General features: G+C 39.0%; 5 protein-coding genes across 5 annotated transcripts; 2 read left to right on the top strand and 3 right to left on the bottom strand.

Moving 5' to 3' along the window:
• Window positions 1–5778: 5778 nt before the first annotated feature.
• Window positions 5779–6696, top strand: LOC143888495 (protein FAR1-RELATED SEQUENCE 7-like). Its single transcript, XM_077392955.1, has 2 exons — window positions 5779–6552; window positions 6649–6696. The coding sequence occupies exons 1-2, from the start codon at window positions 5779–5781 to the stop codon at window positions 6694–6696; spliced, it is 822 nt and encodes a 273-aa protein (XP_077249070.1).
• A 4080-nt stretch (window positions 6697–10776) lies between these two features.
• Window positions 10777–11406, bottom strand: LOC143888494 (uncharacterized). Its single transcript, XM_077392954.1, has 2 exons — window positions 11335–11406; window positions 10777–11248 (listed from the first exon to the last, which is right to left on the bottom strand). Exons 1-2 carry the CDS (start codon window positions 11404–11406, stop codon window positions 10790–10792), a joined length of 531 nt encoding a protein of 176 aa, XP_077249069.1. The 3' UTR covers window positions 10777–10789.
• Window positions 11407–11549: 143 nt separating this feature from the next.
• LOC143888493 (uncharacterized) lies at window positions 11550–13313 on the bottom strand. Its single transcript, XM_077392953.1, has one exon. It carries the CDS (start codon window positions 13311–13313, stop codon window positions 11565–11567), a length of 1749 nt encoding a protein of 582 aa, XP_077249068.1. The 3' UTR covers window positions 11550–11564.
• Window positions 13314–18356: 5043 nt separating this feature from the next.
• On the top strand, window positions 18357–20994 carry LOC143888491 (uncharacterized). Its single transcript, XM_077392952.1, has 3 exons — window positions 18357–19660; window positions 19717–20130; window positions 20199–20994. Exons 1-3 carry the CDS (start codon window positions 18357–18359, stop codon window positions 20992–20994), a joined length of 2514 nt encoding a protein of 837 aa, XP_077249067.1.
• Window positions 20995–29310: 8316 nt separating this feature from the next.
• LPA19 (photosystem II 11 kDa protein-like protein) lies at window positions 29311–60883 on the bottom strand. Its single transcript, XM_077391158.1, has 3 exons — window positions 60705–60883; window positions 60196–60599; window positions 29311–29590 (listed from the first exon to the last, which is right to left on the bottom strand). Exons 1-3 carry the CDS (start codon window positions 60799–60801, stop codon window positions 29453–29455), a joined length of 639 nt encoding a protein of 212 aa, XP_077247273.1. The 5' UTR covers window positions 60802–60883; the 3' UTR covers window positions 29311–29452.
• Window positions 60884–72089: the final 11206 nt, after the last annotated feature.

Here is a 72089-nt window from a genome sequence, read left to right as displayed (position 1 = left end):
TTTTCAAAAGTTTTTGAAGTAAAGAGTTTTCACCCTTTTGGTCAAAGACCTAAGGGAAAATACAAAGCAAAACCCTAGGGCCAAACCCTAGGGCAAATAGGGGAAACCCATAAACAAGGCAAACTAAACTTTCGAGGACAACAAAAAGATCTACGATCTCAAAAGGCAAAGCTATAATGAGACTAGGCTAGTCTCCAAAGAAGAAGAAATGACAACAAGACTAAGGAGAAACTCCTTACTAACAGTATCAAAGAAGACAAATGAGCCACAGGCTCTCTAATACTACAACTTAGAGGAGGAATGAGTCAAAGACTCCCAAATAACGCCAACGGAAGAACCAACGAGTCAAAGACTCCCTAGTAATACCACAAAAGAACGAATGAGTCAAAGACTCTCTAATAATATCAACTAAGAAAACGAAGTGAGTCAAAGACTCTCTAAAAGAAATGGAAACACGAGTCAAAGACTCCAATAATACCAACTAAAGGATAGATGAGTCAAAGACTCTCTAAAAGAGAATGAAACACAAGTCAAAGACTCCACTAACACCAACTAAAGGATAGATGAGTCAAAGACTCTCTAAAAGAGAAGGAAACATGAGTCAAAGACTCCACTAACACCAACTAAAGGATAGATGAGTCAAAGACTCTCTAAAAGAAAAGGAAACACGAGTCAAAGACTCCACTAACACCAACTAAAGGATAGATGAGTCAAAGACTCTCTAAAAGAGAAGGAAACACGAGTCAAAGACTCCACTAACACCAACTAAAGGATAAATGAGTCAGAGACTCCCTAAAAGAAAAGGAACACGAGTCAAAGACTCCACTATCACCAACTAAAAGATAAATGAGTCAAAGACTCTCTAGAAAAACCAATAAGAGAAAGATTGAGTCAAAAACTCTTTAATAACACCACCTGAAAGACAAATGAATCAAAGACTCTTCTATAACACCACCGAAAAGGCAAATGAGTCAAAGACTCTCCTATAACACCACTTAAAAGGCGAATGAGTTAAAGACTCTCTAATAATACCATCTAAAGGATGAATGAGTCAAAGACTCTCTAATCAAGGGCTGACTCCTATGCGAATGGACTATCGAATAAGGAGAAGCTCACAAGTAAAAAGGAATAAGAATTTGTGCACATTTGGCAGAGGTAAAACACCCAGCCGGGCCGGACAGCTACCTAGCCCTAGGGTGCAACAAATGTGCAACCCAATACCCATAAGGGTAGGGGTATGAAGCCAAGCCGAGTAGGGTGTTCTTCCAAAACCAAACGAAGCACAAAGAGGAGAACTAGCGAGAGAATGAGACCGGGCGGGTCTCCCAAACACACACAAAGATGGGCTCCAAGTAACCTTATCATTGCCCAGAGAAGGGTTCTTTTTTAAAAAAAATGGTTAAAAGAAATTCAAAAGGTTGGGTAGGCCTACTAAACAAAAGAGGGGAGAGCTACTTGGATTGAACAAGTCCCCTAAGGATGGGCTTGGGCTATCGCCTTCATCGCCCTTTAGAAGAAAGGATCTATGGTTTATGGACTCCTTCACAAATCCAAACAAATTTGCCTTGTTAACGGCTTCATTAAAAAAATTCTTTAAAATTCAAGCAAGATCAGAAACAATTATTAGAATATCTAGCACGATCTCCGTCGGGCTAAAGGCATCGAGCAGCTTTCCCATTCCGCTTGGATCCAACAGTCTATCTATTATAAGATGCGGGACCAGCGAATGGCAACCTGTTATTTTAGCGAGAAAGGTACTGGTCTAGCCAATTCTACTAACTCCACATACTCCAAGCAGCAGATACTACAAGCTGGCAACCTTACCTCCATAAGGATTTGAACATCATGAGACACTTTTAGCTCAATTGCTTTCACCATCAAGCCCACTCTAGCATCTTAAAATCTTCAAATGTACTTTAGAGATCAAGTCAAAGATGAGAATAACATTTTTCTCCTAAACAAGACACTAGGAAACCAGAAAGACAATGACTTATTGAAGAAACTGTCCACACAATACCCACAAGTGACAACCCAGATTGGTCTTTCAACTCATCCGCTCCTTGAGGGTTGCCCTTCCGAAGGCCATCAAACAATAAACTAAGGAGAACGAACATAGATTCTTCTGAAATAAAATGAAATTCTTGAACCCAAGCAGAGAACTCTACACAACACTTACATGTATATGCCATTCAGCTAATAAATTTCAAAGAAATCTATATCAAATGGAACTATGACAATTTCATTTTGACAAATCCATATCGAAATTAAACCAATCGTATTGCAAATTCAAGAGAGGAAAATATATATAAATAATTTTGCACTCATTTTTCTGATAAAAGAAAATAAAAATACCTGAGAGTGCTTTAACTTTATCTAAGCTTGAAAATTTGATTTCCTTTGTGGCTCGATCCAACAATTTTGTAGCTAATTCCAGATTCTCGGAGAAGATTTAAGAGGTTAGGGTTTGATGAAGCAGAATTTTGATCGGAAAAGAGATCGGAAATGTACACGGCCAGGAAATGGACGGAGAATGGAGGCTATCGGATTTCTCTCTCTCTTTCTTTCATATTTTCAGATCTAAAATCTCAGATCTGAGATTTCTCTTTTATAGACAGATTTGCAGAGGGAAATCGGCTCCAGGAAGAAGTAGAGGTGATGGCTAATGGATGGTGATCGGAAAATGAGATGAACTCACCGGAGAAAATGGAGGCCGGAGAAGAGGAATTTAGACTGTGAATCTGCCGGAGAGGGAGGTGGATCGGAGCACGGCCGGAGGATTGGAGAAGATCGGAGAGGGATCGGAGCAGAAAAGGTTGCCGGAAAAGGATCAAAGAAGGTGGATCGATGATCGGAGAGATTGCCGGAGAAGGATCTTTGCCGGAGAAGAATCGGAGAGATTGCCGGAATCTTGACCGAAGAAAGAGAAATCCGATCGGAGGTTGACGGCTCGATTAATCGGCGAGAAGAAGATGAAGGAGATCGGAGTTTTGCCGGAGTTGGATCGGAGAAGGTCGGAGGAAAACAGAAACAAAAAACCCAAATCTCTCTCTTTCTTTCTCTCTCTCTCTCTCTCTCTCTCTCTCTCTCTCTCTTCAACGAAAATGAGGATGAACAGTGCCCTCATTTCTGTTGATTTTTTTTTATATAACAAAGTAAAAAACCGATATTCGCACCCCTAATTGATAGAGCGCGCGAATTTATAAGCGCACCTCCGCCGCTTTGTCCTATTAGCGAAAGACAAAATCGGAATTTCACATTTCAAAGGTGCACCCCCTCTTCGGCTAATCCACCCCCCTTACAGGTTTGCACTACGACACTGATTCATCTCGTTCGCTGATCAAACGAGCTCAGATTCCAACGAAATTTTACGGGGACCTATGGGGGACCCTAACCTAGCTTAGGGTGCAATCCGGGATCCTAGCTTGGTGATTGGATGGGGTTTTGCTCGAGCACCGCGAACTTGGGTCCGGTCAAAATGGGGTGTCTACAGCTGGTTCTCCTCACACACTCTCTCTCTCAGCTTCTCCTTCTTCTTCTCCACGGAATGGAAGATCTACATCCTCTTCAATCATTTACACAGGTATTTTTCAGTTTGTGTTTATTTTCATTTTTTTGGGTTCAAGATTAGGTTTACACAGGAAATCTGGGTTTTTCATACGAATTTCTTGTAGTGTGTAAACACAGATTTTCAAGTGTAAACCTGGATTTTCTTATTTTGTAGTTTAAACCCAAGTTTCCTCTTTTAATTGATTTGGCGTTTCTCATTAGAGGAGAAAAAATCAAGTACAGAATATGGGTTGGGGTTGGGTTTCTCATTAGAAAACTCATGGAGACCAAGGGTAGCACCGAACATGGCATTTTGGATCTTGAATATGGGTTAGGGTTGCATGTTTTACTTCTTTTTTTTTGTTTAAGATTAGGGTTTGTTTTTAAACCCAAAAGTTTCCTCTTCAAACCCATATTTTTATTTACATCCAGATTTTTCCTCTTCCAGGAGAAAAAAAATCGTAAACTCATCAATTGGGTCCTACATACATGAATTTTTGGGTGTTAACACTGCTGAATCTTTGGGTGTTAACACTGCTAATTCACTTTTAGATATGATTGTTTCACATAATGTTTTCCTTGCATTTTCGATCATTTTTGTACTATTCCGCTGTACTTTCCATGCACTTCCCAAGAACATACCTATATAGTAATTTTTTCCAAAATGATTTTCTGGTGCTGGAAGAGCATTTGGCAACTATGATTTTAAGCTCAAGTGGTTATCTGTTTTGCTAGTTGATGATATGAGGAAGATGGGTTGGAGTGTCAATGCACATGTTTCTTTACTTGTAGTTTGTCTCTGAAGGAAGACAGTTTGGTCCATGTATTGTGGATAGGGATGGAATCATGTGTAAATGATACACTGAATTATGGAATTGCCAGTTAGGGTTGTTTTTTTTAATAGTTGCTTCCATTCTTTGCTTATTAACTTTTTTTTTCTTTTTCTGACATATTTCTACTTTTATGGCTGCTTTGGTGGTGGTTTTTGGTTGGTTTGTGGTGGTTTATGGTTGGTTTGGTGGTGGTTTATAGTGGTTTATGGGTTGTTTGATGGTGGTTTGTGGTGGTTTATGGATGGTTTGGTCCTGGTTTGTGGTGGTTTATGGTTGGTTTGGTGGTGATTTATGGCTGGTTTGTTATCTAGTGTCGTGGCCTAGTAAAATGGATGATGCTTTGTTGCTCACTTCTGTGTTTGATGTTGATGAAGTATGTGGCACATCCTCAGGATTTATTGAGGACACTGTGTCGCAAGCATGCGGCTTATCGATAAATGATATTAATGAACATGCCTTCATTTTAGGTGATCAAGGGGAAAAATTAAGGTGAGAGAACACCATCCGATGGCGCAGATGGTGTTCTCTCACTACAGCAAGTGCAGTCTCATTTGAAATTGAAGAAGAAGAACAATATGGGGTTAGACGCTGGGATAGTGGCCGACCGTCTCTAACGGAAACGAGCTGAAGAGCAGGACTTCTTTTTTTCTATTGAGTTGGACTCAGAGTGTACATTGAGATCTATGTTATGGGCTGATTTGAGGGTCGGAGAGTCTTATATGACATTCAGCGATGTGATTGTCTTCGATGTGACTTATATGACCAATATATATTTGTTGCCCTTTACACCATTTACAGGGGTCAACCATCACAGGCAGTCTACATTGTTTGGATGTGCACTCCTCTCCGATGAGACTGAGGAGACCTTCACTTGGTTGTTTAGGCAGTGGCTGCAATGTATGCATGGAAACGCTCTAGGAACTATTATTATCGATATGGATTTAGCGATTGGAAATGCAATTAAGAATGTCTTCCCCAATACTCTCATCGGTTCTGTTCCTGGCACATAACAAAGCACTTAGTTGAGCATGTTCCTGCAATGAGAGAGGCATATGGTGACTTTCCAAAGGATTAATACCGTTGGTATAACACGGGTGATATAGATGAATGTGAGATAGAATGGGGAAGATTATGTTTGAAGTATAAAATTGATGAGAATGATTGGCTAAGTAAGATGTGGGAGCTAAGGATTCACTGGGTCCTAGCCTATTGGAAACGTACTTTCACTGCAGGCATGACTTCTAGTCAGCGCAGTGAAAGCATGAATGCTTTCTTCGATGGTTTTATTAACCAGAAAACTTCTCTGGGTGATTTTGTTGATCAATATGAGAAAGCACTTGCTGACCGTCGTAGGAAAGAAACATAAGAGGATTTCAAGTCAAAAAATTCAAAGGCAACAATGACTACAGGTAGTCCATTGGAAGATGATCCTGGGAAATACTATACAAGGACAATATTTGGCATTTTTCTGGCTGAGCTTAATGGTAGTAGATTATATTGGGGTAAGAAACATAGTGAAATTAGCAACGAGACTACCTTCAATGTAACAAGGAAACGTGAAGATTATGAAATGTCAAATGGGCATATGGTTGTATACAATGATTCCGAAGGTGTTAGTGCGACTTGTTATTTCGCCATGTTTGAGACGTCAGGTATATTATGCAGGCATATTCTGGCCGTATTTGACCAGAAGCAATTAACTTCCATTCCCGAGCGTTACATTCTATGGAGATGGACAATTGACGCTAGATATCAGTTGTTGGGTGGGGTTCCTACAAGTCAAGTAGGTACCAAAGGCGCAACCCCGTTTAGAAGGTGGTCCGTAATGCCAAAACGACGAATAGTGGATGAGGAACTCGATAATGACGACTTTATTTTAAAGAAGTTGGATGAATTTTACTCTGGATTGGTGGTTGAGATTGAGCAGAGAAAGAAAGAGAGGCAAGTTCATGTACCAATATTTACCAGCCAGGTGCAGTCTATCTCTCTTCCCACTCAAGTACCTGGGATTTGTATTCGAGACCCCGAAATTGTGAAAACCAAGGGCCGGCCAAGGGAAGCATCACGCTTGAAATCTTCATTAGAGCTCTCCCAATCCAATATGGGGAAACGGAAGTTCGGAGGTTGTGGGGAGTTGGGACATAATCTGAGAATCTGTAAAAAGAAAGCCAAGGTTTGATCTTGAGTTCTTCTCTATATGCACATACACTCTTTTTTCTATGTTGTAATTTTGTCTCCAATTATAGTAAATTTTTATTGGTTCTAATAGATGAGTGCACTGGAGGAGGAAGAGGAAGCGGCGGAAGATGAGTTGTAATGTACGATGTATTGAACATAGATTGTGCAGGTTCAATCACAGAAGCAATTTCGCGGATGGGCCTGTTTCATGTGAGTGCAGCCACACCTGTTGATAGAAATCTGAACCGGTGTGGCTGCTCTCACATGCAACAACCCATCCGCGAAATGCCTTATGCGACGGACACTAGCAAAACCCATAAAACCGAGCTCTTCTTAACATTTTCCCGGACACATTTCTGATTTCTGTCGACACTAATCCTTCTTAACACGAGTATGTTTTGATAATGGATAGATGCCAACTTATCTTACACACAGATGAGCTTATCAGAGCTTATAGATCAGAGGATCAGGATGATCCTATGGAGATGATGATCTATGGTTTACAGCCTAGCCCAACAAATGAACAGTTTGGATCATCTTTTGAAGTGGGCCTAGCATACCTTTTGAAAAATACTGGACTTCACAGGATTATCCATGGTTAGTTTAGGGTCATCCTATGTACAGAGATTTTTATGGTATATGGCTGTATAGTCCAGTTTTTTTGTGAAAAGTATTGTATGATTCACTTCATTGGATGGGCCGCCCAAGAAAGAAATGTCTCTGAGATTTTATATTGTCTAAGTTACTGTACATATTACACAATAACTTGATCCAAACCGTCCATTTGATGGGCCGCACAAGAAATCATTTCCATAGGATGATCCTAGCCCAGAACTGCATATTATGAAACCACTAGAACGGAGGGCTGGGATCATATTATGGAAATAATCTTAAGGGCACAACCTGTTCACATTATGGTGCATCAAATGACGGTTTGGATCAACCTATGATGTAAGCCTACTTTTTTGAAAAATAATGGACAATACAGGCTTATTACACCATGTTTGATGAGTGGGGCTCTCCAATTTGCACCTTCTCTTTTGATGGGTGGGGCCAATTTGCACCTCCAAAAGAAACCCTAGTTTTTGGGGGTTTTTTAACGCTGGTGAGAGAGACAGAGAGGGATAGAGACGATTTTTTTTTCAGCGTACAACTGAAAACGTAATTTTGAGACTCGATTGTCATTTTTATCTTTGTAAAAGCGCCTCACACGTTATATCGGACCCATTGAAGTGGGCGAATGGGAAGGCTTTAAACATTTGTGCGCATATATCTTCTCTACGCAGCTGCATAGAAACAGAAAGTGTGGGACTCATGTGATTGGCGCTTAAGCGCATCATAAGCTTGGTGAGCTTAAGCGCACCAACAGTTTCCTATATATATATATATATATATATATATATATATATATATATATATATAATAGTAAAAAACCCTGTGCGATGCACGGGCCGACAAAGAACTGTACGGACCACGTCATAGGTTGATCCAAACCGTCCATGTGATGGAACACAACATAAATAGGTTGTGCCCCAAAAATCATTTCCATAGGCCGATCCTAGCCCTCCAATCTATAAATGTTTCCATAATTCCTCTTATCTTAAATCCGATGGTCAAGATCACCCTATAGTTTTTTAATTAAAAAACCATAAAGGAGGGGGTAAGATCGAAATTATATGGCTTTAATGGGTGCCTTTGTTAAAAGCATAAAGGAGGGGGTAGGATTGAAATTATTTGATCTAATGGGTGCCTTTGTTAAAAGCATAAAGAGGGGTAGGATTGAAATTTTCTCGGTGAAAAGATGCGGATGGCAACTGTTGCTAAAAAAAAAAAAAAAAAAGTAATCATTACAAATAAAAAGATCCTTCGTGCAAAGATGCGCATGGCAAATGATGGGGTAGCAAAAAAAAAGTAATCATTACAAAAAAAAGTAAATAAGCTAAAGTTATAAAGTTTTCAATGAAAAATTACAAAGTTTTTAAATTACGAAAAAAATACGAACAACATGTAGTAATATATGACAATTACTGGAAAAAAGTCAAACATCTCTGACATAACTATACACAGAAATACAGTGTATATCTTTCGCTTTAAAAGGAGGTATACACAGAAGCTGCATGTATATGGGGTAAATTGAGAGGACGTATTCCTTCCTATACACAGAAATACAGTGTATATCTTTCTCTTTAACAGGACGTATACACAGAAGCTGCATGTATATGGGGTAAGATTGAAATTATATAGTTGAATGGGTGCATTTGTTCAAAAAAAGTCAAAAACTGTGACGTGTAAATCTCACAGAATTTTGGAAATATTCAAAAAATTCTCTAATTTCTCTTCTGCTATAATATATATATATATATATATATATATATATATATATATATATATATATATATAATATTCTAATCTATCTATTCTAATATAATAAGGCGGGAGGGGTGTTTACTGTTCGCTGCTTAGCTGACAGCCCTGCCTTTCTTCCGTCAAATCTACGTGGAATTTTCAGATTCAAAATATTGAAAATTTCGAAAGTCACTGCCGACCGAGACTTTCCGTATACCCACACTCCTAAAAGCCCACGCTTCTATGGCTTTATATCTTCCCACCTTCTCCTGAAAAACCTAACCCTGCAAACTCTAAGAAATTAGGAGGAAAAAAAAAATCTCCCATACTCTACCAAAAACCTAACCCTGCAAACTCTAAGAAATTAGGAGAAAAAAAAAATCTCTCATACTCTACCGACTAGAAGATAAAAATATAATCTCTCATACTCTATCTTCCCACCTTCTCCTGAAAAACGTAACCCTGCAAACTCTAAGAAATTAGAAGAAAAAAACAATCTCTCATACTCTACCGACTAGAAGATAAAAATATAATCTCTCATACTCTACCACTATGCCAGGTATTTATCCTCTCTCTCTCTCTCTCTGTATTTTCTTTCATACTTATCTTCTGTTTGGTTTTTTCTATTTCCCTTTTCCCTTTCTGATTTTCTCTCTCACTATTTTCTTTCATACTTCTCTTCTCTATGATTTTTTATTTATGTTTATCATTCGTTTTTTTATCTTTTTACCCACAATTATGTATGATTCTTCTGTGTAAAACAATTATTCTAAGAAACTTAAGAAACTTGCTACTATTATCTCGCTGTGGCCCATAGCACCAATAATCCCAACTTCACGCCCCTATGTTTTTTTTTGGCCCTTTTATTTTAGATTTTGGTAACCGATTGTGAATCCCAAACAGATTTTGGACTCAAAATTAAAACTCACTGTAGCCCATAGCAGCAATAATCCCAACATCACGCCCCTATTTGTTTTGGCCCTGTTATTTTAGATTGTGGCAACATATTATGAATCCCAAACAAAATTAAAACTCGAGTCCAATAATCAGTTTGGGGCTCACAATCGGTTTTCACAATCTGTAATGAACAGGGACATTTGATTTTTAAATCGGTTTTCACAATCTGTAATGAACAGGGACATTCGATTTTTAAAACAGTATTGTGAGTCCAAGACTGATTATTGGACTCAAAATTAAGCCCATGTTAGGATTTTTTATCACCACCTCTCCTCTATAACAACCTTTTTCCCTTTTGAATGCTTTGCTCTACTTATCTACATTCTTACTACTAATTCTCATTTTTATGAAACTGTTTTCTCATTTTAAATTTATTAAATTAGGTACAAATAGTCAAATAATTTGTTATTAATTTGCAGTAACCTACCGATCATATGATTTCATCATGCACAAAAAACTATATCCAATTCATACATATATGCGTCAAACATTCTACGAGATTCCATTCAAATTTGTTTCATGGGATTATATTTCATAGTTTCTTTTTATGATCAAAATTCAGATTTTACACACACACACACACACATATACATATATATATCAGTGTTCTAAAAAGCGCTGGGCGGAGCTGGGCGGCTGACTGACCTCCCAGCGCCCAGGCCGCCCAGGCGTTTCTAGGCGTTTTTCATTTTTTTTTTAGATATTAATATATTTTCATAATTTCTTGCATTTTTTTATATAAAATATAAGTACTTGAATACATAACAATCCAAACCATTTTATGCATAATCACTAAACATTAAATAATAACAAAAAGTCAAAAACTTAATAAGAAATTAAGCTTAAAATACTTAATAATTTAAGTATTTAACAATACAACACAAATCCATAACCAAAAAAAGATTAAGATCCAAGCACTTCTTCAGTTTTCATAAATCATTGTCCTCTTCCTCCAAGACCAAGACTCTATCTTCATCTGATTCTTCAAACACAATCTCCTCATCCACCCCCTCATCCTCTGTCTCATCATCCAATTGAAAATTATCTTCATCAAGTTCTCTTACATTCCTGGGAATGGTACGAGAGGAAGAAGAAGAACTACCACCAACTCTTCTACTCCTCCGAGGTTCTAAAGCATCATCTGCTCCTGCTGCCTCTCCAACCACTCTCCAAGTAAGTCCCGAACCGGGGTAGACTTCATCTTCTTCTTCTTCGTCACCACCATCCACTATCCATCCTTGAGCCTTACTAGCTTCATTCGCTAGTAACACATCTCCTCCTCGTTCTTTCATCCTTTTCTTCTCATTGAAGAGCTTAGCATTGAATTGAACATAAACAAGATTGTTCAATCTTGAAGCATCTAGCCTATTCCTCTTCTTCGTATGAATCTAAAAAAAGAAAATGCAAGTATTAGTATATTAGTAGCAAAACTTTTAATCTCTAAAATTTTCTTTAAATTATTTTTAACACTTACCCCCTCAAAAGTACTCCAATTCCTCTCACATCCCGAGGAACTTGAAGTCAAAGAAAGTATCCTCATCGCCATTCGTTGCAAGTTTGGTATTTCAACACCATAATTGGACCACCATCCAGCTAATTAACCAAAATCAATAAGTAAAATTGAAAGCTTTACTTATAAACTACACTCAATAAGTTATAAGTAAAATTGAAAGCTTTACCAGGATCAAAATTGTCATCATTTTTTTATCTTCCCATAATAGCCAATTTTCTTCCAAACATACCCGAGGCTTGCTTGTACTTCAACAATTCCACATTAGACAGTATATGTTGGGTATCAAAATCGTCGGGGAAGAAATTCTCAATGCAAGTTATCATGGCATCCATAACACGAGGATCCTTCTCTACTTTATCATCTCTAAAGTAATAGTAAGGATTCAAGAAGTAGCCAGCTAAATGCAATGGACTATCAAGCCGATCTTTGGCCTTTGCATCAATGATTTCTAAGATAGGCTTATAGGTATTCTCATTGTTTTTGAAAGCTCCCATTACCTCTTTCTTTGCATCTTCAAGTTCACCAACCAAGAAGCCCATGGATGGCTTCCAATCCCCATCAACAAGCCGAAGAACCTTCACTAAAGGGCCAAACACTCTTAAAGCCATGCTTACACCATTCCAAAAACTCAAACTTAAGATGGTTCCCATTGCCGCTTTTCCTTTTGTACTCTTTGACCACTTACATTCACCCCACTCTTCCGAAGAGAACATAAGCCTTAACTTGTCCTTCTTTTCCATCAAGCTTTGCAAGGTTAGGTATGAACTTGCAAATCTTGTAACCCCCGGCCTCACTATGTCTCTCTTCTTCGTAAACTTTCTCATCATAGCCAATGTCTTATGGTGTGCATATATGAAAATGGTCAAAGCCTTTGCCTTTTCAATCACTCCTTTGAATCTTGGGGTCTTACCTATTCCTTCAAGAATGAGGTTTAATGTATGAGTGGCACAAGAGGTCCAAAATATGTTTGGCCTCTTCTCCTTCAATATCATTGCTGCCGCCATATTATTTGAAGCATTATCTGTCACAACTTGCACAACATTTTGCGGTCCCAAATCTTCAATACATTTGTCCACATACTCAAATATGTATTGCCCTGTGTGTGCCTCCTCAGAATCCTCAACGGAAGAAAGGAAACTTGTACCCAACCTGCAATTGACACACAAATTCATTATACTTCTTCTCTTTCGATCCGTCCAAGCATCCGTCATGATAGAACAACCGGTCTTCCACCACTCTTCCTCCTGTTCTTTGAGTGATTTCTTAGTCCTCTCAACTTCTTGCTTCAATAGAGGCTCCCGTAATTGGTATTGGGATGGTGGTACGTATCCTGGACCAAATTGACCTACGGCCTCAACAAAACGATGAAAGCTATCCAAGACAGTAGCATGGAATGGGATTCCCGATTCATAAACCCAACGTGCCAAATATGCATGAACATCATTGCTACGACTTGTAAAGAGAGCATCATTGATGCTTTTTTGCCTCGTCTTTTGACCCAAATTCATTGTTGCTTCCGGATTGATCTTGGATGCATATTGATCCATAGGCCCAAGCTCACGTGGCCTCTTGGAACCTATCTCAATGATTTCATCATCTTCTTCATTTATATGAACCTCCTCCCTCACTTCTTTTAAATGTTCTTTCTTCTCCTTTTTCTTGGTCTTTGGTTCGGCCAAAGCGGTCCTACATCTTTGTTTGTCCAACTCCGTAGACTTAGGGCAAGATGTAACGGATCCTTTAATGCCGGCAATATGTTGCTTAAGCCGATTGATACCCGAGTTAATTACTTTCCCACACAACTTGCACCTAATTTTGCTGAGATCAGTTGGAGAAATCAGTTCTCCATATTCCCATCCTACATCCCCCGATTTACGCCTCAAAGCGTCTGATGTAGCTTCCGAAGTATTAGATGCCACGGATGATCCAGTTGCAGCCATAATTCACAAGACACTATACATCAAATATAATTAATTAGACAATTAATTCAGCACTCACATTCAGCAATCAGCATTCAGAATTTCAGATTTCAGAAAAAAGAAGAAGGAAGGGTGCAGAAATAAAAATGCAATTTCAGCAATCAGCACTTTGCAATTTCAGTTTGCGTATTGACTCCAAAAAGGCAAAAATAAAAATGAAGAAAGAAAGGAAATAAAAAAAAAGCAGGAGGGTGCAGAAAAGAAAAAGGGCTCTACAATCAGTTTGCAATTTTCAGTCCAATAATCAATTCGGGCTCCACAATCAGTTTGTAATTTTCATTTTTCAGTCCAATAATCAATTCGAGGCTCCACAAGCAGTTTTCATATTAAAAAACAAACAGGCCCTTAGTGTAGATTTGTAGTCCCCAACTGATTATTAGACTGAAAATTGAACAAAATTTGTTGGGGCTGTTTGCTAAACAAAAAAAAACACATCTAACATGCCGTTTTCTCTCTCTCTCTCTCTCTCTCTCTCTCTCTCTCTCTCTCTCTCTCTCTCTCTCTCTCTCTCTCTCTCTCTCTGTGGAATGATAGATAGTGCATCCACGTAGCTTATCAAATTATGTAAGCATACAGAGAAGTTACATGATGGGTGGCCATTCGAACCCATATTTTTCATAGGATGATCCAAACCATCCATTTGTTGGGCCACAGCATAAACAGGTTGTGCCCCAAAAAGTCATTTCCATAGGATTATCCTAACCGTCCGAACTATTGAAGTTTCCATAATGTGCAGTTCCTCTATCGACGGTTGGGATCATCATATAGAGATACATTTTGGGGCACAAGCCCAACAAATGAACGGTTTGGATCAACCTATGCAGTGGGTCGTACCATTATTATTTGAAAATTTCTGGTTTGTATGTATGGTCACCCATCACAAATGAACGGTTTGTATTTTAACCGCTTGAGGGTAGCATTCCTCTTTAATCTTTATAATCTTTGATTATAAAATCAAGGTTTTAACTTATAAAATTTTAAAATCCACGGTGGGTGTGTGTGTGTGTGTGTGTGTGTGTGTGTGTGTGTGTGTGTGAGAGAGAGAGAGAGAGAGAGAGAGATGGAGACGGAGACGGAAAAAAATAAACCAACTTACAGATGTGCAGTTGCAGCCTTACAGGTTAGGCTTCTTCTTCTTCTTCTTCTTCTTCTTCTTCTTTTTCTTCTTCTTCTTCTTCTTCGGCTTCGGTTTCTTTTAGGGTTACTGGTTATAGCTTTAGGGTTTAGTATTTTACAGCTTTAGGGTTTAAAGCTTTAGGGTTTTGAAGTTTTTGGGTTTTACTGTTTTAGACTTTTAGTTTTAGTCGATGTTGAGGTTTGAGAAGAAGGTGAGGGTTTTACGTTTTAGGTTTTAGTTTATAAAAACTAAAAAATACACTAAAAAAGGCACCCCTTTTATTTCTTTAGGCACCCCCCTTTAAAAATTAAAATAACTAAAAAGGCACCCCTTTTATTACTTCAAACACCCCCTCTTTTATCACACCGCCCAAACCCGCCCCGCCCAGGCCCACGCACATCGCCTGGGCCGCCGCCTAATAACGCCCAGGCGGTGAGGCCGCTTTTTTAAACGCCTAGGGCCTGGGCGGTGCGTTTTTTCCACGCCCAGGCCGCCTTTTAGAACACTGATATATATATATATATATATATATATATATATATATATGATGAATAAGATTGTACGCTCGACCGTACCTAAAGTTAGGTACGGTAGAGTGCCAAATCACATGGGTCCCACATTTTTGGTGAGCATCTAAACCATTCATTTGCAAGACCCCATCATAGATAGGGTGCATACCAAAAATCAGCTCCATACGATCATCTTAACCCATCCATTTGTGGAGGCCAAAATGGACAGACAGTGTTTGTCCACAAATCTGCCCATTTTGGCCTCCAGTTTTGGAGGGGTTAGGATGATTCAATGGTGCTGATTTTTGGTATGCACCCTATCTATGATGGGGCCTTGCAAATGAATGGTTTAGATGCCCACCAAAAATGGGGGACCCATGTGATTTGGCACTCTACCGTACCTAACTTTAGGTACGGTCGAGCGTACAATCCTTTTCCTCTATATATATATATATATAAATTATTCGTTTCTCCTTATTTTCTTTTTATGATCAACCTTTTTTTCCAATATTTGTTGTTTTCCCACGCTCTTATTAGAACAATTACATTTTGGATAATTTTGTTAATATTTGGGAGGGATATGACAATAACATCTATAGAAATCATTGAACATATTAATTCTTATAGAATTCCTCATTTTTATAGTTTATTAATCCGCATTTATATAGGAGCTATTCATGGCCTTGCATTTGGTTAAACTTTGACGACCATTATTCTTACTTTACTATTATGATGGACATGGCACCGCATGATCGTTCATGTAAGTGAACACGAGAAATATTGGTAGATTTGTTTTGGTGATTTATGCTTTGTTTGTATACTTGCGACGACATATAACAAGATATATTGCTTCGTTAGCCCCATTAGGTGTTGCACGGTGGAATTATGTTACAAAATTAGCACGGTACCGTAGAATTAGATATTTCCGTCATAAGAGAAATGCTCGGATAGTCCGTCCTTATCACACATCGGCACATACCGAAGCAAAAGAGTCACAATTACTAAATCTGGCATGGTTGAACTATTGCAATGAATCAATTACGCAGTCAATTCAAGGATGCCATACATCTAATCGTACAACCAATCAATTGACTATATTTGAAGAGCACCACAATCCAACGATATATTCCAATTCCGTTTCTAATGGTGCGTCCTCTCTCTCATTATGTTGGATAATTTGCATTGAACATTCAATGGTTGTCTATTCTTCAAAATGATTACACCTCCTACACTTCCCACCGTGACATTTAATTTCAACACCATGACATTCAATGGTTGTCTATCTTCAAACAACTGTGGTATGTAATTTTGATAAATTCCCTGCCGTTTGTAAAATTTATCCCCATAATTTTCATTTACTTATTAGACCATACTGACTTCGCTTTAACCTCCTAGGTCCAAATGAAAATTCTTCCTAGATTAATGGAGTTGAACATCCAATATCAATTAAATACTCATCATCCAGTGACATTGATATCGACACTTCGACATTAGAAACTGTTGACCAGACTACTATAGAAGATGCAGTCAGCGAACGTTCAACTTCGGGTGAGGGATTACTAAGATTTCATTTCATAATTTTTTAATATAAATTTTTTATTGCACAATTGTCCAATGCATAATATTTCATTTGTTCTGTGTCTTTCCCAAAGAAACCTCTCGCTGATCAAAACGACGCTTCAATGGATTTAAAGATATATCTAATTTTGGGCCTCCAACTAAAGAGTGCCAAATGTGTGGAGCATTAATGTGGTACGAAGAACGAGCTGCTACTTCACGTAGATCATTTCCAACATTCAATTTGTGTTGTAAATCTGGGCATATTAAGTCGCCAATGCTCCCTGACACACCAAGTTACTTAAAAGATCTACACGATGGCAAGTACGACAACGTGCAAACATGCTTTAGAGATCTTATTCGGACATACAGTTTGATGTTCTGCTTCACTTCAATGCGTGGTAAAGTTGATTATAGCGTCGTTCATGGTCGTGGCCCATATTCATTCCGAATTTCAGGCTCAAATTATCACAGTATTGGAACGTTGCTTCCAAGGCCTAATTGCAGGCAAACATTTGCTCAGCTATACATATATGACACGGAAGATGAAGAAAAAAATAGATTGAGTGCTGTGCAGGGTCGTTGTGGACGATTTCTTATTGACGAGGCTGTTGTAATTGGTATAAAGCAGATGCTTGACAACATCAATCCTTACATCAAAATCTTCAGGTATGGGAGGGATTTTTTATCGAATAATGGGGTTGTTGACTTGCGCATTCGAATTCTACAGCACAGATCTAAAGATGCAAGGCAATATAATCTTCCTACTACGTCATAGGTCGCTGCACTAATGGTTGGTGATGGTTCTGAAGATGTTGAGAAATGTGACATAGTTGTTTGCAATCATGGCCACGTACAGAGGATAAGCGAGCGTCACCCTTCCTACATGGCCCTTCAATATCCTCTCCTATTTCCATATGGAGAAGATAGTAGGAGAATCAATATTCCAATTGTGTCAAGCCAAAATGCCAACAAAAGGAGGAGGGAAACTGTTAGCATACGAGAGTTTTATGCATATCAAATCCAGTTTCGACATGCAGAGGGGAAAACACTTATTCAATCTGGCCGTGCATTCCAACAATTTGTTGTTGCTGCTTATGCCGCCATTGAGGAACAAAGATTGTTGTGGGTACGCCAAAATCAAGATAATCTCCGTACAGATCTGTTACATGGTTTGCAAGATGCCGTTGCAAGTGGTGATCATAATGCTGCCATCGTTGGACGAAGGATGCTTTCACCATCAACCTTCACCGGGGGACCTCGGTATATGGCACAATCATTTCAAGATGCAATGGCTATTTGTCAGTGGTAAGGCCCCCCTTATTTCTTTATAACTTTTACATGCAATTCAAAGTGGGAAGAGGTAACTTCAGCTCTAAAACTTATACCCGGGCAGAGGGTTGAAGATAGACCGGACATAGTTGCAAGAGTTTTTAATATAAAGAAGAAACAACTTATAACTTATCTGCGTGAGAAAAAGGTTTTTGGGAGGATGATCGCAGGTACATCTTTTATTACTAACCGTCTTTCCATTCTAAAATTCAAATTAATCAACTATACCTGATTCTCATCCCTTTGTCTAATTTTATTTTCCAACAAATTGCAGACATACACGTTGTTGAATTCCAAAAACGCGGGTTGCCCCATGCTCATATCTTTATCACACTTGCCAAAGAAGATAAAATTGTCACCCAAGAAGACGTTGATGCGTTCATTTCTGCCGAAATTCCAGATAAAGATTCTAATCCTTAGGCTTACGAAATCATTTTGAGATCAATGATTCATGGACCTTGCGGTAATAAGAATCCTAAATCACCATGTATGGTCAAAGATGTTTGCACAAAGATTTACCCAAAGAGTTACAAGAATCTTACTACAATTGATGAGAATGGCTTCCTTCTTTACCGCCGTAGGAAAGATGGCCAAAAGCCTATAGTACAGGGACGAAAGATCAGTAACAGATGGGTTGTCCCATACAACCTTCATCTTCTCATTAAATATAATGCCCATATCAATGTTGAGCTCTGTGCAAAAACACAAGCTATTAAGTATTTATACAAATTTATTCATAAAGGTCCGGACAGAGCTACCGCTGTGTTAGAAACTGAATCCACGACAACTGTATCTCAAATTAATGCCATCCAACACGAAAATGATGAAATTAAACAATACTTAGATTGCAGGTACATTTCTGCACTAGAGGCATGTTGGAGAATCTTCGAATTTGATTTGCAAGGACAACAACCACCCGTTGAACGCCTCAATAATCACTTACCCGGCGAGCAATCTATCATATTCAATGACAACGATGACCTTCAAAATGTTATGTCAAGGCCAGGTATTGAAAGGACAATGTTTACAGAATGGATGGAAGCTAATAACAAATTCGATGATGCTTGCATGTTGCGATACGTTGAGTTCCCAACATCATGGGTTTGGGACAGGACAGAGAAGGAATGGCATCGGCAAAAGCGAGGGAGGACAATTGGCAGAATATTTTACGTACACCCATCATCAGGAGAACGGTATTATTTGCGAATGCTTCTAAATATAGTACGCAGACCCATGAGTTATGAAGATATACGTACTGTTGACAAGGTCATTTATCCGGACTTTAAGTCAGCTTGCAATTCTTTGGGTCGTTTAGAAGATGACAATGAATGGCATCAAGTACTTCAAGAGGTTTCGGTGTGGGCTTCAGGGCGGCAACTCCGACATCTTTTTGCCTCTATTTTGACTTCATGTGAGGTGATAGATCCCTTAAGTTTGTGGGAAACACATTGGAGAGACTTATCAGATGACTTGCAAGTCCTCTCACGGAGGAACCTTCACAAGCCCAACCTGATTATATCTAAAAATGACTTGAGAGATATCGGACTTTATGAGATAGAGTGCATCTTGAACAACGTAGATAGGAGTCTCTCAAATTATCCTCCGATGCCATTGCCTACGGGAAGAAATTCCTGTGGAATAAAAAATAGATTAATTTGGGAAGAAAGAAATTACGATCAGGTGGAAGCACATCTTGAATTCGAAAGATTGCATTGTGGCCTAACTCATGAGCAATTATTGGTATTTGATACTGTTATGGACTCATGTACCAATAAAAAGGGGGATTCTATTTTGTATATGGTAGTGGGGGTACTGGAAAGACTTACTTATGGAAAACATTGGTTAATAGGTTGCGCAGTGATGGAATGTTGGTGTTACGCGTACCATCATCAGGGATTGCATCATTGCTACTACCAGGTGGCCGTACTGCTCATTCACGTTTTAAAATTTCACTCAAACTCGACAATACTTCTACATGCTTCATTAAACCAAATACAAAATTATCAGAGTTGATGGAAGAAGTAGACTTGATCATCTGGGATGAAGCTCCAATGGTACATAGACAGAGCCTTGAGGCGGTTGACCGTACATTCAAGGATTTACTAAAGATTTCATCTCCAAGTGCGGCTCAAAAGGTTTCGGTGGGAAAACTTTCGTCCTTGGTGGTGACTTCAGACAAGTTCTACCTATTGTACCAAAATCAGGCCGAGAAATTATTGTTGGCGCTTCCTTACAGAGATCATATTTATGGAAATATTGCAAGGTATTCTATCTAACGACCAACTTGCGCATACTACAATAAGGGTTATCACCTATAGAACGTATTGCAAGATCCAGTTTCGCACAATGGCTTCTTGATATTGGAAATGGAACCCTACCTGCAATTTCTGTTAATGGTAACGGAGAATCTAATTGGGTAAAAATCCCAGAGGATATGCTCATAAGCGATAATGAATTTGGTATTAGAAATTTAATTAGTGAGATATACCTCGATGGTTACCTTGAAAGTCGAGTTATTTTAGCACCAAAGAACAATGATGTTGACTACATCAACTCTATAATGATAGAAAAGCTATCAGGTGAAGGACGCAGCTACTTAAGTGCTGACACTGTTGCCGATGACAATGTTTATCTATCTTCTCTTGGAACTTATGTTACTCCTGAATATTTGAATTCATTAAATGTGTCTGAGATAGCAAGCCATTGCTTGAAATTAAAGGTCGGCGCTCTAGTAGTGTTATTACGTAACTTGGACCCAACAATTGGACTTTGCAATGGGACTAGATTGACTATTGTAGCCTTGGAACATCGTACAATTCGAGCACGTATAATTACAGGGGAAAACAAAGGGGTTGACCATTGCATCCCAAGAATGTCTATGTCCCCTTCTTCAGATGACTTCCCTTTGAAATTTCAAAGGAGACAATTCCCTTTAAAAGTTTCATTTGCCATGACAATAAATAAAAGCCAGGGACAAACTTTAACAAATGTTGGAATATATTTACTCGAACTTGTATTCAGCCATTATCTGTCTTTTATGTTTCTTCCCAAGATTGTAGTCATTCTTACTATTTTATATTACCATACTTTCTTCAAAATTCTGCTAGAATACGCTCTTGATTGTTGATTTTTTTCTTTAAGCTACAATGAGGGCAAGATAGCATCATTACGTAGACAGGTGGCATCTTTAGAACAAGATCTGCCTGAAGCATGTCTAGATTCTGCTGAACATCACCATCTTTCCGTCAAAAAAGTTTGGATTCATTATTGTCCGATGGTAACTTATACAATTTAATATTTTAAAATGTCAAAACATATAATATTAAGCATTGTGAATGTTACTCAGAAGCTGCGGTATTCATGGAATACCCGTTTGACAGGTGAGGCAGACGAGTGGTTCGCATCGGCATGTGATAGTGCCCGTAGGTATACACTTTATGCGTGTAGTTGGACAGAATTTGAAGTGAAGTCTTTAACTAATGCGGATCAGGTGGACTTAGAAAAAAAGACGTGTACCTGTGGACGATTTCAAACGATGGGATTGCCGTGCGGGCATGCCATAGCAGCCATGGGGATGAACCATTTGGACCTATATATATATGTAGTGAGGAATGGTTCTTCGCCGATACTTATCGGAATACATATGAGGGGGTGGTTCATCCCACGCTTGATCGATCACATTGGCCGGAGCCTCCCAATCGTTTGACATTAGTTTGGATTCATTATTGTCCGATGGTAACTTATACAATTAAATATTTTAAATGTCAAAACATATAATATTAAGCATTGTGAATGTTTCTCGCTAATGGTACTCTAATTCATTTGCCTGACATCATTTGCCTGACAATTATCGCAAAAAAAACAGAGCATTTGGATGTATTTTTTTAAATGGTACCAGTTGGATGTATTGAACCATAAAAAACAATGTGATGTGGTTAAACATTTTGCACATGTCACAATTTTCAATGGCTAACTACTAAATACTTCAAGAATTAGCGATTTATAGGCCATAATTATTCTTTCTAATAACAAACTAAAATGATGTGTAGTAGCATGGAAAATGAGATAAGTTTCTATGAATGAGATTCCATTCTTCAATGCTTTGAATCAAATGAGGTGAATAGCAATGCTTTGCCAATTCATATGTTCTGTAACTGCAATTTCACCATGTAATTTAATGTCCCATCGATGCATTAAGAGATCTATTACTGACCCTTTCTTATAAATGTATCTTCTTTCTTACGTAACTGATTAGATCATGTTATCTAATTTTACTTAAATGTCGATTATTTAAGTGCCCACATCTTCTGATATTTCATATTGTAGTGCATTTCCGACAAAGAGAAATAATCCGGTGCAATGTTTGTGCATCATAGTATGATGAAACACCATCTTACCATGAACAAGAATTCAGTAGTTAATTTGGACAAGCTACTTATCAACCCTATGGAAAAGATTTTTGGGGCACAACCTATTTATGTTCTGTTCCATCACATGGATGGTTTGAATCAACCTATGATGTTGTCCATACAGTTCTTTGTTGGCCCATGCATCGCACGGGGTTTTTCACTAGTCTACTATAATAAGCTGGGAGGAAAAGCCCAGGCTTTTTTTAACTTTCTCAAAATTATGTTGAATTAACACCTCAGCTGAAATAGAGAAATGCCTCATATGCCCTCACATACCCACGCCTTTAAGTTTCAAATACCTCTTGTGCCCTCAAATCCAAATCACCTTTACACGTCAGCATTACTCTTTTACCATTAACCCCTTTGCTGCTATCTAACAACATCTATGTCTATGAGAAATTATTTGAGGCTATATTCGTCAATTGATTTGTCATTTAATAAGAAAATTATCGACACAGGGTACCTATATACGACAATTACGGAACAAACTACCAAGAAGAGGTATAGACATGACATTCACGAAAAAACTACTTGATATTACCCATGAGGGACAACTTGCAAAATATTGACGGATTCCGGGCACCTGAAGAGGAACAACAATTATGGAAATCTCAATCGATTGGAGGGCTAGAATCAGCTTATGGAAATGATTTTACGGGCACAACCGATTGATGTTGTGTGCCATCACATGGACGGTTTGGATCAACCTATGATGTGGTCCGTACAGTTCTTTGTCGGCCTGCGCATTGATTGGAGGGCTAGGATCAGCCTATGTAAATGATTTCACGGGCACAACCGATTGATGTTGCGTTCCATCACATCGACTGTTTGGATCAACTTATACTGTGATCCGTACAGTTCTTTGTCGGCCTAGAAAAAATTTTCTTTTGCATTTTTTTCATTTCTTGGTAAGTGGTTATGCATACTTTTTTGCTTATTGTTTCTATATATTTTTAACTATTTTTTTTTGTATCATATTCCTTTTTTTTGTCGTGTCGTGCATCGCACTATATATATATATATATATACACACACTATAATAAGCTGGGAGGAAAAGCCCAGGCTTTATTGATTTTTCTCAAAATTCTACGGAATTAACACATCAGCTGAATTACAGAAATGCCTCATATGCCCTCACATTCCCACACCTTTAAGTTTCAAATACCTCCGGTGCCCTCAAATCCATATCACCTTTACATGTCAGCATTACTCTTTTACCATTAACCCCTTTGCTGCAATCTAACAACATCTATGTCTATGTGAAATTATTTAAGGGTAAATTCGTCATTTGATTTGTCATTTAATGCGAAAAGTACCGACACGGGTACCTGTATATGACAATTACGGAACAAACTACCAAGAAGAGGTATAGACATATGACAATGACGAAAAAACTACTTGATATTACCCATGCGGGACAACTTGCAAAATATCAACGGATTCCGGGCACCTGAAGAGGAACTACAATTATGGAAACCTCGATCGATTGGAGGGCTAGGATCAGCCTATGAAAATGATTTTACGAGCACAACCGATTGATGTTGTGTGCCATCACATGGACGGTTTGGATCAACCTATAATGTGGTTAGTACCACAAACCGACCTAGGTAAATCCATGAGTTTGATTCGATTATTCCTTCCTATTCTTAATAATAATCTGAACCCTGAATTGGCATCGATTGGAGGGCTAGGATCGGCCTATGTAAATGATTTCACGGGCACAACCGATTGATGTTGCGTTCCATCACATCGACGGTTTGGATCAACTTATACTGTGTCTGTACAGTTCTTTGTCGGCCTAGAAAATTTTTTATTTTGCATTTTTTTCATTACTTGGTAAGTGGTTATACATACTTTTTTGCTTATTGTTTCTATATATTTTTAACTATAATTTTTTGTATCATATTCCTTTTTTTTGTAGTGTCGTGCATCGCACGTAGGGTCTTACTAGTATATATATATATATATATACTATAATATGCTGGGAGGAAAAGCCCAGGCTTTATTGATTTTTCTCAAAGTTCTACGGAATTAACACATCAGCTGAATTACAGAAATGCCTCATATGCCCTCACATTCCCACACCTTTAAGTTTCAAATACCTCCGGTGCCCTCAAATCCATATCACCTTTACATGTCAGCATTACTCTTTTACCATTAACCCCTTTGCTACTATCTAACAACATCTATGTCTATGCGAAATTATTTGAGGGTAAATTCGTCGATTGATGTCATTTAATGCGAAAAGTACCGACACAGGGTACCTGTATATGACAATTCCGGAACAAACTACCAAGAAGAGGTATAGACATATGACAATGACGAAAAAACTACTTGATATTACCCATGCGGGACAACTTGCAAAATATCGACGGATTCCGGGCACCTGAAGAGGAACAACAATTATGGAAACCTCGATCGATTGAGGGCTAGGATCAGCCTATGGAAATGATTTTACGGGCACAACCGATTGATGTTGTGTGCCATCACATGGACGGTTTGGATCAACCTCTAATGTGGTCCGTACAGTCCTTTGTCGGCCTGTGCATCGATTGGAGGGCTAGGATCAGCCTATGTAAATGATTTCACGGGCACATTGTGTTCCATCACATCGACGGTTTGGATCAACCTATACTGTGGTCGGTACCGTTCTTTGTCGGCCTAGAAAACTTTTTCTTTTGCATTTTTTTTATTACTTAGTAAGTTGTTATGCATTTTTTTGGTTATTGTTTCGACATATTTTTAACTTTTTTTTTTTGTATCATATTCCTTTTTTTTGCCGTGTCGTCCATCGCACGTTGAGTCTTACTTGTACTATAATAAGCTGGGAGGAAAAGCCCAGGCTTTTTTGAATTTTCTCAAAATTCTGTCGAATTTACACCTCAGCCAAAATACAGAAATACCTCATATGCCCTCACATTCCCCGCCTCTAAGTTTCAAATACCCCCTCTTCCCTCAAATCCTTATCACCTTTACACGTCAGCATTACTCTTTTACCATTAACCCCTTTGCTACTAGCAAACATCTATATCTGTGAAAAATTATTTGAGGGTTAATTCGTCAATTGCTTTGTCATTTAATAAGAAAAGTACCGACACGGGTGCCTGTATTTGACAATTAGACATATGACAATGACGAAAAAGCTACTTCATATTACACATGCGGGACAACTTGCAAAATATTGACGGATTCCGGGCACCTGAAGAGGAACAACAATTATGGAAACCTCGATCGATTGGAGGGCTAGGATCAGCCTATGGAAATAATTTTTACGAGCACAACCGATTGATGTTGTGTGCCATCACATGGACGGTTTGGATCAACCTATCATGTGGTCCGTACAGTTCTTTGTCGACCTGTGCATCGATTGGAGGGCTAGGATCAGCCTATGTAAATGATTTCACGTGCACAATCGATTGATGTTGCGTTCCATCACATCGACGGTTTGAATCAACCTATACTGTGGTCCGTACAGTTCTTTGTCGGCCTAGAAAACTCTTTTTTTTGCATTTTTTTGATTACTTGGTAAGTGGTTATGAATACTTTTTTGCTTATTGTTTCTATATATTTTTAACTATTATTTTTTGTATCATATTCCTTTTCTTTGCCGTGTCGTGCATCGCATGTCGGGTCTTACTAGTGTGTGTCTATATATATATATAGAGAGAGAGAGAGAGAGAGAGAGAGGAAAGTGAAGCTGCACCGCCGGCTTAAAATACAATGGGCCCACATTGTTTTGGTGATCCTAACCATTCATTTGATTGGCCCTCATAGATAGGGTGTCCACCAAAAATCAGCTCTATAGGATCATCCCAACCCTTCAAACTGTGGAGGCAAAAATGGACAAATTTGTGAAGGTTTTTACACGTTCATTTTTGCCTCCACAAATCGTAGGGTTGGGATGATCCTATGGAGCTGATTTTTGGTGGACACCCTATCTATGTAAGGGCCAATCAAATGAATTCTTTGGATCACCAAAACAATGTGGGCTCATTGTATTTTAAGCCGGCGGTGTAGCTTCACTTTCCTCATATATATATATATATATATATATATATATATATATATATATATATATATATATATATATATATATATATATATATAGAGAGAGAGAGAGAGAGAGAGAGAGAGAGAGAGAAAAGTGTAGCAACACATACGTGTAGCTAACTTAGCTACACCAACGGCTTAAAATACAGTGGGCCCCACATTGTTTGGGTGATGCAAACCATTCATTTGAAGGGCCCTCATATAGATAGGGTGTGCCCAAAAAATCAGCTCTATAGGATCATCCCAACACTACGATTTGTGGAGGCAAAAATGGACGCGTAAAAACCTTCACAAATCTGTCCATTTTTGCCTCTACAGTTTGAAGGGTGGGGATGATCTTATGGAGCTGATTTTTTGGGCACACCCTATCAATGTGAGGGTCTATCAAATGAATGGTTTGGATCACCCAAACAATGTGGGCCCACTGTATTTTAAGCCGTTGGTGTAGCTAAGTTAGCTACACGTATGTGTAGCTTCACTTAACTCATATATATATCTACTATAATAAGCTGAGAGGAAAAGCCCAGGCTTTTTTGAATTTTCTTAAAATTTTATCGAATTAACACCTCAGCTGAAATACAGAAATGCCTCCTATGCCCTCACATTCCCACACCTAAGTTTCAAATACCTCTGGGCCCCTCAAATCCATATCACCTTTATACGTTAGCATTACTCTTTTACCATTAACCCCTTTGCTGCTATCTAACAACATCTATGTCTATGTGAAATTATTTAAGGGTAAATTCGTCAATTGATTTGTCATTTAATGCGAAAAGGACCGACAAAGGGTACCTGTATATGACAATTACGGAACAAACTACCAAGAAGAGGTATAGACATATGACAATGATGAAAAAACTACTTGATATTACCCATGCAGGACAACTTGCAAAAGATTGAACGGATTCCAGAGACGTGAAGAGGAACAACAATTATGGAAACCTCGATCGATTGGAGGGCTAGGATCAGCCTATGGAAATGATTTTACGAGCACAACCGATTGATGTTGTGTGCCATCACATGGACGGTTTAGATCAACCTATAATGTGGTCGGTACAGTTCTTTGTCGGCATTTGCATCGATTGGAGGGCAAGGATCAGCCTATGTAAATGATTTCACGAGCACAACCGATTGATGTTGTGTTCCATCACAACGACAGTTTGGATCAACCTATACTGTGGTCCGCACAGTTCTTTGTAGGCCTAGAAAACTTTTTCTTTTGTACTTTTTTCATTACTTAGTAAGTGGTTATGCATACTTTTTTGCTTATTGTTTCTACATATTTTTAGCTTTTTTTTTTGTATCATATTCCTTTTTTTGGCCGTGTCGTCCATCGCACGTTGGGTCTTACTAGTTCTATAGTAAGCTTGGAGGAAAAGCCCAGGCTTTTTTGAATTTTCTCAAAATTCTGTCGAATTTACACCTCAGCCAAAATACAGAAATGCCTCATATACCCTCACATTCCCACGCCTCTAAGTTTCAAATACCCCCCCCCCCCTCTTCCCTCAAATCCTTCTCACATTTACACGTCTGCATTACTCTTTTACCATTAAACCCTTTGCTGCTATCTAACATCTATATCTGTGAGAAATTATTTGAGGGTAAATTCATAAATTGCTTTGTCATTTAATACAAAAAGTACCGACACAAGGTGCCTGTATATGACAATTACGGAACAAACTACCAAAAAGTGGTATAGACATATGACAATGACGAAAAAGCTACTTCATATTACGCATGCGAGACAACTTGCAAAATATTGATGGATTCCGAGCACCTGAAGAGGAACAACAATTATGGAAACCTCAATCGATTAGAGGGCTAGGATCAGCCTATGGAAATGATTTTACGGGCACAACCGATTGATGTTGTGTGCCATCACATGGATGGTTTGGATCAACCTGTAATGTGGTCCGTACAGTTCTTTGTCGGCCTGTGCATCGATTGGAGGGCTAGGATCAGCCTATGTAAATAATTTCACAGGCACAACCGATTGATGTTGCATTCCATAACATCGACGGTTTGGATCAACCAATACTGTGGTCCGTACAGTTCTTTGTTGGCTTGGAAAACTTTTTCTTTTTCATTTTTTTCATTACTTGGTAAGTTATGCATACTTTATTGCTTATTGTTTCTATATATTTTTAACTTTTTTTTTTTGTATCATATTCCTTTTCTTTGCCGTGTCGTGCATCGCTCAGCAGGTCTTACTAGTATACTATATAGCAGAAGAGAAAATAAGAGAATAATTTGAATTTCTCTCAAAATTCTATGAGAATTACACCACTTTTTTTTACTTTTTTTTAACAAAGACACCCATTCAACCCACATATTTTCAATCCTACCCCCTCCTTTATGCTTTTTAACAATGGCACCCATTAAAGCCATATAATTTCAATCCTACGCCCCTCCTTTATGCTTTTTTAATTATGGAAACCTCTATAGATTGGAGGGCTAGAATCAGCCTATGGAAATTATTTTACGGGCACAACAACCCCCCCACCCCCCGGTCAACCGCATCTTACATAACTTACAATATTCCCTCCCCCCGCCACAAACCCATGTTTGTGAGCTCTGCTCAGATAAGCTTATTTGAGCAGCTGCTCACAAACTATTTCCTCATATACAAATAATAATAATAATAATAATAACCAGTGTTTCAAAACTCAACTCCGACTCTAACAAGAATTTGGCCAAGAGAAAAGGTGGTCGACTCAGGCGAGTCAATGATTGATGCGGGAAATTTTTTGTTAAGTCGGGCGAGTCAAAGATGTTTTGACTGACTTGGTAAGGACAAAGCGGACTCAAACGAGAAGTCAATTGTCATTAACTCGGGTGAGTCAAAGATGTTTTGATTGACTCATGTGGCAAAACACGGATTCAGAAGAGAGGTCAATTTTCATAAACTTGGGTGAGTCAGAAGTTTTGATTAACTCGCTATGACGGAATCTCGACCAAGGTAAAAGGGAATCTGACTCAAGAGGGATATTAAACAGTGATAATAACAACAAATAGCAGTGTTTTGAATTTTTACCCTCTTACTAGAAGAGGACGTAAGGCAAGGCATCGACTCTAAATAGAATTTCGGGTCGACATACACATAAGAAATCTTAAGATCATGACTTGCTACAGAAAGGCCTCTGCAGTGCTTAAGTCATCCAAAATGCTGGACTTAACCTTTTCAGGTAACGCCGCAAAAGGACCTGCCTTTGAGTAAAAGTTGGCCAGTGATCTTATCACCTTCTCGATTGAGACATATGATTCCTGCAAACAATCAATTATCAGATTATGAACATGTAAGAACACCTTCAAAACTATAACAATCAAATAAGCAAAACAAAAGGTAAAAATAAAATTTAAAAAAAAATGGCAAAACCATAACATCTGGAGAATTCTATGCAGAGTACATGGAATTAGCTTGAAGAGCTGAGTAGGAGCAGATTAATTTCTAATCCCATGATCTTGAAATGGTCAAAATCAGTCTAGGAGCAAGCGAAAACCTCGGGAATGACTGAATCAAAATAGCGCACGAATAATTTATTTGTAAGAAATATATTTCAAGTAGTAAAAAGTTTCGATCCCCTGTGGACATTCATCTGTGTTTGTGGTCCTAAACTTTGATTCTGACTAAGGTTGAGAGCTAGCAGTTAGAATAGGCGGCACTCTACTTAAGCTTTCAGGGTCTGATAGTCAGAGGAAACTCACAGGAGAACAAAACTATGCACCAAACTTTGATGCCATGCAAAGCAGCTAGCCATATTGCAATGACGGCTCCATAATGATACGACATTATACATGTTTGGGTCTTCTTCTTCTTTTTTTTGAATGATAGACATTATACATGTTCTCACAGAGTAAGACCAGCATTTCAAAAAAAGTTAAGATGTTGGTTTTGCGTGAGAGGAGCGGTGAAGCCTATGTACGCAAATGGCAAACTATCTGCTAGAACATCTAGAAACTCAAAAGCAATCACAAGCAAACTGACAAGACAGAAGCAAGGGAACAACTCTTGGCCAAGCCTACTACTATATCCACATTACCAAATTACGTTTCCTTCATATAGAAGTCTTTGAATCGATGGTCTAAATAAACCTGAGAAAGAAAAAGAGGTGAAAGACCTGGTTTGCAAAAGGTGTGTGTGTGTGTGTGTGTGTGTGTGTGTGTGTGTGTGTGTGTGTGTGTACGCGGGTGGGTGGGCGGGCGGGTGCGTGGGTGGGGTGGAGCGGGTGGGGGTGGGGGGGATTCTAAAAAGAATAAAGTCAAATTTTGAGTGGTTTGCAACAGAGAGATGCAAGAATGGAATTGAGGCAATTCCTGTGTATTCAGGAATTATGGAATGTTAATCTGCTTAACTAATTCATCACAAGGGCTCCCTTCGCAACAACTCCCAGGAGTTCCTTCTCACAAGGCAACTCTTAACAAAAGAAGAATCCTATAGCTGATCGAACAATATTTATTTAAAAACACTTAGGGACCGTGGATCCTTGTACAAGCTTCTAAAGTTGAAACCCTCTGTGGACATTTGACGAGGAGAAGAAAAGATGAGAAGAAAAGAGGAAGAAAGAATGAAGGGAAGTGGAGTTTGTTAATTCCATATTCATTCATGCTCCCTCTCTTATTTCCTTGGGTTAAAAGATTACAACCCTACAAAGATATTTATGCCCTTAAGAAAGAAATACAAGACCCAAGAACCTTGCAAGACATAATTTACGATATTCCCCTCAAGCTGGAGCAAAAATATCAATCATGCCAAACTTAACTAGGATACATTACGATGGGACCTTAAATATACCCTTGGTAAGAATGTCAGCCACAAGTGAGCGGTCCTAGGGACATGCATAAACTGGCTGAACAAACAAACAACATATGCAAGTCCGGATGAGTGAGAAAGATAGATCAGTCTACCCATTACCATCTGAAAGCATCATGCATCAACCAGTCTCAATCCATCCTCATCATTTAGCCTGTGATTTTGTTCAATTGGTGTATCAGCTGGCTTGGCCCCAATAGTGCTCATCTCCTTGAGTAGATTTGGGATATATTTCCACTATGATATAAAGAGACCCTTATAAGAGCATGTAACTTCAATACCAAGGGCATACTTTAACTTTTCAATCCCAAGTAACATGTGGCCAACCTTCAAATGAGTGGTCTTGAGGCGTGCATAAACTGGCTAACCACACTCACATGACACACAACGTCCAAACGGGTGTGAGAAAGAATCCATTAGTGTATTAGTTGGCTTGGCCCCAACAGTGTCTGTCTCCTCGAGGAGATCTATGATGTATTTTCTCTCGGAAATAAAGATACATTAGATGAATGGGTAGCTTCAATCCCAAGGAAATATTGTAACTTTCCCGGATCCTTAATCACAAAAGCCTTCCCCCAAATACTTTTTTAAGTTTCAAAAACTCCTCACCATCATCTCCCGTTATCATAATGCCATCTTCATAAACTATGAGTGTTGCAGTTCTTCCCTAAGAATGCTGTACAAGCAATTACGGCATGCGATTGATGAGAAAAGCAGCAATTAGAACAGCATTTGACCAAAACAATTTAGGAACATTCATGCGTAACTTCGAGAAGATGGAGATTCTTTTGCTCCTCAACAACTCTGTTTTGTTTAGAATTGCCAACACAGGTAGTTTGGTGTTCAATGCATGATCATTCAGATATGATTTGAGGCTCAAATGCATGTAATTCTCCACCATTAATTGATCGAAGAATTTTGATAGAAGTACCGAAACGGTGTGCAAATCATCTTATGAAAGTAATAAAAGATGGAAAACACTTTATCTTTAGACTTCATAAGATAAACCCACATCATAATGAATAAGATTAAAAGGAACAATACTTGAACTCAAGCTTACAGGATAAGAAACTCTGTAATGCTTTGCAAGTTTACATATGTCACACTGGAGAGTTAAAAGACCTGGACTAAAAAACTTTGAAAACAACTTCTTTAAGGCCTGAAATGACAAATGTCCCAACCTACAATGCCAATACGTCAGTTGGCCTTCACTATTACTACTACTTGATAAACTACTAGTTGGTGTGTCACCGAGGAGCTGAAGGCGTCTCGAGAAGTTACAAGCCATTAGATTCCCGACCACTCCAAATCATCCTCCTAAATGCAAGTCCTAATTAAGCTCAAGGAGTGGGGAAAAAAGCTTACACTGCAATTCAAAGAATATGTAATGCAACAAATAGATAGCAAACTTGTCGTGAGATTTGGGACATGCAGCACTAAAGAAAGAGACAATTGGGAATGAAAAAAAAAACATCTCCATTCCCAGCGATGGAAGAGAGAGATCCATCAGCTTGACTATTCTGTTTCTTCAGCGCCATTTGCATATTAAGGATCTTGGGAAACTTTAAATATTTTCTGGTCATTGAGGTGGCTCGATCGAGGTTTGGCATTAATCTTTCCAGACAAAAGAAAGTTTTAGATTTGCTCAAAGAAACATGTCTCTTAGGTGTAAGGCTAGTGACATTCCTATGGTTCTCAATATCAAGCTCATGGTTGATTAAGGAGAGTTGTTTGGGAATTAGGAAGATATAGGAGGTCCCCATTGGTACACTCATCTACTTGACTATTACCAGACCAGATATCACCTTTGCGATGTTGAAGAAAAGGAAATAGTGCAGTAGAATAGAAATGAGATTAAATAATTAGAAGATGCTTCAAGGCGCGTAAACACTTTCTTTTAGACGATATTCGCCCCCACCAGTAGTTTGCACAGGGGACCACGAACTCGCCTCCAAGATACAATGAAGCCCAGTTCCAAACCGATTGCTTGATGACGTCCTGCACTGAACGGAACCAAGCCTGAATCACCCTTGAATTTTTCAAGTATTTGAGACCCAAGTGTGTGTTTCTACAAAAAAACAGATTACTTGAAATGGATTTATAAAACAGTAAAATAAAGACTTTGTAGGGGATTAAAGAGAGTGTAACACAGTGAGAAATGTCTATGGAATCAGAAGTTTGGGTCTGCCAAAGTAGAATTTCTAATTCTGTTTGTTCTAGGCATTTTCGGCTCTTTTTATAGAGCTTCTGGTGGCTTTTTACATTGAAAAGCACCCTTTCTAGGCATCCTTTCAGTGGGTTTGAATTCTGACCCTTAGATCGCGTCTAATCGCGACTCTACGGTTCAGATAAATCCTAGAGTGACCGTTGGTTTGTGTAAAACCTCCGCCCTCCTCTATAGTCGCTAGATCGCGACCGATCATCAACCCACGGCTCCGATCGCACCCAATCGCCTCTGGAATGTTGGACTTGAATGGACACAATCCAACGGTCCAGATCACACCCGATCGGATACTTGCCATTAGGCACGATCCAACGCATCACAGTTAACCCGATCCAGCACTAGCCGTAGGAACCATCCGAGCACGATCCTATGGTCCAGATCGCACCCGCTCGGGATCACCATTGGATTGAACCGACCTTGATCCAAGGGCTCAGATCAAACCTGGAAAAATTAAAGGCTCCAATCGCTCCTCGCTACAATGCGGCGTGCGAAGTGCAAAGTGCGCCTAAAAAGAGCCACTATGTGCCCTATAGCCCACGCCGCGCGCGCGTGCGAACGATGCGTTGCACTATCCCGCGGTTTCACCCATGGCTAAGACCCATTGTGCAACAAACATTAAAGAGAAGAGTGTAAAGCTATATAAGCCCAACTCTTTCTTTCTCCACTTCCGATGTGGGACTATCTTTTTCCCATCACTTCTACACTCTCTTGCAAAAAGCATATTTTTCCAAAAGAAAAGTTTTTCTTTTCCAAAACACTAATTTTGACCCAAAACATGATTTTGAAAATCAAATTCCAACATGCAATTAGTGTGGTAACCCAATTTATGCACACTTCGTGTGTTCAACATTAGGAAGGTGTGATCCATATACTGAGATAGCTCAAGTGTGCTCCTGTATGTGGGGTATTATATACGTCAAATAGACACATCAGCATAGAAGGCTACACTGATGCTTATTGGGCTGGCTCTCCTCCAAATAGGAGATCTACTACTGGCTATTGTACTTCCGTTAGGTGTAACCTCTTTAAGTGGAGAAGAAGCAACGTGTGGTTGTGAGATTTTGTGAAGAAGCAGAATACCGAGCTATGCATCCCACGGTTTGTTGAGTTGACGTGGTTCAAGATTTTACTTTAGATCGATTTTACTATTGATCACCTAGTAAAACTATTTTGTGATAATCAAGTTGCCTTTGATGTTTCTAGCAATATAGTGTTCCATGAGAGAACGACAAATGGATGTGGACTTCCATGTTGTTAGGAGGAGAAGTATGGGTAGTAAAATATCTACGCTCTATGTGAGATCAAAATATAAGCTAGTTGATATATAATATATTCACCAAAGAAACTAGTCAAAATCAGAGCCTACATATTTGTTCTAAGTTGGTTATTAATGATATCTCAAATCTAGCTTGAGGGGGAGTATTAGAATAGCATGCAATGCGATGGATCCCATCACTTATGTCTCTGTGAGTGCCAATTTTGTAATTTTTGTTTATCATGCAATTATACAATGGAGTAGGGCCAGTGATGAAGGTGACTGCGCTAACCATCTCTTGGGTTAGGGTGCTTCCTAGTTTTAGGTTCGTCTCAACCTATGATCTTTAGCACGGTTGGAGAGAGGTGAGCACCAATGGTGAGTAGATGGAGATTAACTCTCAAGGCTGGGATCCACCCAACCCTGGTCATCTCAAGCTGAACTTTGACGGCTCAACACATCCACCAAGAATATAAAACCTCCAAACCACTCAAACTCCACATCTATTGCATTCATCAAATGGACCTGCATACGCCAGAATCACTTTTGCCATTGGGATTAGAAGTAACTCCCAATAACCCAGCCTTTTTACATTATTGTTCGTGATACAATACATTTTGTTACTTCCATCAAATTTAAGCTTAAACAAGATAACAGAGCTTGATCCATATGTTCGGCCTTCTAATGTGTAATTTGAAATCTCAATAAAATCAATCCAATCAGAAATAAGATAATCAGCCAATGCACTCATAAATTTCAACAATTACAACATTAACTAGCTTAGTTAGACGTTTATAGGACCCATTTGAAGACTGAATTGTTTTCCTCTCAAATCAATCATGTTTGAAAGCCTACTATTAGTTTTTTATAGTACAAACTCATTATAGGGCCCATCTTTTATGTCAATTACTAGTGGCATACTTGTAATATTTTACAAGTTTATGTTATAAAGAGAGTGAAGTGGGGTTTTCTATTCCCAAACTTCTGAATCTCTTGTTTCTCTTGAACCTCTTGTTTCTCTTTTTTCTCTATGGTTTCTATTTTCCCTCTTTTTCTCTTATCTTTGCAAGTTGAAAGGTGAGTAAAACCCTAACCTAGGGTTCCTCAACTTGTACAGCAACCTTAATAGTTGGCTGCAGTGTTGGATGTGTGGAGTGTTCAATTCCTCTTTCTTTGGACTCCTGTAGAATAAAAGAGGAGAAAGATGCGAAGTGTGTGTGCCGTATATGTTGAAGCAACGTGCTAAAAAATGTGTTGCGTTTGTCAAAGTGTGTGGCCTTCCCTAAGAAGTGAAGAGAACAGATTCGATGAAGTTTGATTTACCTTTCGGTATTCTAAACTTCCTTGTTGGGAATGGGGAGTATAAAAAATGGTAGATCTGTTATCGTTGGTCAATCTGAATTTCTTGGGCTTTAGATGACCTCTATTAAGTTAAATGAATCCAAATGACTACAATGGTCAAAATCTGTCCAAGTTTTTCTTACGGCAAAGGAAAAATTAAATTACCTTATCGAAGTCATCATGCCTTCCCCAAGTTCACCTAAAATACAAAGAGTGCATCCAAGAGAAGACCTGAATTATGTCTTGGTTGTGGAATAGCATGGATCCCTAGTGTTAAAGGATAAAATATTAAATAATGCCATCTCCATCAGCTTAAGCTTTTGGAGTAAATGGTTGTTTCACACCTAGTTTAGCAACAATGTCATGTTTCTTAACACTGCTAAAGAGATTTGGGATTCTCTATGTGATACATTCATCAGACAAGAATATTTCTCCTATTTATCACTCATATCAAGAGATATTTTCCTTACAAGGGGAAAAAAGTCTTGGGAGAGTAATATGCTACATTGTAGCAAAGGTGGAAGAGGTAACCGTGGAGACTATGGATCATTTGATGGCCAAGATTCAGGGGAAGGCCGTGGTAGAGTCATGATCTACGAAAGTGCACTCATTATGTCCTGACTAACCAAACGGTTGATACTTGTTGGGAATACACGGTAAACATAGTATGGGCCAATCAGGTATCTTATAATGAAGATGGAAGGGATACAACAGTCTACTTCCAATGGTAATAGGCCACTCTCACATGTGAAGAAGATCAACAATTAATGAAAAGATTTCACTGCAACATTTGCTTGTATAGGTACAACATTGTTTTCTTCAGTGCCATGTGTTCCTTGGGTCATTAATTCAAGAGCTTCAGATCATATCACAGGTGACACAGTTGTGTTCTCGTTTTTAAATAAACTTCTTGTATCTGATTTTGTTACCTTTGCAGATGTTACCATATCTAGAGTCACTAGAATGGAGGATCTACATCCTAATTCTAGTATATCTGTATCTTCTGTTGTATTTGCTCCAAAATTTTCTTTCGGTCTTATGTCCATAAGTAAAATCTCTAGTCCACTTGACTTTTCAATAACCTTCTATCCATCACATTGGATTTTTCAGAATCTAAAGACGAAGAAAATTGGCGGAGGTCGTGTATTTTGAGGAATATATTACTTTTATGGAGGCACTGCAATTACTACCTTCAAGTTGACATTACCCCATATCAATGGCATTGTTAATTGGTCATCAATTTAGAAACAAATATGGTTTTAAACCTACTGTTTAAGAGAGAGTAAAACGACCCCCTGCAAATTGATCTATTCTCCTCGAAAGCTTCTTAATGAGTAAATGTTGTTTTTGTAGCTGTATCCTTTGCTAGAAGTGTTTTTCCTTTGCTAGATGATTCCCGAAGGTGTTATTTGATGTACAATGATCTCTATATGCCTATTATGGATTTGCACCCCTTGGGATCGATAAACCTTTTGGATCCCAACATTTGCAACTGCCGATGATCCCTAAATCGCAGAAGCAGAGCTCCGATAACACAATTCTGGGAGGAGTCGGTATAAGAGCACTGGATCCCTTCGGACATGGAGAACCTATTAGCCCTTCTTAGTATAGTATGTGATCCGCTTTAAGGTCTTAGGGAACTCAGATTTTCGGCTAGCCCGGCGCCAACTCTTCGATATATTTCTTGCTGGAAGTATCCCTGATCCCACTGATTTATCGATCAATGCAGTTCTGCTTGCATGTGCTAGGGAAGGTCGGTCTGAAAGGCACTTTGTCGAAGCTTGATATAGCTTGGTAGCAACAACCAAACCAATAGAACAAAGGACAAAGGTTAGCTCTGCAGCTGGTCCACAAGCAAGGTAAGTAGGTCCATTACCGGCCGGCTCCGGAGAGCAACTCTTGCTCTGCCCAAGGTTGCAGGCCATCGAGGAAGGCGTAGAGTAGAAAAGGAATTGAATTGACTTGCTGGTGTTCACTTTCCGTTTTCATTTCTTCAATCCAGCTTCTGACCTCCGACTTTTGTAGCTGCTCTGAGATTCGTAGCTAATAGGGGGTTGCCTACTGCCTACCACCTATCATCAATAAGCCAGCCAGCCGCACGCAAATCACTCATTTCTTTTGGGCTACTAATAGGGCCCCCTCTCACGCCTGTCACTGAATGGGGAAGTCGCCAATCTCTAAAACAGATTGCTTTGAATCTTAAGCTCGTTTATTGCTTTTCATTCCCCTCTGAATTCATTTTTTTTGATTCATCAGCTTTTTTGCTTTTCATACACAAGCCAAGACAAAAGGAGGAACTTAACTCAACTTATTAGAATCACTTTATCTTGTTGGTGGTTTAGTTGCCTCCTTCCCATCTCTTAGCGGAGCAGGGGGGCATAGAATACAGCCAAAGAAGAGCGAGAGGGGCGTACAAACGAAAGGAGAGAAGAACAAATGTAAAACGGACCGCATTATATAGGGTGTGTGCTATAGAAAGACATGTGGCTGTGGAATAGGACGGGCACCTAGCCTTGTTCTTTCGGGCAAACCAGTACCCGACGAGGTACCTCTTCTCCTTGAGCATCCCAGGAGGGCTGGTCAAGGAGAGAAAAATGGTATAGTTAAGGCTGAGGAGGGGGATCCATCAGAGTGAGATATCTCTCTACGGGCGGCATTGATCCGGGGCACATCCGTTTTTCAGTAGGGGTAGCTTGCTTCCACTGGAGGCGGGCGGGCGGGCAAAGGGTCCAAAGGACAAGTAGCCTACAACTCATGAATTAAGAGTTCTCACAACGACAAGGTCTACTCGACATGGATAAGGCGTGAATGAAACCTCCCGCCATAGAGGAGATCTAAAGTCTGGGTCTCCTCGATCACTCTCCTTTGAACCTGAAGTGGTCGAGAGAGATGCGCGAGCCACGGTTCAATCGACATCGCATTCGTCATAAGTTGAATAGTCATAACATTACCTTTCTTTGATCCACTTTCCCGGGCAGGGAAGAGAACGTAAATAGGCCCACTTAAGGGTGTCAATTTTGGCTCGAGCTCGGAAGCTCGCTCGAGCTCGGCTCGAATCCTTAACGAGCCGAGCCGAGCCGGCTAGCCAGGCTCGTTAAGCTGAACGAGCCGAGCCCAATTTAGGCCAGGCTCGGCTCGGCTCGGCTCGTTAAGGCTCATTAAGAATTTAATATATTTAAATATATATATATATATATATTATACATTAATATATACACTAAAAGGGTTGTCTAGGGAGTGAAAGGGGGAGGCAAAATATGTCACTTCATTTTTGGAACCCCATTTGTTACTTGGACCACTCGCCATAGTGTAAAAAAAGTAGTCAAATTACACTAGATAGGGCTGTCCAGGGAAGATTAGGGGTGTGAACTTCATATAACCCGAGCTCGGTAACGCTCGTGAGCCTGACCGAGCCGAGCCGAGCCCGAGCCGAGCTTTTGAGCTTAACGAGCCGAGCCGAGCCTGGCCAAGCTCGGCTCGGCTCGGCTCGTTTACACCCCTAGGCCCACTCCATGAACATAAACTCAATCTGGAAGTCTTGCTTGATCGAGGGCGGCCCTACCATCCCACCACCTTAATCATTATGTAGTAGGCGGCTTGCTCTCGAATATTACCGAATAATTTCAATACTCACTGGTTCATCAAGACAGTATTGTGTTCCTAACACCGCAAAATGGAACATTATACCATTCCCTGTCCCTTCTAAACAAGGACGCTTCAATAACGAAGGGCTGGGCTCTCGCGTGTCCAGGGTCCGATCATATCAACTAGCTACCCAGTTTACGGAACAAGGACTGAAGCAAGGGCCAGGAGATTGATGGATCTCGGGGCTTGGAAAACCCTTCGCCAAGGGGCGTTGCTACTTTTTGCGTGACTACTGATAGTGATTCGCTCCTTCCTTCGCGTGGTTCGCCACTTATTGCATTTCGTGATCCTCCGCTTCAGTCTGCATTTTTCGAATAGCCGCGATCCGAAGTTGATTTCCGATTACCCCCGAGTGCAACAGGACAAACTCGAGGTAAACTACAGACTTCAAAGCCTCTGTAGTAGCCTCTGGACAAACCCAAACTCAAAGAGCTAAGGTGTGCTCCGGGCTAATCCCCCCTCCCACGCCTCTCCCTATGGTCGAGTTAGTTCTCACTTCCTCGTACCCGTACCCGTACCCAGGATTTGGTCTATGTATAATATGTTAAGTCCGGTGAGTGGCGAGCACTGAAATGAGATGAGAAACGCTTGTAGACTCGTGACGCAACACGATGGGATGGTTAAGAGATTCTCTATGGTTAAACTCTTCACAACTTATAAATGGATATAACCATTTTGCACCCGCCCTATGCTGCGTATCGACCTCTATGTGCCAAATCTGCTTATGGAGAAAGTCAATCAGCTATCCCCGCCTTTTACCACGCAGGTGAATTCCCCTAAAAGGAACACGTGGAGGATTAGTGTGTTCACTGGTTATGGAGCTTACCTTATTATTATAAAAACTCCCTTCGTTCTACGAACCCTTGTTGATTCTGAACTTAGGAAGCCGAAGCATATTACGCAGATGCTAAATTTGATTTATCCAAAGACCTACCTCCTCCATATGGACCAAGCACTACTTGTATTTCCATTCATACTTTCAAGCCAGGTCTTCTGGCGGTTAGGTTCTAGTCTGTTGTAGGCATTCTGGTCTGGAAAGAGATCAGTTTCAGGTTAGGAAAATCAATCCCTTTGGAGTCCCTTACCTCGTCAGCCTATCAAATCAGATCACGTATTCTATGATACGTCATTCCATCATGTACATGTATTCGGTCTGAGATTTGGATATTACCTTGGACTATTCATAGCTATTACCTTGACACCAAAGAAGAGTTCGACCCAATGCAAATCTCCTTTCCTTTGATTGCCCGGTATAAATCGTACGGCATACTCCAGGTGGATATAACACCATTAATTCATGCATTTGGCAACGTTGGACCACAAATTCGGACGAGTGCGGCTTTCTAATATTATGGGAAGGAAGTATGTAAGCACAGGTTATTATTCTTCCTAAAATTTTGGACCTTGAAGTCCCTATCATGTAAGGCGTTTGATCAGGCGCCTACTCCTCGAACTTCCATTTCAATGTGTCTTTCCCTACGAATGACCTGGACACGCCAGTGCCAACTTTGCCCGATAAAGGGTGATGTAGAGACTATCACCGGTAAGTTGCGTCGGACCAATTGCGGGTCTCCGAGTCAGCCCGCACTTTTTCGAAGAATTTTGCACCCATGGGCATACAGCCTTTCCTGAAATTTCTCCAAAACGACGAAATGTTTCTATTTTCATCCCCACTGAAACGAAATCTCAATGAATTCCTTTAATTCTGTCAAAATTCCACAGAAATTTCCAAAATTCCACAGAAATTCCTAAAATTTGACCGATGGTCCAAAAAATAAAAATGGAAGGATGTTATGATTTGAATTTCATTTCTTTTCATTAATGTAGAGAATGATATTTGGTAAACAACATCATTGAATTGCACAGCAAAGTAATCGTATCTTATGCATGGGATATCAGATCGGCAAGGAACCAACGCATGTCAATAGGTGTTCGATGTGATTAAACCATTATGAATGGCTTTCTTGCGTATGTGATGATTTCTAAGAATGTATTTCTGCTTGTTCTAGCATTTTCCAAAGTTTCATCTTAAAACTTCATCATTTGTATGTTTCCATACGTTTCCGCGATTTTACAAGATTTCCATCGAAATCGAAATGTTTCTGATTCCATGCTGACCGAAATCGAAACCGAGCTGAAATTTAAAACCTTGGATACAAAGCCTCAACCATTGAACTACAGTCCTAACCGCTTTCGTGAATTTTGAGGACTATATTACTTTTATGGAGATACTGCGAATACTACGCTTCAAGTTGACGTTACTCCGTATCAATGGCATTTTTAATTGGGTCATTCTTTCTTGTGAATTATTATTATTATTATTATTATTATTATTATTATTATTTGATAGGTAAGCTGAGATTGAACCTGCGACCTCTGGGTTGAGATAGAAAGCCTCAACCATTTAGCAAGCATCATAGGGTGTCTTTTCCTCCTAGTGCTGAAAATCGTCATGATGTATAGTTCTGTTTAGTTCATTCAGATGTATGAGGTTCGTGTCGTATTACATGTATATTTTGATTTAAATATTTTGTTACCATTAAAGGTGATTGTTCACAAATAACATGGATTTATTTAATGGAAGTTCTGTCTGGGTTGTTTTCTATATTCAAAGTCTTTCAAATGGAATATCAATTTGGACTGAATCTGTGTTTTTTTTTTTCTGATAATGCAAAAGGGTATTAAGAAGTAATTTTCAAACTTATTGCAATCAATGTATCTTGCATCAAACTTCGTATGTGGACACTCCACAATGGAAAGGATTTACCGAACATAAATATCAGCATCTTCTTTGTGAAAGTATAAAAGATTAAATACTGCCCTTCTCCAACAGCTTAAGCTTTTGGAGAAGTAGGGTCCCGAGTTCAAACCTCCCCGATGTCCATAAAATCCACATGCAATGGTCAGCCCAAGGTGGGACCACATGTGCCACGTGTTTGCCAAGTAGGCCACACGTGAGGGTGAGTGCTAAAGTATAAAAGATTAAATACAGCCCTTCTCCAACAGCTTAAGGTTTTGGAGAAGTAGGTAAGTTTCTAACATTCTTAAAGTGGCATCATCACTATTGCTCCACATGAATGTTCTAAAAACATACTGTTGTGATATGGTCCTCACAACTGGTTAACTGATCGTCACATGCCATCATATGTACTTCATGGTAAAAATCCTTTTTTCCATTGTTCCTCACTTCCTCTTCTCTCCTTACCTCCATGAGCTCATGTATGTATATGTTTTTTTCAACGTCTAGGTCCCAAGTCAGATAAACTTGATCCTTGTGCTATCAAATGTATTTTCTTAGGTTATTCTCACACTCAAAAGGGTTATCGATGTTACAACCAAATTTGTAGGAAAGAATTTGTGTGTCCAAATGTCACATTGTTTGAGCATACACCTTATTTTGTTTTACTCCTACTCAGATGAATCAATTTGGTAAGCCTATTTCCACTCTTCCTCTTCCTATTATCCCAAGGTCGCCTCATGAGGATGGTGATACTAATGTTCTATTGCAGGAGACTCAGCGAGGAACTTCACCCAAAGTGTACAATAGATGAACTAAAGCTAACTCACAGGCATCATATTCACTACCTCAACACCAATTGGCTTCGGACTCTTGTGATGCATAATCAGTCATTGACTCATCCTCCTTAGATCTTCCTATTGCACTTTGAAAGATATGTTCTTGTACAACCCATCCTATTGCTCGGTCTGTTTCCTTTCGACGTGTCTCTCCTACCTTTTGTAAGTTTTCCCTATCGGTCTCGTCTGTCTTCTGTTTCCGATCCTTCTCATATTCAAGCCTTTGCCCATCCTGGTTAGTGTTAAGGCAATGGAAGAAGAGATGACTACATTATATGTGAATGATACATGGGAGTTATTGAACCTACTATAGGAAAAAGGGAATATACACTATTAGGTATGTTCCAGATGGATCAGTTGATCGATTGAAGACTCGCTTGGTAGCCAAACATTACTCTTAGACTTACGGTGTTGATTATACGGAGAAACTTTCCCCTGTGACCAAGATTAATTTTATTCGCATTGTTATTTTCTTTGCCACTAATTTTCAATGGCCTTTCTTTCCATTAGCCATTAAAAATGACATTCTCCACATAGATTTGAAGAAGTGAATCTATGGTTTGCGACAATCTCCACGTGCTTGGTTTTACAAATTCAATGAGGCCATGACGGCATATGAAATGGAGAGAAATGAAGCTTAACATTTTGAATTTTATTGGAAGAGTAAGTCGGGAATAATGTGTTAGTGGGATACATTGATGATATTTGTTTTGACAAGAGATGATATTGTGGGAATTCAGAACATGAAAATTATCTTGGTAGTAAATTCTGCAAAGGATTCGGGTCCACTATATTATTTATTGGGAATTGAAGTTGAAAGAGCAAAGCAACGTGTCAATTTATCTCAAAGGACGTATGTAATAGATTTACTTAAGGAAACAGAGTTGCTTGGATCAAAATCATTTGTTATGCCTATGGAAGTTAATAGTATAATGCACGTGGAGGTTGGAAAGCCATTTGAAGATCCAAGTAGCTATCATAAATTAGTTGATAAGCTAATCTACTTGACTAATATGCAACCATAAATCTCCTTTGCTATAAGTGTGTTTATACAATTTGTGAAGTCCCCAAGTGTTCCAGATTGGGACACTACCATTCGTATTTTGAGATACCTCAAGGGAAGCCTTGGTCAAGGGATTTGCACAAGTCTAATGGACAAATGGATATTGAAGGGTATACAAAAGTAGATCGGGCTGGTTCTCCTTCAAGAAAAAGGTCCACTATAGGGTATTGTACATTTGTTGGAGGAAATTTGCTCACAAGGAAAAGTAAAAAACATCTTGTGGTGGGTTGGCTGAGCACATAGGTAGAGAATAGAGCAATGGCACATGCCAGGCGTGAGTTGGTTCGGTTACATTCCATTTAAAAGACTAAGTTTCAAGATTGAGTAGTTATACTGCGATAACTAGGCAACTATTCAGTCGTGAATAATACTGTGCTGGATGAGAGGATGAAACATATACAAATCAATTGTCGTTTTGTTCGCGATAAAGTGGTCGGCAAGGAAGTCTCTACCCAATTTGTTTGATCTCAGAACCAATTAGCCGATGGCCAATATTTTGCTAATGCTAGATAGACTGAGATTTTATTTGCACAAAAATGGGCACTCATGACATCGATGCTCCAAGTTAAGGGGGAGTATTGAAAGCATATTATTTTGTAAAGACGTATAGTACAAACTCACAATAGGGCCCATCTTTTATGTCACTTACTAGTGCCTTGTAATTTTCTGCAAGTTTATATTATAAAGAGGATGAATTGTGGGGTTCTCTATTAAATCACCATGAAATTCTTTCTTCCCTTATTTTTCTTTCCCTCCTTGCTTCTTCTCTCTCACTCATACAAGTAACAGATCATATTGGAACGGAAAGGATCATTCAAAAATATTATTTTGTTACCAATGGGCTGACGCCATTTTAAAAATTCAACAATATAATTAAATCAAAGAATGTATTGAATGAACCAAACCGGAGTCACCCATGGACATAAAACTTGCATTCTGTTGTCAGCTCATGACCATAAAACTTACATTCTGTTATCTGACAACTCACAACTCCTTTGCTTCATCAACTAATTCCATGTTAAGATTGTCGACATGTAAGTAACTACAATGGTAATGAACTAATAAGACCGCATCAATATAAACAGGAGGAGATATGAACATATCTAATAGTTTCACTTGCAAGATTAAGAATCCATTCGAAGTCTTAAAAGAAATGCACTCTCAACATGGGGAACCACACCATTGAAGGACTTGAAGAATCATAGTAACATACAAGCAGAGCTTTAGCATTTAAAAGGATTTCCTACATGAACCGTGAAATGCTTTAGATATTGGATTGTCTCCATAATACAATTTTTTTTTTGAAAGTTGACATATCTATTAATAATAACAACACAGAAGTTTGGGAGCAGTAGTCCCACCCCTTTACATCATCAAAAAACAAAAAAGCAAAATAGCCCATGTATGTACTACCCCAACATAATAATCCAAGTTTAAGAGGCTTGAAAACGCGATAGACTAAGGTCTCTCAAGCAAAACATGAGTACAACATTAATAAGGCCCAAATCCACCATCATATCTGAAGTCTTTCCTCCCAAAAGAACCAGAATGGAGAAGGACCACGGTTCTTCAAGCATACCTGATAGTGTTATTATACCATCCTTTTCCAGAAAGAGAAAACTTCAAAAACACCAAACTAGAAACATCATCTCCGCATTCTAATAGAAAACATCACAATCAGTGCTTTCTAAAGCACCTGAGAAAGCACCGTCGACGCCCATGGGCCAGGAAACGCTTTATATTTTTAGGGCTTTGAGTTCCCTATTGCCCTTACCAGGAGTCTTCCCCTTTATTTCCTAGCATCACACTTCTCAATATCATTGAACATTTTCTTAGTTTGATCCACATCTTTATACTCAATCCCTAAAAATCTTCCCATTTTCGCCATTTCATCAATCTCTTCCGACTGCACCTCTTCTTCCTCCTCCAACGACTCTTCTCCCCCTCTGTTGGTACATTATCAGCCCTCTTCAGACACGATTTAATGTTGACACTAAGTTCCGCGTCCAGTGAGTCACGAGAAAGCCCAGCTTCATTGACCTCAATCGCCTTTTCACTCGTGCCCTCAACAGTTTCTACTTTCCGATTCTCTTCTTCACTGACCCCTTCATCCATCTCTAGTTTTTTATTTGCTTTAACAAAGGGCAGTTCAAAAACTGGGACACAAACCTCTTCCAGAGACTTTTTACCCATAAGTTCCTCCAGTTCTTTCTCTTTCCCTTTTGCCTCCTCTTACAGCTTCCTCCATTGGAGCTTGACGTATTCCTCCATTGGAGCTAGAGCTTCCTCCATTGGATCTTGAGGTATTCCTCCATTGGAGCTTGTCTCCGTAATACATATCCAACCAAAAAAAGTGTTGGCCCCAGCACTGATGTTATACCTAATGCCTTGAATGAAAGGAATAAATTATTCTTTCTACGGATCCCAAATAAGTCCATTAGTGTTCCATTTTTCAAAGTAGGGGCACTTGCCTTGCATTTGATATTTTGCATAGATAATTCTAGCTAATATTTCCACTACCACTTAGTTATGAGGCATTTTGACTCCAAATATTTGTAAGACATAGCCCCCTAGACATCTCAAGCAAACACACTTGGCGCCAATTGACTAGGTGAACTTCACAAGGATCATCGTTCCAAGAGAAAAAAAAAAATTTAATCTTTTCGATTTTAGTAGTTACAAAAGCTACCTACCAAAAAATTCCACGACAGTTAGAATTTTGTACACGGAGAGAAAATAAATGGGGATGTTAGAGAATGGCCTTAAAAAGGGTAGTTATGTCTGGTAAAGGAAGTAGTTCCTTTCCAATTTTCACTCTTGTATCCATTTTTCCCAATCATGAAAACAATTGAAGCAATCTCACACGGAAGAATAGAACCCAGATAAGCCTCCATGACTTCATAAGTGTTGATGCCGCTTAATGAACATTTCCCCTTATTGATCCATTCACCCCGGTTTTCCTCAACGAAAGAAATTAGCATGTTGATATTCCTAACTTGGTATAAAGATGCTTCATCTAAAAATAACCTTGTCATATACCTATTGAAGATGCAAAACAACTAGAGCCATGTGCAATTTCAATACCACATAGAAATCCAACCTCGTCAGCTCTTACAAGAATCTATTATATCAATTCAACTAGAAAGGTGAAATGGAAAGTGAAAAGGGGATCCCTTGTCTGACACCCTCAGAGGAAGCAAGAATGCAAGATATATGCATTGGTCACTGTTAATCAAAATCAAAATGTTGATGGTGGATATACGCTGACGTATCTATTACTATCCATTCTCCATTGAAGCCGGTCATGACTCATAAGCCTTCCAAAAATCTGATATTAAGATCATCCCTTTGGACCCCACCCTCACAGAGGTATTGACCGCTTCATTTTCTGTAACAATCTATCAAGGATTTGTTTATTGGCAACAAAACCAATAAGGACAAGGCTTTGAACAGAATTTTACTAACTCCTTTTATAAGGCTATCATTCTGGAATTCTCTAACATCCTCTCTCTCTCTCTCTCTCTCTCTCTCTCTCTCTCTCTCTCTCTCTCTCTCTATTCTTTTTCTTATTCTTCTCTCTTCTTTGTGTTGCATTTTACTTTAAAAAAATATGTAAATTACATTTCGACATTTCTATGCTTAAAGCCAACTTTTCTTAACCTATCCCATAACATTTTTTAAAACAGATTTTGTATATGAGAATTTAAGTTCAGAAAGTAGTCATTTAGTCCGTCTGCCAAAAATCCATGAAGAGCAAGCACAATAAATAGGGTGTCTACACCTTTGTAGAGAGCTAAGAGGAGGTTTATACAAACCAACTTCCTAGGTTCAATGAATTGGATTATGATTAGCAACTATAGAAGGCCATCTATTGTTTGAAGCGAGCACCCAAACTTAGTTCGATGCTTTTTACAATGCTGATAACTAGCTTTCTTTAAGAGGTCTAATCAAGGAATTGTGATGCATGTGATATTAGAAAAAAAAACCATCAGAAGTTTAAGTTCCAAAAGATATGTTGAACATAAATCTTGAAATGAAGGATCCTAGAGAATTGCTGAATTGAGATATTTTTGTGGCAATGAGTGGATTGCTTCTATCAAAGAATGGTTCTTTCACAACATAACTTCTTCTTTTTTTGAAATGGCAACATGCTATATATTGAAAAAAGAACCGAGATGGTCCTTAAGAATTACAGACAAAGAAAGAAAGGAAGCATACAAAATCAAGGCGGAAGTCAAACCATTCCAATCCCGACCTAGACACTCCTGCCCTAGCTAGGAAATCTGCTTCACTATTAGCAGACCTCCTTACATGCTTAAAAACAATAGAAGAACCACTAATTAAATCTAACATCTTCTCAAAAAAGGAAAGAAATCTCCACGGAGGAGCCACAACACCCGAAAGCCAACTGATAACATTTGAAGAGTCGCCTTCCACAACAACCTTGTCATAAAATTCGTATCCAAATGCTTGATACCATGGTAAGCTGCCCTCACCTCCCCCTCATTTGAATCAGTTATTCCGATGAGCCCAAAATATGCCCATAAGACCTCTCCCAAGGAATCTCTACGCAAACCTCCAATTCCAGCCGCTCCTGGATTGCCTAAACTAGAACCATCAAAATTCAATTTCACCAAATCTGCCAGAGGGGCTTCCCAATGTTGAATGATTTGAACTTTGTGAACCCCTTCATTGCAAATTATTTGCCAACCTTCCCACAAATCAAATGCCGATACAAATCTAAAGAGGAGAAGACTTCTAGCCCAAAGAATTGAAACAGCTATAACCCTTACATAAAGCCAATAAGGAGATTTAGCGACCCCTTCAAACACCCTGGAATTCCTTTCTTTCCAAATGACCCACCAAGTGGCCAAAAGACAAATCTTCCATAGAACCTTTCCTTTCTTTTTCCACGGACACAACTCCCAGCTCTTAATCAAATCTGAATCAAATCTGGGATAGATCTAGGGAACACCCAACACAATCCAAATCGCAGAAGAATAAGACCTCAAACCTCTCTTGAAACCTTACAATGAATAAACAAATGATCAATGGACTCTCCGTCTGATGGACACAAAGGACAATGATCCACCAACCACATTCCTCTCTTTCTTAGGAATTCGATAGTCTGGATGCGCCCACAACAAACAGCCCACCCAAAGAAACTCACCCTAGGAGGACAATGGAATTTCCATATCTTGGCTGAAAGAGGAACCACTTCACTAGGCACTTAGCGAAAATAAAAAGATTTGACCGAAAATGAACCTGATGTGCTCCACACCCGCACTCTTCTATCAACCCCATACCTTTTGATATAACACCCTTCAATCAATCCAAACAGCTGAGAGATTGAATCCAATTCTCTGTCAAAGAAGCCTCTTCTGAAACTAGGTTTCCATACTACCTTAAGGTTCACCATTTCGAAGCAATCGGCGACAAACGCCTCCTTATGGGAAGAAACCACAAACAAAGCAGGGAAAAGCTCCTTAAGAGGAACATCCAAACACCAAGCATCTAACCAAAATCGAATTTGATCACCCACATAGACTTTGAACCGAATGCCTTTGCTAAACTCATGGACCACCCTCATAAAATCACGCCATACAGTCAAACCTTTCGGCTTGTATTCATCAGTTGAACACCACCTCCCAACCATAAAACCATACTTACTCCCAATCCCTTCACCCACAAGGAAGATTGCTCCATCCCAAACCTCCAAAGCCAGTTACCTAAAAGTGCATGGTTGAAATCCTTAACCCTCCTAATACCCAAACCTTCATTCTTAATCGGCAAACAAACAGATTCCCATTTCACCAAAGGAATCCCTCCCTTATTGCTCGCACCTCGCCATAGGAATCTACGTTGAATTTGCTCTATTCTCAAAACCACACTCACCTGGCACTTAAACATGGAAAGAAAATAGATTGGAATATTGAATCTTGATGAGAACCAACATCCCTCCTTTAGAGACTAGATTACGCCTCCACGATTCCAATCTCCTCTCTATTCTTTGAACTATTGGGTTCCAAAGAAGTTTGTTCGGTCTTCCTACCCCCAACGGAAGGCCAAGATAGGATGCAGGCAAAGACTCCAAGGCACATCCCAAAATCTTCGAAAAGCCAGAAGCAACACTCAAAGATGTATTTATTGCATACAACCTTGACTTTGAAAAATTGGATCTTTGACCAGTAACCAACTCATAACACCTTAAGGACGCCTTTAGATTCAAGATCTGAGAAACATCAGGAGCACAGAATAGAAGGGTATCATCAGCAAACTGTAAGAGCGATACCTCCACTCTATCCTGCCCAATAATAAAGCCTTCAAACAATCCCAAGCCACTACCTTTTTGCATCAATCTGCTAAGGGTCTCAGCAACAATCACAAAGAGAAAAGGAGATAGAGGATCCCCCTACATCAAACCTCTAGAAGACTTAAAGAAACCTTTAGGAGAGCCATTAATAAGAATAGAAAACCAGGCTGAGGAAATACAATTCCTAATCCACGCTCTCCATCGGCTCCAAAACCCATCCTCCCCAGTAAATAGTCCAAACAATCCCAATCCACCCTATCATAGGCTTTCTCCATATCTAGCTTACACAAAACCCCGCCCTCGCCACTTCTCATGTATGAGTCAATTGCTTCATTAGCAATAAGAGAACAATCCAAGATTTGCCTTTTACAAACAAAGGCACTGTGATTATCCGAAATAATAGAAGGAAGAACCAATTTGAGCCTATCTGCCAAAAATTTAGCCAACACTTTATAAAGACACCCCACCAAACTAATCGGGCGAAACTCTGATACCTTCGAAGCCCCCTCCATCTTAGGAATCAAAGATATGAAAGTAGCACCTGTGCCTCGGTCAAGAATCAAACCATCATAGAACTCCTTAAAGAATCGCAAAATATCTTCCTTAACATACTCCCAACAAGCTTGAAAGAAAGCAAGACAAAACCGTCAGGGCCAGGAGCCTTGTCTCTTGCTAAAGAAAACAAGCTTTTCTCAATTTTCTCCTCCTTAAAGGGAGATTCCAGATTAGCATTCTCCTCCAAGCTTAAGTCACCAAAAGGAACCTCTTCAGGGATTGGACGAAGAACTCCATCAAAGGAGTACAAGGACATGTATAACTCAAGGATCGCCTTTCAAATATCCTCCTTGCTAGACAACCTAATCCCATCCACAAAGATTGATTCTATTCTATTTCTCCTCCTACGCGCACTAGCCATAGCATGAAAATAAGCTGTATTTTTATCACCCGTTAAACGCCACTTCACCCTGGATTTTTGACACCAAGTTAATTCATCGTGGAAGAGCAACCCTTTATGCTCTTGTTTCACCCTCCCTATCTCCTCCCAATCTTCCTCCGAGCTCAATCCACACTCCTTTAGAGCTTCCAGCTCCACCATTCGATTTTCCAACCATTGCTTCCTCCCATGAAAAAGCTCATTCCTCTCCTTCACCCATTCTTTCAACTTCCTTTTCACATGCCTCAACTTGTTACCAATCACCACATCAGCTGGACCCACCGATAAACAAGACACCCACCAACGTCCTAATCTTTCCTCCACTTGAGGAAGGTTAAGCCAAGCTACCTCAAACCTAAAAGGAGGAGGGCCCCAAGATTCCAACCTGGGATCCCGAAAAATAGGAAAATGCTCTGACACCTAATGAGCTAAAGCCTTCTGAAAAACTTTCGGAACAAGATCCAACCATTCTCCAGACACTAAGAATCGATCAAGTCTACTCCGACTCTGCTCTCTAGACCACGTAAAAGAAGCTCCTGATAAGGGTAAATCCACCAGCTCAAAATCAGCAATAAAATCAGAAAAAGCCCTCATATTTTGACTCACTCTCTGGCACCCCAGCCTATCTCCAACTTCCTTGATTTCATTAAAATCTCCCCCAATACACCAAGGGTAAGAACAAAGGTCTCTAACCTTTCCCAACTCTTCCCAGAACACACCATTCTCAGCTCGAATAACAGGACCATATACTCCAGAAAAAAGCCACAAAGAATTGTCTTCCACTTTTCAAAATGACACTGAGAGAGAAAATTTTCCCCGCCACTCTTCCTATTTTTTCCACTGGTTATCATCCCAAGCTATCATAATACCTCCAGATGAACCAACTGAAGCTAAAACACAAATCCCACTCAGCTTTAACCCCCATACTTCTAACATCAGATCTGCTAATAGACTCCATCTTTGTTTCTTGAAGACAGAAAAGATCTGGATTCATTTTCTTGACAATCTCCTTCACCTGAATTCTCTTTTCCTGAGAGCCCAAACCATTTATGTTCCATGAAATAATCTTCATTGTACCACCTTGTTGATAGAGATCTTCCCCTTCCTACCACTAGGATTCCGCCCTTTCACCTTCGAATAGGAACCCTTCCCACTTGTCCCAACATCATAGTTAATATTCGATTTTAACCTGTGCAATTCCCGCTCTTTCTTCCTCGAACTGACCTCTGAAGTATTAGCTGAAAAATCGATACCTTCGGAATCTCTCAATTCCGAAGACTTAATCTCATATCTAAAATCTTCCTCAGTACCGGCATAGATCAAGCCCAATTTCTTGCTGACGATCAAAGTATGCTCAACCATAAATTCAGAAGCCTCCTCCCGAGAGTCCTCCCACTAATCCTTGTATTGACTACAACCCAAGGAATTCATATCTACAACCTTCCCAACATCTAGACCCACCAGAATTTCACTATCTCACTCCCAAGACAGAGCACTATGAGCTTTTTTCAAAACAGGACTTCCTTTTAGAAAACCCATGAGGACCCCCCTTGAAAGACTGAAAGGTTTCCGAATACTCTACCAACTCAAACACTGCGCAGTGGGTCAATCTCACCACTCTGCAAACACTCAGATACAAAGCTAAAAACGAGCTCCCCATGGAAATCTTAGCTAAATTACCAAAGGACGACTCCATACGGGGCGCAAAATTAGACCAGTCAAAACCAATTGTGCCACAGAGGTCAATCACCATCTTCTTAGAGCCGCCAGGAATAATGAAACGGAACCTGCAACAATTGATCTTAGATGAACTCCAGAAATCAGGGCCATCCTCAACCAGGACATCACTGGAAGACCACCTCTCCATTGACTCGCATGCCGAATTGGGTTCAACCACGCAACAATTCTCGCCCTCCCAATCTTCATTGAAATCCAATCGAGATACAATTCCACCAGATAGAAATCTATCATGAAGGCACTTCATCCTACCGCCCTTATCAACCGAATCATATTCCGAACTTCCCACTGTCCAAAAAAGAAGAGAAACTTTCAGAGACATCAGAGCCACAAACTGAGTCCATGGATTCTCCTAAAGATGCTATCAGCGAAGAAAAAAGAAACTCCCAAAGACACCCATTGGATTGAACCGGAAAATGGCTCAAGACAACACCGGGTCTATTGAGAGGCTAAAACCCAGGCCCAATAATAGCCTCCGAGCCGACCCAGACCCTAGGCCCGGAAAAAGAATCAGAAGAAATAGAGACCCAGGCCCACCCATTACCATCAGCCTCGCTAACCGAGGAGAGAAAAGGGCCCGCCTCCGAAGAGTCCTCTATGAAATTATTTGATTTCTCCAGCTATCTACAAGTCCTCGGTGAGATCGCTCAAAAAATATCAAATAGGCTATTAATAGAGGCTAAGCGGTCCACCACCGCAGTTGCAGAACTGGCCAAACCATATACGGTACGCCACATGTAACCTACAGGGGACACAGAATTTTGAAATTCAAAATGGCCGCCACCTGGAGACGGACTAACTTGCGCCCCATGCAGCGCAAGATAAAGCTGACGGCTATCGTGCGCTTGTACCCCCTGCACTTCCGCCCTAAAACCAGAGAACCCCAGCTCGCTCTCCATGGATAACCTAGGAGAAGACTCAACCGGACCTGACTCATCCCTTTCAAACAACAAACTTATCCCGACCTCTTCTTCACTCTACACTAAACTCCTCTGAGTCCTCTGACTCACCAGCATCACTGACTTCATCCACAAATTATTTCTTTTTTAGCAAGAACCCACCTGAAAGCCCCATCCAATGAAACTTGAATAGAAATTTCGTTACCCACTTCTCCTTCTGATCTTAGTAAAATACGGGTAGAAAAATAGCCACTTCCAGCATAACAAGAGGGATCACATTCAACCACCCTACCGATTTTTTCTCCGATCCTTTTAAAATTATCCTCACACCACACTTCAGGGGGAACCCCTGAAATACTCCACCAGATAGGGCACCCCTCATTTGGAAATTTTGCATCCCACGTTAGAAGCTCGATAAATGGAGAATTGATAGCATTCTTCCATACCAACATAAGCTGAGATCTGTTAATCCCCATTGGAGGGGCAATCAAAACCTCCAACTCAGAAATTTTATAAACCACCACTTCGACGGAAACCCCACTTTCACGAGTAAGCCACTGCTCCAAGGTCCCCAAATCACCAAACCAACCCACTCTAATCTTCCCCCAAATGCCCATGTATGCATTACTAATGGATTTGAGAGGAACCACCTCAATGTTAAATGCCACACCTTCCGAAGTTGATGGATAAATCTTCTCTTTTCTCACCTCCAATGGATTCCGCCCCATGTTCTTAGAGATTCCCAAACCCACGATGTTCCCAGCAGACTGAGGAGGGAAATTGAAATCCATACTTGACCAAAACGTTTTGCAACCCCAACATCTCGCCCTTTTACGGAAGTTTCTAAACCCGCACCGGCAGCATCTCCAATCCCCAAAATCCCCAAGCCTTCTTCTCCGAGAGACATTTTCTAATCTTCTCCCTTTCCTATTCTAAACCACGGAACAAACCCCCTCCGTGATGGGGGGCCCTCCAATTTAAAACTCCCAAATTAGCATTGCCGAAAACACCCACCAGAACCAGATTTGCTCTCGACGCCACACACTTTTCAACCCCAGAAGCACTCGGACCCCCTCCTAATGGAACCAGATTAGCCCCACTAGCCCACCGAGAACAATTACCCTCTTCGCGAACTCCGTTGGAAAAACCCACCGGAACGACTATCTCCCTTAGCTTAAGAAAAACCCCAAGAAGACTCCAATCTAAAAATCTCTTTCACAAAATAACTATATTTGGATCTTTGACATGCATAATGCAAGCCCATCTTCACCCCAACATAGAGGAATAAGAAGCTAAAGTTCATCTAGGATATATTATTCCCAACTCAGTGTTACAGTCTTCAATATCCACCGTTTATTCGACCTAAAATCAGTTTTCTCACATGGTAAGCCAATTCATGCATAATCCACAAAATTACCATTTAGAAGCTATTAGCATATTCTCTAGTATATCAAATGGTCATTATGCAGTGGAGATTCTTATTTTTATTGACTTGTACAAACTTGGGTATGTAAGCATTTACAGACAGTGATTGGGCTAGAGACCCCGACACTAGAAGGCGAGTTCATGGAAATTATCAATGCGCATTGGAACTTGGTATGTAAGCAGTAACAGACAGTGATTGGACTAGAGACCCGGACACTAGAAGGCGAGTTCATGGAAATTATCAATAGCATCGGTTGCCTAGTCCCTTGGGATAGAAAAACACAACACATAGTTTCTAGATCAAGTGAGTAAGAAGAATATAGGCAATTAAAGAAATCCCATCAGAATTATGAGGGTTCACTCAACTTGTTATAGCATTGGGAACATCAAATGGACAAGCAAGACTCTTTTATGATATCATAAGTGTTATAAGGTTATCATCAAATACGGTCATTTGTACCAAAAACAAGCACATTAATCAAAGGGAAAGAGAATATGGAGAAATAATTTCAGACAATGTCGAGAAAACCACTGATAAATTCAGAAAATGGCTCACGAAGTAAAATGCAATTCGATTATCATCAAGCTTTCAACAATCCGTGAGAGAAAAAATATTTTTATTTTGTCGACATACATTGGTAAACATTTCAATGCATTGGATCTTTTCTGCATCAAGTATTGCAAGGGATATTGGGAAATCACTCTTTTGTATTCACCAGCATCAAAGTTTGAGATGGATGATAAGGGAAAAAGAGTTCCTCCTTCGAAGAAACTTGGGTCAACATTCAAACCATAAGTTGAGAATTATAAAACTTCATTAATAGAGTGATTTCCGAATATCCCTTGCAAATATTTTTATTTTGTCGGCATACATTGGTAAACATTTCAATGCAGTGGCTCTTTTCTGCATCCAGTATTGCAAGGGATATTCGGAAATCACTCTTTTGTATTCACCAACGTCATAGTTTGAGAAGGATCATAAGGGAAAAAGAGTTCCTCCTTCGAAGAAACTTTGGTCAACATTCAAACCATAATTTAAGAATTATACCACTTCATTAATAGACAAATAAACCTCTTATTCAAATCTAACCAACAAAGCAGCAACCACATTTTCCCAAGACAGTTATACAAAACATGAGATATACTTTAACAATCAAAAGTATTAGAAAAGATGGGTTTTAGCAATCATTGGAGAGGATGGATATGGGGGTGTCTATCAATGACATTTTTTTTTCAATACTTACAAATGGTGCACCCATACGATTTTTTGGGTGGCTTAAGGGGAAAGAGCCACTTTCACTCTACCTATTCATTATGGTAGCGGAAGCACTTAGCTCATTGATAAAGAAGGTGAAGAAAGGGATCTTGATGGTGATTTCCAAGTTCAAAGAGATTCTTCTATTATATCTGCAATTGGCGGATGACTCCTCATTTTCCTAAACAATTAAAAAAAGGAAATAAAGAATTAGATAAATCTATTTAGATGGTTTGGAGTTGTATCGGGCCTAACATTAACTATGGTAAAAGTCTAGTGGCGGGGATTAACATGGAAAGAGAGGTATCAATAGTAGTTGAGGTCTAGGGATGCATAAAAAAAAAAAGCCTCCCACTCACTTATCTTGGTCTCTCATGGGCAATAGGTATTTTAGCACCATCCCTATGGGACACAATCGTTGAAAGGGTTGAAAAGAAGTTAGCAACATGGGAAAAAAGCGTATCTATCCCTTTGGGGCAAATAACTCTCATAAAAGTGACACTCAACTTTTCTAATATACTTTATGCCTCTCTTTCAAATACCCACTAAGGTTGCTAAAAGATTTGAAAAACACAAAAGAAACTTTCTTTGGTAAGGCAAAGAAGAAAAAAAAGGGTGGCCCACTGCATGAGGCTCCTGCCATTGCGGGGTCTGGGCGAGGGCTAGATGTACGCAGCCTTAACCCTGCTTTGCAGAGAGGCTGTTTCCATGACTCGAACCCGTGGCCACCAGGTCACAATGGAGCAACCGGTAAGGTAAAGAAGAGAACAACAAAAATTTAACACTTAATGAATTGGAGCAGAGCTTTCAAACCAAAAACGAAAAGGGCTTGCTATTGGAAACCTCAAACTAAGGAACTAAGCCCTTTTGAATAGTTATGGACATTCGGAGAAGAAAAAGAAGCTTTGTGGCACATCACCATTAGGAGGGGCGAGTAGGATTCCACCTATAAGAAAAGGCTTTTTTCTTTTTCTTTTTCTTTTTCTTTTTTTTTTTTGGGGGGGGGGGGTGGGTTGCTGCTAATATGTAAATGCTGGTCCATAGATGAATCAAAGGTTAGGTTTCGGGTGGGTGGGGAGAAAGAATTAGATTGAGGATATTTGGTTAGGTGAGTACACATAATGCCATGCTTACCCATACTTGTATAACTTAGCTAGCCATAGAGGGTTGAGAATCAAAAGTGTCTACGAGAGAAGAGGGAATGGGACTATTTTATGCACCATTATTCTTGGATGAAACCTAAAAAAAAGCAAATAGATAGCTTATCCCTTCTTCTTGTGTTACATGGCCGGGTTTATGTTACCCATCAAGAAGTTGATATAGATGATGGCAACACTTCATCCATGCAGGTTAGCATTTGGACTTCATCATCCCCCCTGGGCGATAACTTACATTTGGAAGGTGGCGGCTAGAAAGATAAACTCATATGAAAGGCTAAAGAAAAAGCAAATTCATCTTACGAGTAGATGTATCATTTGCAAAAAGGCTGAAGGAATCATTAGATCACTCAATGATACATTGCCCTTAACATTCCGAATTTGGGGAGCGAAACTATCATTATTTGATGTGATATGGGTGTGCCCAAAATCCATAGAGCTCGTAATCTTTGGATGCGGATCCGGCCCATTTGGAAATGTCGCAAAATCCCCATGGTGTCATGCACTGACATGAAGACTTGGAATGAACAGTCATCAGATCTTTCAATAGAGAATTAAGTCCATTGGTAAGGCCGTAACAAAAATCAAAGTCGATTTGTTATCATGGGCAAAAGGTAAAATTGCCGCGAAATTGCTACCATCGAGTATTACCTTAAATGGAAAACAATCATATGGGAAGGGGACCAAAGAACAAACCTTCGCCTCATTAGAAGCCATATTTCGTAGAATGAAGCATGTCCGCGGGCATGTGTGTGTCTCTTTAGCTCATATAGTCGGGCCTTGCTCCATTCACTATGCTCATGGAGGCCCGGGAGGAATGAGATTCACTTGTTCAGAAATTTCAGAAAGACCAAGGAACTATCATCCAAAGAAAAGAGAAAAGCGTGCGTGCATACTAGATTTCTTTTCCTCTCAAGCGCACGTGCGCGCGGTGGGGTGCGTGGGGCGGTGGCATTGCAATTAATTTGTAAATGTAAATGTTGGTCCATATATGAATCAAAGGTCAGGTTTATGGTGCGTGGGAAGAAGGAATTAGATTTTGAAGGATATTTGGTTGGATGAGTCCACGTTATGCCATGCGTACCCATACTTGTATCTCTTAGCTACTAAAGAGGGTTGATGATAAAAAATGTTAATGGGCATGAGACTATTCTATGGACCATTAATCTTAGATGAAACCTAAAAGAAGAATAAACAGATTTATCCATTCTTGTGTTGCTTGGTCGGGTTTACATTACCCATCAAGAACTTGATAGAAAATTTGAGTCATGGATCCAAATGGAGGTTTCTCAATTAGATTATTATTCAAATGCTTGGTAGGTGATGGGAACACTTCATCCGTGCGGGCTAGCAATTGGAGTTCATCGCTCCCCCACCCCTAGGACGATCGCTTACATTTGGATGGTGGCAATTGGCAACTAAGAAAGATGAACCGATATGAAAGGCTCAAGAGAAAGCAAATACGTCTTACAAGCAGATGCATCCCTTGCAAAAGGGTAAAGGAATCATTATACCACGCAATGATTCCCTGTCCTTTTACATTCTGAATTTGGAGAGCCAAACTATCATCATAGTTTGATGTGACGTGGACGTTCCCAAAATCCATAGAGTTCATAATCTTTGGATGGGGATCTGGCCCATTTGGAAATGTTGGAAAATCCGTACATTGTTTCATAGCGTACACACTAACACGATGCAACTGGAATGAACACACCCATCAGATCTTTCAAGAGCGAAGCAACTCCATGGGTAAGACCGTCACGAATATCGAAGTCTATTTACCATCATAGGGAAAAAAAGTAAAATCTCCACGAAATTGTTATCATCAAATGTTTCCCTAAATGGAAAACGATCATATGGGAGAGGAGACCAAAGCACAAACCTTTGCCCCATTGGAAACCATCTTTCGTAAACATTATCAAACTTTAACATTTATGGCTCAAACTTAAACATTGATGGCAGGTCAAAGGTTAAACCCAAACCATTGGTATTGGGGGAAGTTTTAGAAACCATCCAGGCAAGGTTCTCAACTGTTACTAGACCCAATAGGCAAAACAAACTTAAATGAGGCAGAAGCTAGAGCATTACAAAATGAACAAAAATTTGATGATAACGGACCCAAATTCTAGATTGAGAGTTTAAAACCAAAATGAACCCTAAAATGCAATATGAGTACACACCCACCAAACAGACTCTAAAATTTATATAACAGCAGACCAAAGAGAGAAAACATACCTCAGCCAGCACTGTTTGTTGGCCCTTCCAATCATTCAAGTACTCTCGAATCGACTCCTTTGCAGAGTCTGCAGCCCTTCTAAATTTGGAAACATCCTTTGCATCTTCCTTCAAAGACTCGCGCAGCGTCTTCACAACCTCTCTAGCAGACTTCAAGTAAGCCTTTGGAAGTACCTTTCCAGATTTGGTTTTCTCATTTGGGTCGAACAAGGATTTGATTGTATCAAGAACCCCTCCATCCTCCTCTTTTTTCCCACTTTCTACCTCTTCTGCATTAACTATTAAAGGCCTAAAAGCATGATTTAGAGTAGAAATGGCTACAAAAGAGACTCCACCACTTAAAAGAATAAGCCTTCTGTTGAAATAAAGGAAGCTTTGATGTTGATTTTTGCTGTTTATCTGCTCTGTTGCAGAAAGGAAGAGAAAAAGATAGTAGTCAAGAAAAAAAAATACAGAGATGATTTTGAAAAGGTTTGATGAAATGGATAAGTTGGGTGGTAATAACTTACGCTGGGGAGAGGGTTTTTGATGGAATTTCACAATTGAGGTGGAAGAGAAGGTCTGAGAATGATAGCATTTTTTCACTATTGAGATAGGAACATCCATTTTCTTCTTCTCCTATCTTTATTTTCTCCTCTGGGGCACGTGAGCACGTCCTCCTACTTTTAGTCCTGCTGCCTAATTGGAACTTTTGTTTGAATTAGGTACCTAACGACCAAAAAAAGGCTAGACATTTAGACCTAGGGGTGCAACTCAGGTCGGGTCGGGTCGGGCCTAACTTTTTACAGGAAAACCCGAAATTCGTAAACCCGACCCTACCCAAGATAGTTTCTCAGGTCAGGTCGGGTCGGGTCGGGTCGGGTTTTCAATTTTTAGCGTAGGATAGTGACTAATTATAAAGATTATAGAAAAAAACAAATCTTCACACAAAAATCTCTAAATTTATGTCATCAAGTGTATAAATTTAAGAAGGGCGACATAATTTAACATACCAGACATGATCACCTCAATGAAAACAATTGTATTAATATATTGGTAAATAATTTGCTATGTTATTCAGGGGATATTTAAGAAAGTCACAGTACACTTATATGAGTGGGGCTAGGTTTCGGGACTTTTTTCTTTAAACCCAAGATTGAGTTAGGTTTTCCAATTTAAAACCCAACCCTACTAATGACCCATGATTTCTAAACCCGACCCATGCTATTTTTGGGTCAGGTCGATGCCGGTCGGGTACCCAAGTTGCAGCCCTATATAAACCTGTTCCGGGCTGGGTCCCATCTACTCCCATACCTAGGTGGGCCCATGTCCGTAACATTCTACCACGTTGTCTCATCCCCATCCTCGGCTCTTGCCTCACTCTTTCCCTACCTCGAACATGTGACGTAGGTGGCTAATATGATACCAAAAGTTGACATACGTGTTAGGCTATGCCCTTTAAACTTGCCCTATACCAGGCTGGGTCTCAACTAGTCTCATGCCTAGGCCAAGTCCCTACTACGACCTTAACAGGATCTATTAGGGCCGTTTGGATACGTGGATTTTAGAATCATGGATTTCCTCAAAATTGTAGATGGGGAGACAACTTAAGGAGGAGACCAACCGTCGTTTTCTGATTTCTCACCCTTCTTTCTGTCAGCAAGAGATTAGGAGATTATCACATGTTTCTAGCTTTTATAAATCTCAGGATGGAGGAGAGATTTCTAAAACCTGGATTTCTTACTTAAAATCCAAGATTCTAAAGAGAAGCAAAACCGGGGATCTCTTTCTCTTGTCCCCATCTACAATTTTGAAGAAATCCAAGATTCTAAAATCCACATATCCAAACAGCCCTTTAATATTGATCTTACAAACCAAAATGAGGTGACCCACGTGGTCCTGGTCCCACGCATAGCAGATGTCTCATCTATAAGATCAAAACATATAAAAATCAACTCCTTGTTCTACTCAACAAGATTCTATCACAAATGGCAGCTATGTCGACCAAATAGGAGAGGAAGAGACTGGGGACATGCAAGATGACCGTATCCACCACTTCTCCAGGGGAAGACACCCAACTGTTAACACAAGGTAAGCATTAGATATGTTCATTTTAATTCCAAACCTTGAAGGCTATTTGCTCAGTGAACCTATAAAATAGGAAGCATCAACTTAAAATAGAGTACTAGGAACCACAATTGCACCCCAAAAATGGTTTTGCTCATTATCCTCTAAATAGCAATAGGGATAGAGGGAAAATGATTGGAAATCAACCAAGGTTGTTGCACATAGAAGACAATGAATCTCCCAATACAAGCTCAAGTGGTGAAATAACATAGGGAGAAAGCAGGATCAATGACATTCCAAATGAGCCAAATCCAGTGGGGAGATCACCTCCCCAATCACAGCCATGAAGGTTTTGATGATCTAAGAAGTTGACACAAATTGGACATCATTGTGCTTCTCGAACCATAAGTTGCTAGTAGAAATTATATGGATATCATACACAAATTGGGGTTCAGAGATTTTTTTTTTCATGCAACCACATGCAAGAATTTGTAAGGATATTCGGATATTTTGCGTCGAACATCATATGACATTAGAACCCTTGGTGATCTCAAAATTGGTGGCCTCGTACACTCGGGCCTCGGAGAGTCCCAAGTGCTAAAGGCAATTGTATATGCCAACCTGACTTGGAGCATATGTAGAAAATTATGGGATGAGTTTCAATTCATATGTAGACACCCCCACTAGTGAAAAGATTACTCCCTCATCTTTTCAAACCATTTTTCAGACTTAGCACGAGGCCCATGGCTCCATTATTTCCAAAAATTAATTTCAAAAGCACTGTTTGCAAAGGTATGATGAGGACATATCTGCAGCTGTATCCGTGTTTGGAAAAAAGCATGGAGTACTCGTGTGCACAAAAAACAAAAAAACAGCACACGTATCCCCACATATCCACAAAATCTAGTTCTCAACCAAACTCAACTTAGCCTTTGTACTAATCTAGTTGGGGTCAGCCCACAAAATCTAGTTAAAATTGCCAAATCGATCGGTAAGTGTCTCCCCTTCTTTATTTTCAGCACGGACCCCATTTTAGAAGTGTTTTTCTTTTTTCTTTTTCCTTTTTAACCTTGCTAACCAACCACCCTACCTACTCTCAATCATGGTTTTAAATTTCTGTTTCGGAATGTGTTTCGGTTGTCACCGAAACCGAAATTTAGGCCGAAATCCGACGAAATCAATTAAAATAATATTTTATCTCATACAAAATTTCAGCCAAAATTACTGAAATTTCGGTAATTTCGGCTGAAATCTTGGGAAAATATTAACTAATGAACAAAATAGAGATTTTTGGGTGAGAAACTCCAAAATGAAATTTCTGTCGAAATTTTGTAACGTTTCGGGTATACCCGATTTCAGTTTCAGTCTTGACCGAAACCAATTTCGGATTTCGGTCGAAATTTAAAACCATGCACTCAATACAAATACTGTTTGGATGGCTATCCCACATTGGTAAAAATCAATGAATTCACCTTGTTGGAAATGCATTGATTGCCCTCTCGAGCCTAGCATTCAGCAAACATTCCCAGGGTAAGAAATTTTAGTAAACAAAGGCCAATTTGCGCTGAAGATCTTGCATTGGACTTTCTAGGACCCACTTAAAGTGCTAAGAGGGGAATCTCGCAAAAGCTTGGAGCAACTTATACACCCACCAACCACGCATTTCGGTATAGTTTCTAATTTTTCTTTGTCAATTAATTCGACTTTCAATTAGTAGTTAATTAGTAATTATTAGTAGTTAGTTAATAATGACAGTTAGCAATAGTTTACTAGTAGTTTAGTTGAGTAGTAAGTAGTAAGTAGTAAGTAGTAAGATATTAGCTTAACTCATATAACAGTAATTCAATTTATTAATTAATCTTAATGTAATTAGTTAAAGCTAATTTTCCCTAAATCAGTCTTAGTAGCCAGGGCCGTGTAGCCTCGGATATAAGACTATTCCATGGCCTAAGCTTCAAAAACTCCTGGCCTGAACCAAGCATAAAATTGAGTTTCTTTGTAGTCCCTCTTTGTTTCCTTCCCTCTTTTTCATTTTTCTTTTTTTACACCCACTGAGCAAGGGTGTGAAAAGCAATTTAGGTAGCAAGCTAAATTGTCAAGAGCTAGGGGAAGAGAATTTAGGCAGCGAGCTATGTCGTAGATGCAAATGTATTTGCAGTCTCAATGGGCAGTCACTCCAAAACTCTATCCTCAACGGCTCAACCCCTATTTTAGCAAAGTCCCACCATCCGTTTAATAGTCTCAACATTGCTACCTGATTTATAATCATGAAATTAACGTAAAGTGTTGAGGATTTAGGGAATAATATGGCTTACCAGATTTCTGTTGAGGAACAGAAACAACAAACAAACAGTGTTAGTAAAACCTTTTCCGATGCGGCGAGATGAGGCACGGACTATGTCGCTCTCTTTAAGGTGAATTTGCGCCTCTGCAGAAACTAATTCGGATGTGTAGACACTCCATTTTGACCGGACCCTAATTCCCTAAAATCAAATAAAAGCTCCGAAATTGAATCATGAAATTTTAGAAAAATTAAGTCCTCAGTGCGAAATAAGCCTGCAGAACCGAGAATGCCCATTTGCAAACTATTGTTGAAACCTTTGTGAAGCTCGAGTGTCTTCCCCAGGCCCCATGGTGCCCCTTTTGTCTGGTCCCTTTACCCTATCATTCATTTAAAAAATTAGAAAAATACTTTGGAGTCTTTGGTAGTGACACTTTATTTGCTCCCTCATGCTCTCTGGATCAATATTCGAACGTGAGAAACTCAACTTGACTCTTGAAAAATGATTCCTGTGTAAAGTCCAAAGTAAATAAAAAGGGGAGTGAATTAAACATAAGGAGGTGTGCCCATACCAATTTGATAATTATTAAAATCATTTGAGAAAATGACCAAAAAAAGGGCTTTGATATGACAATGACCTGTCAAGGGGGGAGACTTGGAAATGACCAATGTAAAGTTTTTTGGACGAGAATGCCCCTTACTGTACGTTTTTTTCTCTCCCTCTCTCCCTCTCTCTCCCCCTATCAAATCAAATTACAGGTGATGATTACCTTTCACTTTTTTATTTTCAAAACCCCAAACCACTTCTCTCTCTCTCTCTCTCTCTCTCTCTCTCTCTCTCACCTGTTTTATTTTCAAAACCCCAAACCACTTCTCTTTCTCTCTCTCTCTCTCGCCGGCCCTCTCTCTCCCCGTCACCGGCACAAAAGAGGGCGCTCCTCACACGGCGGCTCGCTTCTCAGGTTGGTACCCCTCTCACTGTCACTTTCTCCTTCAATTTTTTCAGTTAATGTTCCCATAAATTTTGGAAAACCCCTAATTTTTTTAAGTTATTGTTCTCATTAAGTTGTTGGGAACACATTATTAGAAAATGTATGGTTTAAACTAATAATTTCTCAGACGTTATTGGTTTAAACACCTAAATTTTGGAATATCAATGGTTTAAACCAATAATCTGTGAACAATCATTGGTTTAAACAACATTTTTAGAAAATCAGTTGGAAAATATCTAATTTTTGAAACATTCATGGTTTAAACCTACAGTTTTTTCAGAAATTATTGATTTAAACTATTAAGTTTTGAACTATTAATGGTTTAAACCAATACTTTGGGAGAAATATCTGGTTTAAACCCCAAAATCAGTTGAGAAAACTCCTAATTTTTTAAAAATTAATCATTTAGACAAACAATTGATAACAAATTATGGTTTAAACCCTAAGTATTTTGTAAATCAGTTGATAAAGACCTAAATTTCACAAATTGTTTAAACTTATAAGTTTACATACATTATTGGTTGAAATATTTAAATTGTGAGAAATCATTGGTTTAAACCTCTAATATTTCTGAAACCACTTGAGAAAATTCCTTATTGGTTTAAACTCCTAAAGTTTGAGAAATAAATGGTTTGAAGCAATAATTTTTGAGAATTCATTGGGTTAAACCCGTAATATATAACAAATTAGTTCAGAAAAGTCCTAATCTTTTAAAGATCAATGGTTTATACAAATAATTTCTGACACATTATTGGTTTCAACCCCTAAATTTTGAAAAATCAATGGTTTAAACCACTCATTTGTGAGATATCATATGTTTAAACCACTAATATTTTCAAAATCAGTTGAGAAAACCCCTAATGTCTTAAAACTTTATGGTCTAAACTTACAGTTTGTCAGAAATTATTGATTTAAACCACTAAGTTTGAACTATTAATATTTTAAACCAATACTTTGGGAGCCCCAACATCAGTTGAGAAAACCCCTAATTTTTTAAAAATTAATGGTTTAGACAAACAATTGATAACAAATTATTGGTTTAAACCCTAAGTATTTTGTAAATCAGTTGATAATGACCTAAATTTTCACAATCAATGGTTTAAACTTATAAGTTCACATACATTATTGGTTGAAACACTTAAATTGTGAGAAATCATTGGTTTAAACCCCTAATATTTCTGAAACCACTTGAGGAAACCCTTAATTTTTTAAAAATCAATGGTTTAAAACCTATAGTTTCTAACCCATTATTTGGTCAAACCCCTAAAGTTTGAGAAATAAATGGTTTGAAGCAATTATTTTTGAGAATTCATTGGGTTAAACCCGTAATATTAACAAACTAGTTAAGAAACTCCTAATCTTTTAAAGATCAATTGTTTATACAAATAATTTCTCACACATTATTAGTTTAAACCTCTAAAGTTTGAAAAATCAATGGTTTAAACCAATACTTTGTGAGATATCATATGTTTAAACCACTAATATTTTCAAAATCAGTTGAGAAAACCCCTATTATTTCAAAGATCAATGGTTTAAATCAATAATTTCTCAAACATTAATGGTTTAAACCCCTAAGTTTTGGAAAACAATTGTTTATACAAATAATTTATCACACATTATTAGTTTAAACCTCTAAAGTTTGAAAAATCAATGGTTTAAACCAATACTTTGTGAGATATCATATGTTTAAACCACTAATATTTTCAAAATCAGTTGAGAAAACCCCTATTGTTTCAAAGATCAATGGTTTAAATAAATAATTTCTCAAACATTAATGGTTTAAACCCCTAAGTTTTGGAAAACAATGGTTTAAACCAATATTTTTGAGAAATCATTGATTAAAACCCGTAATATATCAAAAATTAGCTGTAAGTTTTGAACGATCAATGGTTTAAACCATTAGTTTCTCAGAAATTATTGGTTTAAACCCGTAAAGTTTTGAAAATCAATGGTTTAAACCAATAATTGTTAAGAAATCATTGGTCAAACCCTTAGTATTTAGGAAATCAATTGAGAAAACCCTTAAACTTTGAAAGGTCAATAGTTTAAACCAATAATTGGTTAGAAATTATATGTTTAAAGACATAATATTTCTGAAATCAGTTAAGATAACCTCTAATTTTTGAGAAATCAATGGTTTAAACCTATAAATTGTTACACATCATCGGTTTAAATCTCAAAAGTTTGAAAAAAATAATGGTTTAAACCAATAATTTGTGAGAAATCAGTTGTTTTAAACACTGAAGTTTGAGAAATCAGTTGAGAAAGCCTGTAATTGTTAAAAAATCACTGGTTTAAACCACCATTCCATTGCTTCCTTTGTAGGGGCATAAACCACCATGCGATTGCTTCACTCCAAAGCACCATTCCATTGCATTGCACCAATACTAACCTCCCTTCCATGGAAAGGTATGTAGTTCCCTTTCCATTCTCATCTCTTTCCATTTTTAGCACGTTTAAATTGCTTTAAACAACTTCTAATCATTTTTTAATTTTATCTTTACAGGAGAGAGGAACGAAGGGCTTCTTTTGTCTTACATGTCGACGGCATTCTAAAGGATGTGGTATCATTTGAATACGTCGGCGGGAAGAAGTTGCCTCTTATTGGGGGTCGGGGAATAAAATTTAGAGATTTTGACAATCTAATTCATAGCAAAATTGGGACCAATCGAAGTGAGATTTCTCTATCTATAAAGTGTCGATATATTTTTGACCCATTTCAGATCATCTTATATGATATTCCTGCTGGCACTTGCAGTAGTCGAGGCCGAGACGTATGATAGCTGGGTATGGTTCCTGCATTTGTTCCGTCTGAATTTTATTTCGGCAGGATGAGATGTCATCACAATTGGGTCCGACCGGATGAAGGGGTTGCCTAGAGCCGTAGAGGAGGCTCTGCTAGGGTCGCACCATTTCTATTGCATCCACCACCTCAGTGCCAACTTCCATGGAAAATTTAAGAGTGAAGATCTCCGGAAACTTTTTATGAATACTGCATATTCCCTAAGGGAGGGTGCTTTTAAGGATGCGATGGAGAGTATTAAAAGCATGAGTAAAAGCGCAGAGAAATTGATATTGGAGATTCCTAAACGAAATTGGGCCAGCACGTATTTTGAAGGTTCTCAAGACCATGCATAAAATCAGATGAAACATTTAAACAACTTGCTGGCGTGTTGAATTTTCCATGTAGGTGACATGTTTTTGCACCCAATACAGTTTCAATGTTAGATTTCTTCAAAAATCCGGGGTCGTCAATTGAGCAATTCAACTAGTGAGGATTCATCTAAAGATTATGAAGTTATATGAGAATGGCCTAGCATTATGTCTAGATATGCTTTTTGAGAAATTTTACTGTTTTATACCCTATAATCTACCAGCTTGAATTTGTACCCAGAAAATGGTTGATTATATAACAGCTCCGGCGTTGGATTTCCGCCTAAGAAAATTATTTACTCTCTCTATATTTCTCTCCATGAATGAAGCACACTCACTCTCACAAGAAAAAGATATACAAATGAAAAGCCTAAGGTCTCTTAAGAATAATCTAGGGTCAAAGCACAAGAGATAAGTCTAATACATCCAAGGGATCCAACCATCATATAGTAACTATAGAAATATAAAGCTAATACAACCCAAAAAGATCCAACAACCATCCAAAAAGAAAATCCTAATACTGTCCAAACCAACAGATGGCTAAAGGTGCCCACTCATCACGGATCTGTCTGATAAGGGCTGCCTGGTCATTCCTCTGTGTTTCGATCCCTGTGATCCACTTAATAGGCGTGGATGGGCATCTAGAGCTAAAGGTGCCCACAAGGTAGTATGCTCGAAGAGCCACACCTGGAATGAAGACAGACAATCAGTCTTTAGAGAACAAAAAACCAAACTAACAAAAGAGTAATCATGTATATAATATATGTACTCTTTACCTGTAGCACAATAGCGCATCCGGTGATATATCCTGTCTTCCCGTTTTTGGAGTATGAATCCAATGACTCTACCAGGAAGTCGTAGACTGGGTATGTCCAAGCAATTCTCCCCACGGTCTCTGCTCTTAAGTAGGGGAAGAGGCAGAATTTCGTCCTGTGATCCACATGGTCAGCCTGGGCAAAAAGCACAGAGCAGCACAAGAGCAACAACACATGTCTCACTGTTGCCTGGACCGATGCAATCTCATCCGATCTGGACTCTGCCCTGATAACATCTGCAATCTCACCAAATCTCAGCCAAGCACCAGGAAACCTCCAACCTTCGACCTCCTCTGTCGAATGTCAGTCTACCCGTATTCTATCCCCTATAAGGCTTAGGCTCAATGCCAATACTAAATCCCTGACCTCAAAGGGGACTAATATGCCACCTATTTTAAATGCCCTCAACTTCGGTATCCAAGATCGCACGAGGACGGTCACTATTGCCTTGTGCAATTTCAGACCTTCTAGATTAAATTAGGCCCCAAATGCGCTGCTCTCTAACATATCAATATGTGCTTTCCTCAACTCAAGGGACCTGAAGAAGTTGTGAAACTTAGAGGGGTGGCATCTCAACATAGCATAATACGCCTGCAAAACAAACCATTATCAGATATATACAACATTTAAAAAAAATACAAGGCTTAAAAGAATAACGGAGGCATTACCATGGTTTGATGAGATGATCACTAGGTGGAAAAGATGGAATCAAATCCAATAAATCAGATTTGGACCTGTTCAAACAGAATGTGATGAAAAAATGTTAACAACTGATTTAAACCAACTGATTTCTCAAATATTAGGGGTTTAAACCAATGATTTCTCAAATATTAGGGGTTTAAACCAATGATTTCTCATAAATTATTGGTTTAAACCATTGATTTTTCAAGATTTAGGGGTTTAAACCAATGATTTATATCAAATATTGGTTTAAACCATTGTTTTCCAAAACTTAGGGGCTGATTTCCGAAATAGAAGGGGTTTAAATAAATGATTTGTCATAAATTATTGATTTAAACCATTTATTATTCAAGATTTAGGGGTTTAAACTAATAAGATGTGAGAAATTATTGGTTTAAATCATATATTTTTGAAAAATTTCTCAACTGATTTTCGAAAAAATAGAGGTTTTAACCAATGATTTATAAGAAATATTAGTTTAAACCATCTTTTTTTAAAACTTATGGGCTGTTTTCCGAAATAGAAGGGATTCAAGCTGTTTTCGAAATATAAGGGATTCAAACCAATGATTTTTCAAACATTATTAGTTTAAACTATTTATTATTCAACATTTAAGGGTTTAAACCAACAATGTGTGAGAATTATTGGTTCAAACCATACAGTTCCCAAAAATTAGGGGTTCTCTAAACTGAATAAGGGTTTTAAGAAAATATTTCTATCAAATATTGGTTGAAACTATTATTTTTCAAAACTCGGGGGCTGATTTCGAAAATATAGGGTTTTTCTCAACTGATTTGGGAAAATATAGGGTTTCCTAAACTCATTTTCTCAATTTTAAACCAATGATTTCTAACAAATTATTGGTTTAAACCAAACTTTGGGGGTTTAAACACATAATTTGTGAAAAAATTGGAAGCAATTAGGGGTTTAAACCAAACTTTAGGGCTCTAAACCATACATTTCTAAGAAATTAGGGGTTCAAACAAAACTTTAGGGCTTTAAACCATATATTTCTAAAAAACATAGGGTTTTAAACCAAACTTTAAGGCTTTAAACCATAGATTTCTAAAAAAAATTAGGGTTTTAGTTGCTGATTTTCCAAACTGAAAGAGAGAGAGAGAGAGTACCAACCTTAACTTTTGGTTTGAGTCTAAACTGATTTGGGAAAATTATAGGGTTTTCTAAACTGATTTTCCAAAATACACGGTTTTCTCAACTGATTTGGGAAAATATAGGGTTTTCTAAACTGATTTTCCAAAATATAGGGTTTTCTCAACTGATTTGGGAAAATATAAGGTTTTCTAAACTGAATTTCTAAACCAAACTTGGAGGTTGAAACCAATAATCTGTGAAAAATTTGGGAAAAATTAGGGGTTTAAACCAAACTTTAGGGCTTTAAACCATAGATTTCTAAAAAAATTAGGGGTTTAAACAACTGAGAGGGAGAGACTAACAACCTGTGAGAGGATGTTCGCTCAGAATCAGAGGATACCGGAGAGAGGTGCACGGACCTGCGGGGCATTGTGGCCCTCTAATGGACGGTTGGGATCATCCCATGAGAGAGAGAGGGCATTGTGGCCCTCTAATGGACGGTTGGGATCATCATCCCATGAGAGAGAGGGGGGCATTGTGGCCCTTTAATGGACGGTTGGGATCATCCCATGAGAGAGAGAGGGGGGGCATTGGGTCCCTCTAATGGACGGTTGGGATCATCCCACGAGAGAGAGAGAGAGAAAGAGAGCATTGTGGCCCTCTAATGGACTGTTGGGATCATCCCATGAGAGAGAGAGAGAGGCATTGTGGCCCTCTAATTGATGGTTGGGATCATCCCATGAGAGAGAGAGAGAGAGACAGACAGAGAGAGACAGAGAGAGAGAAGTGGGGGCATTTTAAAAATGAGGGTATTTTTGTCCTAAACCCACGCAA

Source organism: Tasmannia lanceolata, unplaced genomic scaffold (assembly GCF_043159265.1).
Source record: "Tasmannia lanceolata isolate RefF3 unplaced genomic scaffold, GAP_Taslan_0.1 ptg000012l, whole genome shotgun sequence".
Lineage (NCBI taxonomy): Eukaryota > Viridiplantae > Streptophyta > Magnoliopsida > Canellales > Winteraceae > Tasmannia > Tasmannia lanceolata.
Note: the sequence above shows the minus strand (reverse complement) of the source record. Positions and strands in the feature narration are given on the sequence as shown.

Bases quoted from the DNA above. Each gene is read 5' to 3' on its own strand.
- LOC143888495 (XM_077392955.1), top strand. From the start codon at position 5,779: ATGACTACAGGTAGTCCATTGGAAGATGATCCTGGGAAATACTATACA. The intron at 6,553-6,648 runs GTTTGATCTTGA...TGGTTCTAATAG, and splicing joins TCTGTAAAAAGAAAGCCAAG to ATGAGTGCACTGGAGGAGGA.
- LOC143888494 (XM_077392954.1), bottom strand. From the start codon at position 11,406: ATGGCGATGAGGATACTTTCTTTGACTTCAAGTTCCTCGGGATGTGAG. The intron at 11,249-11,334 runs GTAAGTGTTAAA...TTCTTTTTTTAG, and splicing joins ATTGGAGTACTTTTGAGGGG to ATTCATACGAAGAAGAGGAA.
- LOC143888493 (XM_077392953.1), bottom strand. From the start codon at position 13,313: ATGGCTGCAACTGGATCATCCGTGGCATCTAATACTTCGGAAGCTACA.
- LOC143888491 (XM_077392952.1), top strand. From the start codon at position 18,357: ATGGTCAAAGATGTTTGCACAAAGATTTACCCAAAGAGTTACAAGAAT. The intron at 19,661-19,716 runs GTATATGGTAGT...ATTGGTTAATAG, and splicing joins AAAAAGGGGGATTCTATTTT to GTTGCGCAGTGATGGAATGT. The intron at 20,131-20,198 runs GTATTCTATCTA...ACGTATTGCAAG, and splicing joins ATTTATGGAAATATTGCAAG to ATCCAGTTTCGCACAATGGC.
- LPA19 (XM_077391158.1), bottom strand. From the start codon at position 60,801: ATGGATGTTCCTATCTCAATAGTGAAAAAATGCTATCATTCTCAGACC. The intron at 60,600-60,704 runs GTAAGTTATTAC...TTTCTGCAACAG, and splicing joins TCAAAAACCCTCTCCCCAGC to AGCAGATAAACAGCAAAAAT. The intron at 29,591-60,195 runs GTATGTTTTCTC...GATTGTTTGCAG, and splicing joins AACAAACAGTGCTGGCTGAG to GAATCATATGTCTCAATCGA.